Source organism: Cavia porcellus, unplaced genomic scaffold (assembly GCF_034190915.1).
Source record: "Cavia porcellus strain 051 isolate PalLab524CR breed Dunkin Hartley unplaced genomic scaffold, mCavPor4.1 scaffold_3, whole genome shotgun sequence".
Taxonomy (NCBI): Eukaryota; Metazoa; Chordata; class Mammalia; order Rodentia; family Caviidae; genus Cavia; species Cavia porcellus.
Window position 1 is genome coordinate 100,519,073 of NW_026947486.1, and position 72,089 is coordinate 100,591,161.

General features: G+C 39.4%; 2 pseudogenes; both read left to right on the plus strand.

Moving 5' to 3' along the window:
* Positions 1 to 9,670: 9,670 nt before the first annotated feature.
* LOC100713173 (integrin beta-1-like) lies at positions 9,671 to 10,641 on the plus strand (annotated as a pseudogene).
* Positions 10,642 to 11,345: 704 nt separating this feature from the next.
* On the plus strand, positions 11,346 to 49,549 carry LOC100725356 (eukaryotic translation initiation factor 5B-like; annotated as a pseudogene).
* Positions 49,550 to 72,089: the final 22,540 nt, after the last annotated feature.

Here is a 72,089-nt window from a genome sequence, read left to right on the forward strand (position 1 = left end):
GGTCACAGGGAGGACAGTTTCAAGGGAGGGAGGGACATGTTGTCCAGGCAAGCACCAAGAATGGAGTCTCTCTGCTTCACAGGCTCAGACTCAGTCATTCTGTGTGGCGGCCTAGCTACATTGCCCCTCTGGTGGGCATTTCGGTCCCTGTTTCACAGGGTCATTGTGAAAACTGTGGGTGATCCTCCCGCTGAGCACCCTGAGCCTGTCCTTTTACAAGAGGCAAAGTGCTGTGTAGCAGCTGGGTCCACACCGCATGATGGATCAAACTTACCTTGGCCATCATGACTCACAACAGCCAGGAACGTGTGGAGGAGGGAAAGCAGCCAAAAGATCAGTGTGAAAGCTCTGCTTCATCTAAGAGAATCAGATGGAGAGGTGTTAGTGGCAGTGACACTGCTCCCCAGCAGCAGATGAACAGTCTAATTAGATGCGTTGACTCTTCATACATTGGGGATGTTTGTCTCTCTGACTTATATGAAAGGACACACATGTGCAAACAGATATCTACAACATACCTGTAGGTGTGGTACTGAGTTTGGCGCTGCTGATTTCTCCATTTGATATTGGAGAACTATTATGTCAACAATGTTAGATTTCAGATGGTTGAGTTTGTTCCCCTTGAAGTTGAAGAATAAATTCCAAGGGACATTGTAAAAAAAAAAAAAAAAAAAAGGTTTATTGAAGGGTAACTCCTGAGAGAGCAGTTCTAATAGTAGCTATCTGCAATGAAGTAATTAAGATTTTTATAAACTCCTGTAGTTTTAATGTTTTATATTTATTTGTAGGTGTTTGCAGTACATAATGATTATATTCTCCATGTACAGGGTACACTACCATAACAAATCTTAGTTGTTTCTCTTCCCCCCTCTCTGTCTCTAGTTCCCCTTGTATTTTGTAAAAAAGCATCAGAACCTTTTTTCTGGTAAATAAAGTATGTGACTCATGTCAGATTTCACCCAAAAAAGTATGTGAAATGCATATTCCTGTTCTCAAGAAGTAAAAACAACACTCAACAGCAGCTAATGAATGATCGTGACTTCTCTTAAACATTCTCTCAGTGTGTTACTTTTCTCCTTTTGGATTAAAAGAAAATAATAGGAGCATGCTTTCCAGCAAGAAAGCTCACACAAAATGGCCAGGGCCAAGATTTAAAGTGACACGCATCTTAATATCTACCTTACACCTCTGTAAATCAGGGAGACAGATCTTGTGCAATGGAGAAGGAAAGAGTGGCTGTGCTGTGTTGCCTTAGGGATGTCCACACTGCTGCTGGTCTGCAACACACAGCTGCTGGGTTCATACAAAACAGTAGAAAAGAGAAGCTGGAAGAGCAGACTGCATCAGAAAAGTGGACAGCCCCGACCCATTCTCCCTGGCTCCTTTTATTTAGAGCCAATGCTGCTCCCATCCCCCATGTGACCACCTGGAAGTTGTTGCCATCTGATTGACTCTCTGGCTGTCTTCATCCAAAGCTGGACACCTCTGTCCACATTGTTTCCAGACTTTGTTTTCTTGCGGTCCCATTGCCATGGGTATGTGTATGTGCAGAGTGCCTTACAGAAAGGGAGCTTAGAGGTAATGATTAAGTCAAGTGCACGTGTGTGTATGTGGTGCACTAATATGCTGATGCTAAATGGAGAGTATGCATCTATCTGTGGCTGCCTTTCCCTGCTGAGAGGGAAGGAGAGAGAGGAAAGTAGAAGTTCGGAGAACATAAGATGTGTGATGTACACGCACCACCTCCCCATGATGAAAATAACTGTTATGTACAGAAAAATTTACTCGTAAACACATGACTATATGTATGCACATGTATAATACCTAGGTGTGTGTAGTGTGTATTTTACATATTGAATAAGGGTCCTTAGGTGGCTCTTCCTTGTTTCCTATGCATTTTGTCAGAGGTGCCTGAGTGAGGCTGCTTTTCCAGGGCTCTTAGGCTTCTAGCTTCCCCCATGCCTTGGTAACTGATACATTCCCATGGTAATTGTGCTACCTGCGCCCAATCTGGTTCTGGTTTGTCTCGGCTACTTTGTCTTTCTAACTGCTCTAAATATAGGGTTTGACAATAGAGACAAAACATGATTGTAGACAATGTTCACTGTTAATTTTTAATAAAGCCAGTCTTTTCCCTGCTTAGGAATCTGCCTTTCCCTACAGATAAAGAGAGGAAAGACAGAGGAAAGGGAAAAGTAAAAGTAAATTAAAATGTGTGATGTACATGTGTCATTTCTCCATGATGAACATAATTATTACGTACCGAAAACATGTACTAACAAAAATTTTAGGCATGCCTAATCAGGTTCCTGGCTGCCAGTGGCCACCATGTGTCCCAGGACAAAAATCACCTCAGTGTTTTGTTTTGTCTATAGCTTTTTGTTTCTTGAGACAAAAACCTCACTATGGTCTCACTATGTAGCTCCAGCTGGTTTTGAATTCTCTATGTAGTCCAAGCTGGCTTTGAACTCACATTGGTCCTCCTGTCTCAACTTCCCAAATTTTGGGCTATAGGCATGTGCCAACATGCCTAGATGTTTCTTCATTTTTTAGTGCAAAATACTGCCTCAGGATGGAGCACAGGAAAGTACAAGACCAACATTCACATACTATAAAGATCACAAAAATTCAACCTATCGCTACCTGAAGAGCAACCCTGGAACTTTGGCCTGCCATAGAGAAGGACGTTTTCCATGTTATCAGACTTGAGGAACATGTGAAACATCTGCTGAGGATCCTAGAACACGAAATACATGCGATTTCATTTTCAACATAATAATACAAACAACAATTAAGAATACACATTAAACTCACACATTGGGTTCTCTGCCAGAGCAGACTTACCTTTTGTACAACTCTGTGCTTAGGACATAGAGAACCTAGAAATTACTTTTAGAAATATATAGGCAGCTGATTTATAAATAAATATTATGATATAAATAATAATATAATGTATATGTTATATATAATACATAATATATAAATATCATACTAAAAATAACATTTTAATATTTAACATATGCTACATAATATGTAAATATTATAATTTAAATAATATATATAATATATGTTATATATAATATATTATATTTTTACATATATTATATATAATATTGTAATATAAATAAATACTTTTAGATGTATTATAAGCAGCTGAGTTATAAATAATTATGTAGTCAGAGACTGACTGAGCTCTTGAGCAAATTAGCTTAAGTCATAAAGACATTGGAATTACGGCTGCAAGTACATCTGTAGAAGACCAGGTCCAAGATAATGAGGCAAAAGCCAGGCCTACGTAGATTCTTCAGTGATTAACAATAACTTGGCATTATACTGTTAACAGTATTACCTATACCATTAAGCCCAGAGCAGCATCAGTTGCTGATGAGTGAGTACCCAGACGATCGGAACCCATACCTTCCCCAAAATGCCTTTGTTCTTTCCAAGTATTCTTACTACATGAGCTGTCTGTTGATAGAGATTGATAGGCAGTTTGAAAGGGACTGGGCTCACGACACAGTCAGACAAAGAAGAGGTAAGCCAGGCCTGTGGTTGAAGGCTGAGTTGGTAGAAAGTAGGCCCCAGAATGGAGACACAATGTCCAGGCCATAAGCCTCCCCAGAGGAAAACAACAGTCCGAAGCTGGACTGTCACAACCACCATCTGGTCCAACAAACCCAAGCAATCAAAAGAACACATCAAAACAACGTAACAAATGTGCAGCCAGATGGTCAGATCACTCTCATCTGCATTGCCACCCCTTCCAGAAATGCCTTTCTTCTTGGCTGTACTATGTACTCTTGCTTTGTACCTTAACTTTCTATTAGACCATGTTAGCTAAGGGACAGTACTTGGGATCCTATGCGTTTATTACTGTTTGACCCAAGATAACTCATGATGTTTTGGGGGCACAATTATAATGTAGAAATACATTCATGAGATGGTAAACTTATACATATTTCATGATCCATTAGAGGCCTCTGACCATGTTGCTGTTCTGCTGTTTCTGGTGAATTCAGTTGATCCTGGCAGTGTTCACAGTGCAGCTGCAGATGAGCACTAAGTCAGAGTAATTTGTCTGTACCTTATACCCTGAGCTGATTCCTGCTGATTCAGTAAAGGTCCTCCCTCTAGAACACTGCTATATTACAGTGATGCACTTAACTGTGCGCATGCTGTGAGAGCCTCTTCCCCTGGTTCCTGGAGTGTTTCTATTGTTTCAAGTCTAGCCTGTCTGTCAATATATGATACAATGTAGGTTACCAATCATAGAACATTTGGTCACTTGCTTTGTATCTCCCACTTCTAATTCTATATAGACCAAACTACTTCCTGATCCAGGACGGTTGCTTTGGAGGAATTATCACTGGCTAGAAATCCAACAGTTTGTTGATGTAAAGATTTAATGCTGCCTTCTTAACTTTTCGGTGCAAATACTCTTCTTTTTAGTTCAGTTTAGCTTAGTTTGGCTTGAGAAATTTGCTGCACCATGATAACAAACTACTGCTTATGCATTAGGCTACAGCTTATGCATTTTCATTATATGTCCCCTCAAGTCTAGTTGTCTCAAATGTGTCACCTTTTTTTCTGCCAAGAGCTGGTTAGTGACTATTTTAGCCTTTGTGGGACACATTTATTGTTAGTTCTGGTTCTTTGTGTCTTACTAATTTTCATCGTTGCTTTTGTGCTCACCCAGGTCTCTATTTTTGTGGACAGAGTAGTAGGGGATTGCTCCAGAATGAGCAGCTCCCTACAAAGTACACCTTTGGTTTTAGTCATTGGCAGCAAAGCTCCTAAAATCTGTTGAGTGTTTCCTGTGGCCCAGATGCTTCTAAGCACTGAACTTCCTGAAGTATTAGCAGGAGACCTCATAGTCAGTGCAATCTACGTGCCACATGAGATCCTGATTTCACAACAAGGAGGCCTGAATCTCACCAACCAGGCTCAATGCTGTGGCCCCTCACTGCAGTTTATTGTTCATCTGGACCCTGAGGTCTCAGATTCCAGTTCGTTTCTGTCTATGACACTTACAACAGAAAACTGGAAAACAGGAGAAAACACTCATAAAGTAGCTACAAGAGGGCATATATATACATTTTATATATATATATATATATATATATATATATATATATACACATAAATGAATACATTTCTCTTAATATTTGAGAATCTGCTAAAAACTGTAACATTTCCTAGAAAAATACCATACACTTCGAATTCTGCATCTGTTTCCAAAGGTAGAGAGAATGCCCAAGCTCATCCACAGACACAGGTTGTTGTCCAGTATGTGAGTAACTAGCCCTCATTGGCCCTTACAAAACTAATGAAAATTAAAGCTCCAGCTTTTGGTCATGTTGGCCATGTTTCAGCAGCACACAGCAACGATACAGAGCACATGGAAGGAACAGGCAGCACTGCTTTAAGATTCCATGGACGCCAGACCCGTAATACCTGTTGCTGAGGACCCTCATAAAGAGGTGCAAGCCTGGATCTGCACTCCAGAGCACTCTAGTGTTTCTAAATTCAGGGAGGCTGCAGGTATATAAGGGAAAGACACTTATATTACTGCCGAGTAACACTGACTGTCTCTAGGCTTTGAGTCACTCCTGAGGCTTTCAAACAAAGGGACTTCTGCTGATGTTATACTCTGCAAGGGGAGTTTATACTCTACGGCTCATCCTCCTCCACCCCAAGTATGTCATTTCACTCATGACCTCACATTCCTTGCAATTCATCCCGTCTTAGCATCCCAGTGGCTTTCCTATGTAGAAATACACTGCATAGGACAGGCCATGAGGAGTGTGCTGTGCATTCTTTCAGAATGATACATACTGAGTGTTGGGAGCAGCTGAGCTAGTGATCATTCATTCACACTTGCAAAGCTGAGAGCACAAAGTGCCTGAACAGGCTAGTTTAGCAAAGGGATGTCACATCACAGATGCAAAAGTAAACACATTGCTGTGGTTGAGCAGTTCCTTTCCTCCCACCCAGAGACAGGGCTCCACCTGCCCTCAGCTTTCTGTACATTGTTTCTTAACTTTATTTTTTCCATCCTCTTGCTTTCTTTCTGCCTGAGAACTTTAGAATTGCGCTGGATGCAGCAACTAAGACCATGCTATCTATGAAATGGTACTCAAGCTTCCTCTACATGACTTTTCAGTTAATATTTACCCAGTGTTAGATTTGGATACTGGTGTTGTTCCCTGAATACAAATGAAGTAGATTTGAGGCTTACTAATGAAGTTAATTCATTTGAATTTAGATGATAACAGCCAGAGGGAAATGTTGACACAGTTTGAATTTATGACTCCTGCATTTAAAAAGTAAAAAAACAAAAAACAAGCAAACAAAAAGAAAATCGAAATGTTCTTGACACAATCTCTGAGATCAAAGACGTGCTCACATATATACCTGCTTACGTCTCAAAACCTGTATCCACAGATGTGGTGTAGATTCTGTATGTCTGTATTGGGTGGGACAGCTGTTTTCTTCCTTGAGAGTTCATAAGAAAGAAATAGTCATGCATCTCCTCCCATCCAGCCCACCAAATATGAAACTCTGCTCTCATATCACCCTTTACTTAAAGGAAAACCTAAACCTGAGGTATGTGATAATCTGCTAGTTATGTCATGATAGCAATCAGTGCCTTTGTCTGCAACATGACATTAATTTTGGTTTCTACATCATAAAATGTTGTAATGTATGCATTTCCATGGAAAACATAGCTGATACAGTGCTTGAATCACAGGAAACACCCACTGACAGTTAACCATAGGTCAATGCTTGTTCTTAGAACAAGCATCCTCCTTTGGAGACTAGGGAAGGAAGAATTTCTGATCTTCCTAGTGATTACTTTTCAAAGAAATGACTTTCCAGCCTTTCCAAAACATTTGTCTGAAGCATAGGAAGTCCTTTGTGCTGAGAGTTTATAGGATTTATAGGTCAAGGTTAAGGTCTAGTGAAAAAGAACTCTCACAGATGTCCGGGTAGAATCTGGTGAAGGCAGAATCTTTGTGAGTGTTATCTGTGGTTTACTTGTCCCAAAGGCCTTGTTTCCCTACAGGTGCATTGTGTGCTGTTGCTTTTCATTTCCACAGAGTGTTGGCATGCTGGTCTTCAAATACTGCTCTTCTGCCTACTAGCTCTGTGACTTTGGAGATGTTGCTATTTTTTTCTGGATCCTTCTTCCCCCTTGGTAGAAAGTCCTCAGCTCCCAAAAAGACCATCTAGCCCTCAAGATAAGGGCTAAGGATCAGTTCTCTGGACAGGTAGGAGGCCAGAGAGGCTTTGGAGTTGTCTCATTGACAAGACAGAGCATAGTTGGTACAAGAGAGAATTCCAAAGTCAAGGGAAAATGTCCTCATAAAAGGTGGCTTTCAAGCCAAGTGTGGTGGGACATCCCAGAATTCGCGAGGCTGAGGCAGGAGAATTGCTGGGAGCCTGAAGTCATCCCTATTTGTATAATGAGTTCAAGACCAAACTGAACTACAAAGTGAGACTTAAAGACAAAAGAAGGAAAAAAAAAGAAAGAAAAGAAATGAAACAATGAATTTTGGCTTCCTTATGCAGGGGGACACTTCTTAGTAAAAACTTTAAAAAACTTAATCTTTTAATTTTAACATTGCTGTTAATAGAATTGAAGCTGAAATAGAGATGCCTGATTTTTCTCTTTACCTAATTTTCACAACTTGGAACATTTGCAAAGCTAAGGTACAACATTAAGAACAAGGTAACACAGTGTTTCAGAGCTGACAGAGAACAATTCACAAATGGTCCTGTGCCAGAAAGTGTAAATATTGGACCCTCAACACTAGGAATCTCTCCTCTGACAAATCTTTCTGCTCTAGTCAACCCTAAGAATTCAAGTAGATGTTTACATGCTGCCTCCTGGGCTTCAGATTTTGCTGCTTGTTTTATACCCTGGCAGAGCAACAAACTTCTCTTCCAGGTCTGGTGGAACTTACCTCATGGTTTTGATACTCACCTTGTGTCCAAGGTTAGGAGCAATGAATCGGAGCCCTCAATCATTGGCCCTGGGTTGCTGACTCTACTGGTCTTTCAAGGCATAGTTGTGACTCACACTAGGCGTGCAGAGAAAACTAACACACTACGTTTCACTGTTGCCACCTGCTTCCCTAACTCCAAACCCAGAACGTTTCCCAGAATCCCTGGTAAGAGGACAGAGGTTGACAGATAGTGTAACTGAAGCTAGATTCATTTGTAGACATGTATTTTGTTCTATAACTACTTTGCCAGCATAGTGCTAAAGCAGGATTGGACACCAATGAAATAAACGATTGGCTATGTTAGAAATGAAATATATTTACCAAACAAGGTACAGGAAGAAGAGGCGACAAGCAATGGACATTGGGTTTTCTGAGGAGGACAAAAACACTGCAAAATATGTTGATAATGATGGTTGTGCAATGACGTAAGTACCACCGTGCATCTTTTTTTAAGATAAAAAGACAAAGAAAAGAAAAACAAAAAGCAATAGACAAACAAACAAGAAACAAAATACAGTAAGAGTATAGGTTTACAAAACAAGATGACAGGAATTTGACAATGTCTGTAATATTGCATAGTGTTACCTTCAAGAGGGTTGCTGAGATTAACAGATAGAGATACTGTAAAATTAATCAAAACATCTGAGTATTAACTGTTCTTTTGCAATAACTAATACAATTAATAGTATAGCCATTTTAGCTATCATATATACATATATATAAATATACATATAAACACACACATACACACAGATTTATGTCTTTTCTTTTCCTCTTCCTTCTTTCCTCCTTTCCCTTATTCCAATTACTTTTCCTCTTTGAACAGATTCTTACCCTTAAACAGTATTCACTATAGATTTTGGAACATATACAATTTTTCAAGAAGAGATGTATTTTTATACAATGGAGTACTACTTCGCTATAAAGAAAGATTGCATCAAGACTTTAATAAGTAAATGGAAGCTACTTGAGAACATACTCACAAGTGAAATAAATCAAACTCACTTATGTAAATACCATATTGTCTCCATTTGTGCATCTTAAATAGGTGAATTTCACATTGCATGACTTAGGTGTCAATAGCGATTTAAAAATAAAACAGAGCTAGGCACATTTGAATCATGTACCACAGTTTGACAACCCTCGCTCAATTCCATTCTTTTATTTTCTTTTTCAGGGCATGAGCAAAGGGAATGTAAGATCAGCACGTTTGTACACATTCTGAGTATGCCAGCGAGACTCTATGTCTCAACATTGAACCTCTACAAATTCATGGCAGTTGCTCGTATTTTCATGCCATTTCTTTTCCACCTGAGGGAAATATTTTTAACACACCTTACAGTTGCTTCCTCCCCTGCATACAACATATGGGCCAGAAAGAATCTTGTCTCCTCCCCTGGTTGGTTTTGCCATTTCATGGATACATGAACTACTATCCTCTCTGATAACCCTCTGCCAAGCCACCCTGCCTTAAAGCTAGCTGATTATGACATAAAATCTCTACAAACTGCAAGACAAATAAACCTTTCCTCCCTTAACTTTCGGTGTTAGGTATTTTTGTCTCAGCAACAAGACAAAAGTAACGAAAACAACTGCCAAAGCTCAGAAACTCTTTGTATCAGTGAAAAGAACTGTGTTAAACCTTGTAGTACTGAAACATTTTCAGCCTTACTGACAAGGGAGAGATATGTAACAAACTTGTTGGGAAACAGCACATATCTGGAAATGTGAATTGCCTTGAACATGGTTTTGAGGCAATCATGCAAGTGGCAGTTTGGGGATCATTGATTGGCTGGAGGAATGTCACATGGCTGCTGGGTTCCAATTCAATGGAGATAAAAGAAAAATTCTGTAGCACTGTTTTACCTAATGATGGCCAGTGTCACCTGGAGAGTAATGTGTACCCAAAGAGCCATTATGATGATTATCCCTCTATTGTTTACCTTGTCTAGAAATTCAGGGAAAATAATATTCAAAAAATTTTTGTGGTTACTGAAAAATTTCAGCCCATTTACAAAGGACTAAAACATTTGATCCCTAAGTCAGAAGTAGGAACATCATGTGCAAATTTCTGCAATGTAATTCATTTAATCATTGATGACTACATCTCCCTTTTTTCAGAGGTAATTTTGGAAAACAAATTGCAAGAATGAGTAATCATAAATTACACATCTAACTGTGAGAATGGAATGAATGGGACAGGGTAAAATGGTAGAAAGTGTTCCAATATTTCCACTGAAAAGGAGGTTCAATTTGAAATTAGAGTAACTGCAACTAAATGTCCACATAAAAAAAATCAGAAACCATTACAATGAAACTTCTGGGCTACACTGAAGTAGAGGCTATTCCTAATTCATCGGTAAGTGAGAGTACCGGGAGCAAGGGCTTCTCTGAGAGTCCCAGGAGCCAGGATGTCAACAGGTTGTCTGAATGTGGAGCCTGCAGGCATGAGGCATGTGTGGGTAGACAATGCAAACATAGCACAGAAGAAGCAAACAGTGAAGGCATGAATGCCTACCACGGGAAAGAGAACAGCTCTGAAACCTGTTGTGACAGTGGAGAGTGTGTCTGTGGACACTGTACCTGCAAGAAGAGGGATAACACAGATGAAATTTATTTCACCAGATGCTGAGTGTGCAATAATTTGAATTCTGATAATCCAATGGCTTCCTTTGTGGAGGCAACTTGTGTGTGCAGTGATTGGACGTGTGAATGTTATTCCAACTATACTTCAGTGTGTGTGACTGTTCTCTGCACATTACTTCATGCACAGCTGTGTATGGGCAGATCTGCAATGGCTGGGCATCTCTGTTATGTCTGTCCACAAGATTCAAGGGCAGACCTGTAAGATGTGCCAGAATTGCCTTGGCATCTGTGCCAAGCATAAAGAACGTGTTCAGTGCAGAGTGTTCAATAATGGAGGAAAAAGGGACAGGCATGCACAGGAATGTTTCCATTACCACTTTACCAAGGTGGAATGCTGGGACAAGTTTCCCCAGCCAATCCAGGTGGACCCACTCTTGCACTGTGAGAAGTACATGGAGGACTGCTGGTTCTATTTCACACAGTCAGTGACTGGGAACAACCAAGCCTTTGTTCACACTGGGAAGACTCCAGAAGGTCCCACTGGCCCAGAAGTCACTGCAATTATTGATGATGTGGTTGCTGGAATTGTTCTTATTGGCCTTGCATTACCGCTGATTTAGAAGCTTTTAATGGTAATTTGTAACAGAAAGAAAATTGCTAAATTTTAAAAGGAGAAAATGAATGCCAAGTGAGACATGGGTGAAAATCCTATTTATAAGAGTGCTGTGAAAACTGTGCTCAATCCAGTTTATGAGGGAAGATGAGTATTGCCCAAGTGAATTTCACAACACTGAATGCAAAGTAGCAATTTTCATAGCCACGGTAAGGTAGCGTTAGGGCACTTTTGCTGTGGTTTTTCCGTGTGCAATTTTGAAGATGTGTAATATGTATAATTTTTTAAATTTTCATTATTTTAGAACTGATGCTATAATGTTTAACAAGGACTGAAGAAAGACTTGAAGCAGGATTGTTTTCCTTGTCAGCTATGGTCATATTGTACTTTTTGATTTTTTTGTTAGATTTTGAAATCAAGTTCTTATTGGATTATGTGGCATTTCAAGGGAGATTGAAAGGTCAATAGTTAAAATAATAAGCATCATGAGGTTTTCTGTTAATCACATATTAAAACTTTTAATTTTATATGTGATTTATGTGTCAGGTTTAGTTACACAGCATCCAAAATAAATGTTTTGCCAGTAAGTTTACCATTGTTTTCAATCTATTATCTTTCTGTTTGCCTAGTAGACATGATTGATGACACAGCTGGGAGATAAACATTTCGAGATTGTACAAAGGGCCATGCGAAAAATTCAGTTAGGAAGGAAAATCAAATAGCTTTTAAGCCCGTGTGTTGCTGTAAAAGTTACTTATTCTTGGTAACTTTAATGCCTTCTCTTTACACAAAGAAGCCTTGGTAAAAGTCCTGGGGACAGGTACAGCCTCAAAGGGAAAAAAATCCAATAAATATGTCTTAGGCAAAATGGCAAAAAATACATTAAGATACTAGAGAAGATTAGAAAGAAACACCAGCAATTTCAAAAGTTTTAAAATAAAATAAATTCAACTAAAGGGAAAGACACTTATATTACTGCCGAGTAACACTGACTGTCTCTAGGCTTTGAGTCACTCCTGAGGCTTTCAAACAAAGGGACTTCTGCTGGTTTCACACTCTGCAAGGGAAGTTTATACTCTGTGGCTCATCCCTCCCCCCCAAGTATGTCATTTCACTCATGACCTCACACTCCTTGCAATTCATCCCGCCTTAGCATCCCAGGGGCTTTCCTATGGAGAAATACACTGCATAGGACAGGCCATGAGGCCATGGAGGGGGAAACTGGCCTTTAGAGGGGAAATAGTTACCATACTACTCTGGGGTTTCAGTCAATTGTGAAACTGGGTAGTGCCACTGGAACCTACTGCTGTGCTCCTGTGGATCCCTTTTTGTGTCCGAGGATGTTCTTCATCTTTTGTCATCTAAGCTTTTGCCTATGTGCTGCCTGACTTTTCCTCTCAGTTAGATCATTGTAGAATTTCCCCAGGTTGCTGTAGGATGGGCTCCATGATAAGTGTTTTCTGTGTTTGGGTGGCCATGGGGTAGAGACTGGCTGTCTTGGTCTGTGCTTCTTGGTTTTTTTTTTGTTTGTTTGTTTGTTTCTTTCTTTCTTTCCTGCTGCTATTTTCTTCCTTAGTTCTTCCTCTTTGCTCTCCTCACGGCCAAGATTTGATGGCAAGTGCGTGTCAGTGGTCATGGACCCAGGAGTGTTCAGAATGGCCCTCCTCTCTCTGGTCTACAGCTGCACCCTTGAGCACAGACAGGGGCTATATTTTGTCACTACCTGTTCAGAATGTGGACAGCAAGGAGCACAGGAACAGAGAGGAGGGCGGAAGGTCAGGGAGAGTTTAAGGTGTTCTACACAGCAAGTATGAGCAAGAGATTGGGTGAAGGGGAAAGAAACAGCCTCTGCGTTGGCGAGAAAGGAGACAAGACAGAAAGAAGGGGGAGAAATGTTCGGTAGCTGGGAGGATGCAGCAAGTTTGGGAGAGAGGAAAGGCTGCTGGGAGTCTGGCTTTGCCCCTCATCTTAAGAACTAGATTTATGCTTGGCATGTGTGACTGTTTGCAGGGCGGCCCCTCCTGTGCATTCCACTCAGTCATCACTTAAGCTTGAGCATCCCCCACTGCTCTTATATCTTGGCCTCCATATCCCTCCAATCAGATTCATGTCTCCTCCCTCAAAGATTAGTTTCTTGTGCAAATTCCAGTTTCTCAGAGTAAATATCTGCCTATCTCTTCATTCCTTTGGGGACAGGGTTTTTTCACTGGGGGCCATCTCCCAAGGCTTCTTGACCTGTGTCTTCCTTCATTTGAATCAAAGGAATTCTCTCAATTTCTTATGGCCTGAAGAGGATTGTTGAACATGACACAAATGATGTCTTTGTTCTTCTTTGGGAGCAATGACTGTAGCTATCTTATCTAGAAATCTCTGAGGGCTCTTCATTATATTAAACCATATCTTAAACCCTCCCCAGTCCATCGCTTGCTGTTTAAAAAATGTCTTTTAACCAGGACAAGGTTTGCTTTGTAGGGAAAAGTGATAGATGTCTCTCAATAAAGGCTTGGTAGTAGAGGCTTTGCCACTGAAATAGCCAAGCCCTGTGTAGGAGTTGGTACACACACACACACACACACACACACACACACACACTCACTCACTCATACACACACACTTACATCTCATGTTGACACTGAAAAGGATTTGACATCAGACTGAGACTCATGCATGGAATACTAAGATGTGCCAAATCTCCTCTCCAGTGTAACTCAAGAATGCTGTTTTAGAAAACACAATCCCCCCCCCCAAAAAAAAAAAAACCTGAAAATGCAGTTTTTTAAATAGTTCAATCATGGGAACTGTTAGTTGTAATCATTTTTTTTTTCCCTAGGTTCAGGTACAAATAAGTAAGGAAGCCATATGATTATTCTGCATAACAGTCTTTTTTCTGGGTTTCCTCATATCAGCTTGACATCCACTTGAACAGATCTACTTCATTTCCGGACCTCCTCACTATAAATGGGTAAGTAGGTCAGTAACACTGTAGAGTTATAACTCTGACTTCTCGGTCACTTCTGATGGGCTGGGAATGCTGGCCTCAGACAGCCAGTGATTCATGACTGGTGGACTCCACCCCAGCCTCAGTAAGCGGGACAGCTGAACACTCCTGAAATCGGAGATGAAATTCAGACAATCATTGAACAGGGGCTGGGTCCTCATTGCCCTCCTCACCTCACTCCGTAGCAGTAATCCTAATGAGGCCAGGAGAAAAAAGAAAGTTAGGCAGATAGGACAGAGGTTTTAAAGTAAACCGAAGGTCAGGGCTTGAGTGAGTTCAAATACAGAGGGCCTACATAGCTCACCTAAATAAACAAATAAGACCCGTATATAATGTTTATATAACATGAACAAGACAGCCTTCTTTCCAGGCATTAAAGATCTGACAACGTGCACTCTGTCATAACACTTATATCAAGGTGTCATAAAATTCCTGGATCTGTATGTTTTTTTTTTTTTTTTCTCACCTTTAGAAACCTGTTCCATTGGGACTGAGGATTTAGCTCAGCGGCACAAGCGCCTGCCTTGGAAGTGTGTGGTCGTGAGTTTGACTCCTGGTATCGATAAAAAAGAAAAAAAAAAAAAAAAAAAAAAAGGAACCTGTTCCACAGTGGGTAGCGGCTTTCCTCTCTGTTCTTCCTACTAACACATACCTGGTCATTCCATGTCACCTGCTTGCTGTTTTGTCAGTTCCATCTGTATCACCTCAAAACAAGGACCCAAAGGGGAGCTGGTTACACTAAGAGACTGCTCAAGAATATCATTTTATTTGCAAAGCCAATGTGGTGGTTTCTTCCATTGTTCCTGTCCAAGACTTTGTGCCATGAATTCCTCTTCCATTCCATCTGTATTTTTTCAATTCCTAGATGTGTGGGTTCTTACCAATTTTTATCAGTGACTGACATCTGAACCTACATGTTATATGACATTACCTGGTCCCTTGGCCGTGTTCTCTAATTCAAATTTGGTAAAAGTAGGAACTTTCCTGCTTTGGTCTCTGATTTTGTTGAAGACAGAGTTAAAGAAAACTTGCCACGGCTTTCTCTGGAAGGAAAGGGTGAAGTGTCAGAAACCACAAGCTGTACTATTCAAGATTCATATGAGCAAAGCTTGAGGGCTGTGATGTGGAATGATCGCAGACCAGGAACCATGCCTAGTCTGACCTCTGTACTCAGTGCTCAGACCTGGACAACAACAGAAAAATGGAATTGAACAAAGATCAAAACACATACATCCAATTCCGACACACATGTGTGCAACTAGTGTGCCAGTCCCACTACCACAAGTGCTCAGCACTCACCAACCAAAAGCATGGGCAATATTTTTGTTTGTTTGTTTGAATCTGACACGATACCAAGGCCAGGGCCAGGAACTCATATGTGCTCTTAATGTTTGAGTCCAAAGATTGTTGACAAGACCCACCCAATATAACACAGAACTGGGATTGGAGAGAGAAAACCTGTACTTCCAACCTGGGCATCTAACAAGTTTAATTCAGAGAATTTCTTAGTCATGTTGAACAAACACCTGTCCCTACTATTTCCGCAGTAACCAAAGGATTGTGATTTATCAGCTGGATAAGTTACATGATAGCCTCGAAAGTTGCCATACTGTCAGAATGTTTTTCAGATCACTGCAGTTTCTTGGCAGAGAGGTATCGTAGAGATATGGAGTGAGAGGCAGTATTACCTATTTCTCACTCAGGTTCTCTGTCTTCCTGAGCCTGATTGCTCTATGCAAAATCTGCTAGATACTTGTATGTCAGGAGTTCACTGTACCCATGGCATCTGCACAGATCTCTGGGTAATGCTGAGCATTTACCAGGTAAAATATTTCACTTACTTCTCAATATTTGTGTCCAGTCTTGTTCTCACCTGAGTAGATTTTACTTCTAAATGTACAGTTCATGTAAATGGTGTGTTGCAGAAATTTTTAGCTATAAGTAATTGCAACTCTCAAGCCATAGTACATTCTGAGTCTGTGAGCTACACAAACTATATTGTTTGTATTAAAATGTGATTCAAGTGGGTATTGTCTAGAGGTAGGTCATGGATTTAATTAGAAGGTCAAAGCTGAGGACAGGGCTGTGGCTTTTTCTTGTTTTTGCAATGGTAGGATATCAAACATAGGATTTCATGTATGCTGGGCATTTGCTCTGTCAATTGGCTGTAGCCCTTCCCAAAGAGTTGTATTTTGACAGTATTGTTCTTCTGGGAATTGGGAATGACTGTTTGGGGATTTCCTCAACATAGGCCACCCCAAGTTATCTCATAGGATACCTGGGGAATTTGAGACACAGATGCCTGTAAATATGCCCCATACCTACACTCTCCTTTGTGAGTGGCATGGAAAACTTAGTTGTCAGCATTTATTTTTCTCTACTAGAACCGTGTGAGGAACTTGTCACATATGTGTTCAGTGTCAGAAAAAATCGGAGAGGGTCAGTGACTTACTAGTATTAGTATACTAGTACTTCATTAACAATAGCGAGTGGCAAATTGTCTTTCTTTTTTTGAATGAATTTCATCCTTAGAAACAAAGATAATCCCTAGTAAGTGGGCAGGAAAAGCATACCTAATACAAGCAAGATGCATGAAATATTTTCATGCCTTTTAATGACTATGGAATATAATAGAAATTTAATATTTTGTTAAAAATGATCACAAACATTACATTTTTCTATTTTTTTTAAACTTCTGGTACTGAGGATTGAACTCACAACCTCATGCTTGCCCGGCAGGCAGGCCCTTATGTCACTGAGCTAAATCCCTGGCCCAGTTACAAACATTATAAAACCATTATCAACATGATTTAAAAATATGAGAAAAATACACACAAGACATTCTATCAGTTTCCAGGTCAGAAACAAAATTTTATAGTAAAATGTTATGATTTTTCAGAAAAAGACCAACTTTGAAATAGTAGAATTTGGGGTATCTGAAGCAGGGTAGTTTTATTGTAATTTTATCTTGAAAGGGAGTTGTGTAGATTATACAAAAAGGAGAGCTTGTCAAAGTAAGTATCAAGACTCACTCTATATGATGAGTAATTGAAGCAGGAGCTGATAAGTATGTCATCCAACAAAAATACAAATCTTAGAACTATACTCATGTATATGTGCATGTCAAGTAGCTGGCCTTTTGATCATGATGTCCTTTTAAAACAGACACTGGTGGTTGTGTATATGTATATGTGTATGTGTGTTTGTCTCTGTGTGTGTTTTGGAGATACAACTGCAGAGGAGCTTCTGAGACCACTGGGTGATTCTTTTTTATTAGTGTATGTTGACATGCTAGTACATAATAGTTTCATTCTTGTTGAGGAAATGGTACATGTATGTAACACATCTTTTTTCTTTATTGTAAAGAGGGAAAACAAAAAAAAAATACAAGAAAAACAAGAAATGAAAGAGACAAACAATGATAATCAAAATCCCAAAGTAATAACAATATAGGCTTTCAAAACAAGGTGGCAGGAACTTTACAAAGGTTTTTATTTCGCGTAGTTATCCTGAAAAGGATTACATTACCACATATAAACATTCAAAATTGATCTAATCCTGTTAACTGTTTTGTTTAACAAGTCTTGATCATTTTTTATTTCTTTTTTTAAAGTTTTCCTGCCCCTGAATCACTTCCTCATCTCCAAAATGTATTTTTTGCTTCCTAACATTTTGCCTTTTTTAAACCGAATTTATTATTATTATTATATTATATTATGTTACATTTTAGGTTCCTTATATAAGACAAACCATGCCATAGCCATATTTAGCCTTCTATATTTCATTCATTTTACTGGATATTTTAGTCTCAATTTCTATTTTACTTACAAATTTTTTTTCTTACAAATTTTTTGGAAATTTTTCTTACAAATGATTCTCCTTGCTTGTCTACGTATGCCACATTATTTTTGTTCATCAGTCTGCCAATTGGCATGTAGGGTTCTTTCAGTGACACAGGTAGTTCTGGATTCTAGCAAGCTTGATAGTTGTTCCTTGTTGTGTTTCTTTCTGCAAGCATTCATGAGCCAGCGATCATGGGTAAAGGATACTCTAGAGTTAGTCCCAGCACTTGCCAGACAAGGCTCACAAGGAAATCAGATGAATACTTGAAATCTAACCTGGTTTCCAAAACTGTGCTGAGAACAGATGTGACGTGAACTTGGCAGAGTGGCCATGGATGCTGACCCATGCAACACCAGGGTGGAGGTGGCCTTTGTCAAACTGTCACCTGGCTCAATCGCCTGTATTCCCTGGGAGTGAAGAGCAATCCAGGAATATTGTGTGGATCAATAAAACATCCCCTTAATGAACATTAAAACAGAAACTGTTTTCCTTCTTTGGCTTGATGTAACTCCTTTTTTATGTGGATTCTGAGTTCTTGTCCCATTTGAGTGTACCCCAGTGGACACAGGTACACATGCGCTCTGGGCATTTACTCTTGGCAAGTTGCCTACTAATGTCACAACGCGGAAGGGTCCTGGTCAGAGCAGCTCAAGATCAGCTGAGTGCCTGTGTAGACATGGTCTCGACCTCCACATTTCTAGGGGACGGCATTTAAAGGGAGCCAATATGGCTCTTGATTGTTCTCCTTTGAAGTTAGCTGTGAAGGAGTTTTAACAGGATAGACAAAAGTGCAGAGTCTGAGGCATGGAAGGAATTTGGTCAAGATATCTCTATGGAGACAAAATGTCAATTGCTGCTGAGGATGGACACTAATCACTCAGTCCTTCTCCAAACCCCCACATGATGGCAGCCTTGAGAGGAAAATCAGAGTGAAATGACTGTGAAACCCCACTCAGATAAACTAGGCATTTCCTGACTCTGACCTCTTGGGCCTTCCTTCCCCCTTTTCGCTAAATCCCAGGGAGACAAGAGGTTAGAGAAGGGAAAGGACCGGACCTGGCTGCATCCATGAAGAAGGATCATACAACAGCTCACTTCTTTCCTATGAGGGCTTCAGTTTAGGTTTCATCAGAACTGAAGGAAGTGAGAAATTGTGACATTGAGAGATGAGAGCTGTGATGATCACCTTAGACAGGACATGGAAATGACTGGACACTCACTGGTAGAAAGGCCTAGGTTGCGAGATTCACTGTGTTACTTGGCAGTGAACAGAGAAGTCGCAATGGCATTTCATAGATTGACAGTAAGGAGTGGGAAAGAAAGGGCTCGTCAGAATGGACATGACTGGGGACAGGGAGAGTTATGGGAAAGAATTATTAGTTTTATAGGTTAATTTTCTATGCACCAGTCAGGTATATGAAGAAATGGCGATGTCCTCATGGAGGATACTACTTACTTTAGGAACAAGGAGAGCCCTTTTGTTTGATGTCTTATTTTCTTAGCTTGGAGGTGTGTGTACAGGTATTTCTATTGCCATTAGCTCTGCATCTCTGTATTGCTGACATACTCCATCAATAGAGAAAAAAGAAAACTGGAGATAGATGGTGAGCAAGTAGAAAGTTCCAGATAAAGAATGGTGAACAGCCTGTGACTGAAGTGTTTGTGCTAAGTAATTTTGAGCATCTGATTCTATTTCCTGCCCCAGATTTCTGAGTGAGGGTGCACTAACATGGTGTCTAAGCATGCTTCCTGGGAAGGGGACCTTATGACAAACGTGTGTCTACAAACAGTTGAACTGGGAGGGAAGGCCAGGCAGCCCTGGAGTGGGGGGACAGGCATGAGACACAGGGTGCAATTAAGAGGGAGTGATCACAAAAGCCCACTGTGGGCAGGTAGAGCTCATTACCAGGTGCTGTTGTGGACAACTTTATAGAAAACACACTGGAGGTTCACTGTAGGCACAGCATGAGGAATGCTGTAAAAGTAGCCACCAAGCAATCTGTTGTCATTTTTAAATTTTTTTGCAGAGGCAATCCAAGTGCTGTCACGGTCAGCTGGAAGTGTGTTGAGGCTGGCATCCTCCTAAGGTGTATGAATCTTCTAAAGGAGAGTCATGGGTGATGTTCATAAGGGGCTTTGTAAATGTAAAGGACAGAATCAGAACACAGACATCCTTGCCAGAAACTTTGTACCTTTCTGACCTTTAAATATGCCAATACTCTGTTTCCAAAATTTTTTCCATAGCCTGGAACTTAGTTTTCCTCTCTACACTCAGGATGATTTAAATATTTTGTAGATTAGCATGTGTAATTTGAAACTGATTCTGGGATATATTGCATTTTCTGATTAGTGTCTGGCTTCTTAATGAATCCTTGTAATGTGTGTTTATTAATCCTTCTCAGAGAGAAGGGAGGTAGATTTTCTTGGTGCTTTTCCTGGAGATGTGCCATGGTGGGTGGATAGGCTCAGGTATCTCTCCGTGGAAGGTTTAAGAAAATTTGCCTGTAGGGGTCAGCAATTCCATTCTTGCCATTTGGTTCAAAGAATCCCAAGCTGAGAAGTTTTATATTCCCTCTGGGACTCCAAAGCCCTTTCACTCTTGGTCATTTATAGCATCTGGGACTTCATTCCTCTAACTGTGAGCTTTTGTGTCAGTGAATGAGGTAGCCATTAGGATGTTAGCTACTGTCTCCCACTATGCGCGGTCAGCAGAACATGGTAAAACACGGAGTCGCACAGTGACTTTTTGGAGGAAACAGTGCTGATGCTTCTGATTGGCCTTTCCAACTCAGAATGAGCAAAAATTAAAAACAAATGGGCAGGTCGTGTTTTCCACAAAAACAAGGAATTTTAAAACCAGGAAAATGTCATGACTCTGGAAAAATATATGCATACAAGTTATAACAAAAATGGTGAATATTTACTTTAACAATTGTTGCAGTAAAAGTCACATGGCCATTAATCTGCCTAAAGCTACATCGTTCCTTTAGATACATTTTTCACATCTTCTTGTTAATTTTTGGAGCAGTTCCAGAAGTTCTTTGTTTTGAGTGTCTTTAGTTGTAATGTTAAGGGTGACTCGATGTCTTGAATCTTTTTCAAGTATTGACCTTTCATCATTGGTGTGACATTTGAAATTCAAACTCAGAAGACACACTGTCCAGTGCACAAAGTGAATGAGGGCACACCGTAAGTTCTATGAACCTACCTTTGCTTAGATGGCATGTGGCAGGGCCACTTTCTCTTTTGTTTGTTTTTTGATTTTTGAAACAAGTTCTCACTAAGTAGCCAGGCTGGCCTTAAACTGAGGGAGGTCCTCTTGCCACACACCTCAGAGTGCTGGGATTATAGGAGCATCCAAACAAGCCCGGCACATTCATTATATTTTGCTCAAGTCTCATACAGCCATAAAGAGGACTTTCAGAAGTACTTCTGAAAGTGGCAAGAATGATGGGATAAATGTAGTGGAAGAGACTGGGAGTATTTACAGGAGCATTAATGACTTATGTCTCTTGCTGTACTTACTTTTTAAAATTTAAGAATACAGTATAAACTTCGATTTGCCCTTATATCATGAACATGTGACTCTTATGATGTCCGTGCATGGAGAGAGTTTCCATACTACATGAAGCTTAAAAGTCTCTGGTCACTGCCAGTCACATGTTCCTCCAGCAGCTCATGTCCCTGTAGCCTTGTGCTTCTCCTTTTTCCATAATGGTGGCAGCAGCCTGAAAAATGGTGAAAGGGTGGCTAACAATAGGAAGCAAAGATGGCTAAGTCCTCTGAGTGATTACTTTTTAATTGTGTCATGGTTCTGATACTCAAAAAAATTAAAGGTCAAGATTTGCAAGTGCTGGAGGAGTAGAATTTGGAAGTGACTGGAGTCTTCGCAAGATTTTCAGTGTTGGGCCACAGGAACCTTATGTGGTGACAATGTTCAGGCCTGAGGTCACAGAGAGGTCAGATATGGAGGAGAAGACTGTGAGTGTCCAGGAGTCTCTGAGAATGTAACCCCTGATTGTACAGTAGACACGGCGTGTTTTGTGCATCCAGCCTGGTACTGGCATTCCTGTAGCGGGACTGTCCAAGCTGCTGGCTAATAAGAAAGCGCAGCAGTGGCTCCACTGACCAAGGTGGATGGGTCTTAGCATGGGCCTCATCACGCTCAGCAAGAGGCATGGGAGAAAGGCGCAACAGGATAAGAAGACAAAACGATGGGTACTGAGGGTGACTGGGAGGAAAAGAAGCAGAGAAGACAAGGTATGTATGAGAGAGAAGGAAACTCCACAGTGAACAACTTAAAGAAATGTGTATGCTATGCGTGGAAAAAAGGTGACAATTTAGAGCGCAGGTTTAGATACTACATATAACCTTATATGAAGATATAAGGTAAGTTGATAGCATGAGCACGAGCACAGAGTCACTACCATAGATGAAAATGAGAAAACTATGGGAAAAATTGACCTGTGTGTTGTCTGATGCAAATTATGTGATATTAATCATAAATAAACAGTGGATTTCAGAATTCATATAAATCTAATCTTTGATAGCACAGACAACCTACAGTAAGTGTTAAGTTTTTATCTAAAACAAAGAAGTAAATGGATAATAAAGTCAAAACCATAGTATGTGAGTGCTTGGTAAATGGCAGGCACCATAGAAGTGCTTGCTATGAATTCGCTCTGTGTCACAACAGTCTGAAATGTGGTTCCTATTTACACTCTTATCTAACAGAGGCACATACCACTTAAAGCAGCAGAGTTACAGAGGATGTGGTGGTGCAAGGGAAGAGTTCTTACCCAGCATAAGCAAGGTCCTAGGTTCAGTCCCACCTGGTCAAAAAAGAAAAAAAAATGTTTTAAGGGGAGGAGGTTTGGCACAAGCCTGTATTTCCAGTTACTTGAGATACTGTGTCAAGAATATTGAATGTGTGAGGATAGCTTGGGCAGCATAGGGAATATCCTGAGACCCTGAGTCAAAACTAAAAACAAAACAAAGCAAAACTAAATGACAACATCAATATGTTATTTATACATGTGAGTCTGATTTATTTTACTTATGAGTATGATCTCCAGGTGTAACAATTTGCCTAAAAGTCTCAAATTTACCCTTCTTTATGTCTAATTAGTACTCCATTATAAAACACTATCACATCTTTTTATCTATTCCTCATTTGGGCATTTGGGTTGTTTCCAAATTTAGCTACTACAAATTGTACTTCTATAAACATGGGTGTACATATGTGGCTGTGGTATGATGTTTGAATTCATCTGGAAAGATACTCAGATAACCAGCTGAGTCAAATGGGGCCTCTAATGCTAGTTTTCTGAGGAATCTCCATGCTGATTCCTCAGGGGTTGCACCAGTCTATATCCCCACCAACAGTGGAGAAGACTCCCTTTTTCCCCACAGCCTGGTCGGCACTTGTTATTGGTTGATTTCTTCACGATAGCCCCTTTTTCTGGGGTTAGTTGGAATCCCAGTGTTGTTTTAATTTGCATCTCTCAAATGATCTGTGATGCTGCACATTTTTATGTATTTATTTGCCGTTTGTATTTCTTCATCTGAGGAGTGTGCATTCATCTCAGATGGCCATTTTGTTATTGGGACTGGAATCAGGACGGTGTCACATTTTCTTTCAATTATTTTTATGTTCTAGATATTAGTCCCTGTATGAAGGACAACTGGGTAATTTTTTCCCACTCTGTGGGTTGCCTTTTCACTCTGTTGGTGATTTCTTTGATGTGAAAAAGCTTTTTACCACGATGATAACCTAATTATTGATTATTTGTAGTATTTCCCATGCAGTCTGGCTTTTGTTTATGAAGTCTGCATATGCTGATGTCTTCAAGATTTTTACCTATTTTTCTCTTCCTGTGTATTTAGCATTATTACACTAAAATAAAATCTGTGATCCATTTTGACCTCAGTTTCGTACATGAGGATAAACTGGTGGAGATTCAGACCTATTTGTTTTTTGTTGCTGTTGTTAACTTGTTTCGTATTTCCTTAAAAACGTGAGTGTGCATCTCATACAGTTTGGTTAAACCTCAAATTCATCTTTTTCATATGTAGTCTTCAAAAAAAACCCTTGATATTTCCACATGGAAATGGGGGCCTGGTGGGCTCAGGGCTCTGTGCTCATCAGTTTGCTTGGCCTTCAGTACAAATGACACTGTTTTCCTTTTGGTGTAGCATGTGGCATTAATCATCATTGTATTAACCATCGTTCATCTCGGTTCCTTCTATCCATTTTTCCTAAAAGGATTGGGGTTATTGTCACTTTACAAATAGTGAAAGTAGCTGTTTGTGTAAGAAAGGAGAGATACAGAAAACCTTATAGTAAGTAGAGTTTAAGATAAAGATCTGAGAAGGACCATTGGCTCCAAATGGCTAAAAGCAGCTGTCTCTTACAGAGTGTTTATGAGGTTTTAAAGGAATGAGAAAGTTAAGGGCCTGGTTTTCTCAAGATCATGCCTTTGATCACTGATCCACTATCTCATGGTTTTGCAAGGCTTCCTATTTATGAGGCTGAAAGCTCCATGATCTGGAATGTTTTGTACAGCAAATAAATCTAATGAGCTTCAACATTATAGGGCCAGAAGAATGCAGCCAAGGAATGCAACTCATGAGAAAATGTCTACTGGCTTTTCCTTTCACTTGGATTTGCAAAAATTTGTTGCTTGAAGTCCTTGAAGGGAACTACACTACCAAAAACCCTATTCGTCAGTCTATTTCATCTTATGTATTTTTGTTGTTATTGTTTTATATTTTAAATAGAAAAAAAAACAGAAAAATTAAAAAGTGAGTAAACAGAAAACAACAATTGACAATAGCGATAAAACTAAAGCAATAGCTAAACAGGATTTCAAAGCAAGGTGATAGGAATTTAACAATGATTCTTATATTACTTATTGTTACCTTCAAAATTCTTGCTCAGATTATCAGACAAGGGCAGGCAAAATTGACCAAACATTATGAACGCTAACTGGCCTTTCCATGAACTAAGAATTAGCACTACAATTAGCTTTGCTTATATATATATATTTTTTTTTCTTTTTCCATTCCTTCCTTCCTTCCCCCATCCCATTTGTTCTTTCATTTTGAGCAGTTTCTTTCCTTTGCACTATATATATTGCAACTTTTGGACCTTATTTGCTCTTTCTGTTTCTTATACCAGTGAAACAATATGGTGTTTACATATACAAGTCTGATTTATTTCATTTATGAGGAAATATGGGCAAATAAATATATAAAAATGTTCAACATCACTAGCCCTTTGAGAGATGCTAAAAGCAGCTGTCTCTAAAACAGTAAGTGTTTATGAGGTTTTCAAGGAATGAGAAAGTTAATGGCCTGTTTTTCTCTGGATCAGACCTTTGAGTCTGAGGTGACTGGTTCATCCATAAAGCCTTCCTGTTTATGAGGATGAGTGCCTCTGATCTGGAATGTTTTGTACAGTAAACAGATTTAATGAGATTCAAAATTACAGGAACAGAAGAATGTGGATAAGGAATGCAACCCATGGGAAAATGTCTGTTGGCTGTTTCTTTCAGTTTGATTTGCAGGAATTTGTTGCTTGAAGACCATGAAAGGAATTAAACTACCAAAAATCCTATTTGTCATTTTATTTTATCTTTTTTATTTTTTTATCTTGTTTTTTTTTATTTTAAAGAGAAAAGAGAAAAATCAAAAGGCAAACAAACAACAACAAATGACAAGAGCAACAAAACAAAAACAATACCTATATAGGAATTCAAAGCAAGATGACAGGAATTAACAATGATTGTGACTTTGCATATTGCTATCTTCAAACCAGTTTCTCAGATCACCACATACAGTCAGCAAAATTGATCAAACATTATGAGTGCTAAGAGCTCCTTTCCATGAACTAACAGTTATGGGTATTATTACCGGCAGATGCGTTAGGTAGAGATGATAGTGAGACAGGGCTAGATCCTTGAAGCTGGAAATCAATATTATTGGAAATACTGTTGCTAGTATGGAGATCTCTTAAGTTAGTGTCTCTTTCTCAGCAATAACACTCTGCATGTGACTTTCTATAGGTTTTTGAGTGTGTCCCAAGAGCCAGTCCCTTCTATTAGTTTGGGAGAGGAGAGGGCAGTGTAATTAGCTCAGTACCCAGTTCTCCAGAAACAGACCATTGTGTTTTTAATGATATAAAGATAACCAAGGTATTGGCATGTGAAGAAACCCAATGAATGGTGACAATTACAGTTTATGACTCTAGCAATAGCAACAAAATCAGCAACAATGAATTAGAAACACACTGGAAATTGACATAAGAACCAATAATGTACCATTTTTACCCATAGAAAGGAGATCTACAATTACAGTATAAACACAATGACAAAACAAATACTGACATACAGTAAATCTCTAATAAATACAGTATCTTTACCTCCACTAACAGTAGAAAAGAATTCAAGCATACTATCAAGGTTAACTAAACATTTAAAGATCAATAAAGATTAACTGCTATACTATTAAAGATTCAGAGAGGGGGACAGAAAATAAAAGAAGAAAAACTTGAAAAATAAAGAAAAATATGGAGAAGAGAAAACAAATGATTTTATTAAGGAGTGAATTTACAGAGTTAGATAAAAGTAACAGAAAAGAATTAACAATAAGAAGAGCGAGGAAAAATTAGAGGTCAAAATGAGAAAAAGAAATTAAAAAGTGAACAAGAAATAATGAAAAATATAAAAAAATGATGAAAATATTCCTCTGTGTTTTTGGATAAACGTTCTCTTTCCAGGGTCTGTGAGTCTTGGAATATAGCAGATATGGGGGATTGATAGTGGGTCATTGCTAAACCCTCTTTTGTTTTCACACTGATTGTTTTGTGTGTAAATGCTGGATCCTGCCCAGCCTTTCCACTGGGAGTGGGCAGTCAAGTCCATTGGCCTGAGTTTATAGTCATTTTATCAGCTCCCTCTTTTTGTATATTTCTGCTCATCATAGGTCATGTTTCTCCATGCTTCATGCCTAGCTCTATGACCCATAGATTATGAGGTGTTCTGCTGAGAAGCCTTTCTGTCTACCAGGTGATGTCAACTGTCTAAGTTAAGGCTCCCATTGCAAGGTGAAGAAAGCAAAGAGACCAATGAATAGACAGTGATTTAGGAAGCAGGGTAGAGTTCAAGCGCAGTGCTGGACTTAATGCCAGCACTTTGAGACTCAGCCACCTCTGTCTGAAAGGCACACTCACCAGGCCTGACTTCTTACCACACAGAACAGGGCTTCTCCCTCCATACTTGTCCAATTTCAATTTCTCAAGGAGTTTATGTCTAGCCTGCTCCCTTGCCAGGATTGTTTCCTGGGTGTCTCCCACCAAATTCTGAGGCAGGAAGACTCCAGGAACTCTTGATTATAGTTGCTTTGCAGGTGCTCTGAGGCTCAGTCCCAAATAAGTAATCCCTTCCCCAAATGGCCACTCATTAATCTGTCTTAGATATCATAGGCCTTGCACTAGACTTCTTCACCAACTGCAGTCTGCCTTGCAGAAGGAGTCACTTTCAGAATGAAATATCACACTATTTTTCTATTTGCAATAGTTGTAGGGTTTTCCAACCGCTGTCTTCCTAGAGCTGCTGACCCTCTGGGTTTACCTTGAGGTCAGGGAAGGCGGGGTTCCCTGTTTGGGAGCAGCAATCAGCCTTCCAGATATCCGCATTCCTTTCTCAGTGTTGTGCTCTGTCTCTGAAGTTTTACAAGGTTTTTGGTCTTCTGGTCAGCTCGTCTCAAATTCTCAGATTTGCCTCTTTCCTTTTCCACTAGATTTCTGGTTTAGTGTTTGGAGTCAGGGTATCAGTGAAAGAAAACGAACTTTTCTAAATTCAAAGTTGGATCTTGTTCTTGAGTCTTTCCCAGGAGTTCATTCCAAGGCCAGTGTTGATATTTTGTTTCTTCAGACTTGTAGTTGAGAATGTCCACTCACCAGTGGGAATGATAAAATACTATGAAGTTTTCTTGTGGAATATTCCAGTAGAAATTCATACTTACCTCAAAAGTTTTTCCAGACTACTTATTTATATGGGTAAAAGAAGGATGGATAAAAAAAATAAAAATAAAAAAAACAGGAAGATGGATTATAAGGGACATTTTAAGGTAAGACCTTGATTAAAACTTGTTTGCTATAAAGAAGGAGACAAATGATTTTGCTGGTATCATACTGTGAAATAATAAAACATGTATAAACATGTATGTGTTCATTGTTTTTCATAAATGCCTTTAAGTTTGTGCTCATGGTTATTAGAGAGATTTCAGAAGAGTACACTGAAATGCAACCACTGAAATTCCAACTACACAGAATTACACCTACTATGACAATTATGAAGCATTTCCAGTTGCACATTCATATAAAAATATCGTGTTTTCTTTCTTAAGACTCTCATAATTGATATTATGAAGCCAAATTGTGCTTCTCTAGTTCCAAATTTAAAAAAAAATAAATTGCATTACATTTAAAAATTATATGAACATGGGAAAGATCTATTTTTCTTTTGGAACCTGAAGGACAGTACCTTCCATAATCAATGCCAATTTCAGACTTTATGAGTTCTAATTTGCTATCAGAGAGAATAAGGACCTACAAATGGAACATGCGAACTGGTCAGAAAACTGAAAATTAATTCTGTTTTTGTTATACGTTTTTATAAGTACTTCTTGCATCACCGTGGGTAACTTTTATTGTCATACTTTTCTTTTTTTATTTTAAAGAGAGTAAAATTAAGCAGAAAAAAAAAACAGATCATAAGGAAACAATTTTAAGAAACAAGGACTTCAAAGCAAGACCACTGGAGATCTTCACTGTCTATCATATTGTCTCTTGTTTTCTTCCAAATAATTGTCCACATTTTCACACTCAGTGAATACATACTGAACATTATAGTACTAAACTAATCAGAACAGGATGATGAAGGCTTTTTAGGTCTTCAAGACCAGACAATAGAGAAGTCAACAATGGCTGACATAATGCCTCTCATTCTCTTCAAAATAGCTGTCCATATCTTTACGTATGTTGAAATAAAACCTAAGAGACTAGACTAATATCACTCTGAACAGTGAATAATAGTATTGCTAGATTTTATATCATAATGCTACAGAATTAGCACTGGGTATCTTAGTGTCTCTTCTTCATCAGAGTATCTGTTCATTACATCATGTATTATACAATCTGTTCCCCGAAACTGTTTAAGAATTCTACAGGTGTGAATCTCTACCTGTATACCTATACTTTCTGTATTACAGGGCAAAACAGATCAAGACAAGACCACGAAACAAATTCCTAGAAAAGCATGAAAAGAAAAAGGCATTTAAAACCACAATACTAGTTGATCTACAGTAGTTACTACACTGTCTCTTGTTATTTTCAATAGAATTGTTTACATCATCAGGCATAATATAATTGAACATGGCATTACATAGCAATTTAAATAAAAACATAACATTGAAGACATTGTAGGACTTCAAAAGCAGTTAATACTCAAACCGGAAGGGGTATCTTATTGCATCTTGTCATCTTCATAGTAGTTGTCTCTACTCTTAGACTTGATAATATCAAGTATATCAAATTCAAATAAAATCAGAGAGACAAAACAGTGGTCTAACAAATCAGATTCAAATAGGATCAGTCATAGTAAGACAATGTAAGTAATACAGGGCTTCAGTTTAAGTTAATCGGAAATTAAGGATAGTTACCATAGTATATCCTCCTATTTTGGGGATATTTGTCTGTGCCCTCAAATCTAGTATGAGTAGACAGACTGGAACAAAATAAAATCAAACTAAAGAGAGAAATAAGACTAATGTGGCTTTTAAATCCTGATGCACTATTAACAATGTCCTTTGCCTTCCTTTTTTAGACAATTCCTCCCCTTTCCCTTTCTCAGGGTGCTTTGTATATTTTGGGTCCCACTAAATCCTTTAGTTTTTAGATTAGGGGGCAACCTGTTATCTACTTAAGTGGTACTCAATCTTTTTATCCCTGAGCTTGATCTTGAGCTGTATTCCTTTACCTACTAAAGCCTCAAGGTTTTCCTTCCTTCTAGCTGAGTTGTTCTCCACTGCATAAAAGTGTCATGACTTTCCAACCTATCTACAGCTATTGGATGAGTTGTCCCTATTTTTCTCTGGTTTCCTGTCACATAGAGTAGCATTTTCTCATCTTTTAGTTTTGGTTTATTAACCCTCTTTCAGGTTGAGTATATTTCCTATTCAGGGCATCTTGATGCATCCTATCTCCTGATCTACTCTGTGTTTCTTTTTGTCAGTGTATCAAGGCTATCTATATTAGAGTTATAGCCCACCTTCTCTGCCTCATCTTTGCTATTCTACTTTTCTGCTATTATTTGTCCATTTTCCACCTTCAGTCCACTGTCTGCCCCATTCATTGAGGCCTCTCAGCCACTCTTGCTGGAATTCTGGTACTTTTTCTATCTTTCTCTAGAATGTCTTTTAGTATTTCTTGTAGGGTTGGATTGGTGGTCACGAACTTCCATAGTTCCTCTTTGTCATGGAAACATCTCGTTTCTCCATTAATTTTGAGAGAGAGTTTTGCAGGGTACATCAATCTGGTTTGGAGGTTATTTTCTTACAGGGCTTGGAATACTGTACTCCAAATTCTTCTTGATTTGATAGTTTGTGTTGAGAAGTCTGTCATTATTTTGATGGATTTTCTTTTATAGATACACTGTTTCATTTCTCTGACTGCTTTTAATATTCTGTTCTTGTGGTGAATTTCTGGGATCTTGATTATTATATGTCTGGTTGTAGATCTGTTTTGATTGGAGTTGGTTGGAGTTCTGCATGCCTCATTCTTCTGGATATCATTTCTTTTTCCTATACTTGGGAAGTTTTCCTTAATTATTTCTGTGAATAACCTTTGTAATTCATTTGTGTTTACTCCTGCTTCTTTGCTCATGTTTTTTTCATTCTTAAGTTATAGATCCTCTTGCCTTCTAGCCTTTGAATTGTTACTTCCTGGTTTTTTGTTATTTTTAAGAGGTCTTTTTTTTCATGATCACACATTGCCAAATCTATCTTCAAAGTTTGAAAGGCTAGTTTAGTTTAGTTTCTGTCAAGGAATTTTGCCAGCTTTCAATGGAGTTTTTAATTTCCTGGTAATGTCTTTGGATCTGTTTCACGCCTTCTAGATTTTGTTTATATTCTTCACAAAAGGTTTCTCTTCTTTTTCTGGGTTCCTCTATTCTTCCTTCTGTGCCTTCTTGAGAGGGGCTTAGCATTTCTTTTATGAAGCTTTTTATATCTTGCCTCACTTGGATTAGAATTTCAGTTTTAAGTTCATTTAAGAGATCACGACGGTATTTCTTTATGTCTTCTGATGCTGCGGACGATATTGCATGATTGCTGCCCTGGATCTCTTCTGCACTTACCTCTCCTGGACTTATTTTCGCAGGGTCAGTGGCTGGAGGCCTTTTCTTATTCTTTCTCTTATCATGTTTCTGGTTTCTTTCAGACAGGTGTATGGTCGAGGTCTGGGGCCCTTTCCATATTGCTTGCAGCTTTTCTATGGCGTGCTGGCTGGGGGCTTGCTGCCTTCTCCAGTTTACTGTTATCTGAGGTGCGCACAGGGACCTGAGCTAGTCAACCAACAAGTGCCTTCAGCACGAAGGCTGTGTGGATGGATGTCACAGGTTCGGGACAGTTTCGTCCCTGGATATTGGGTCTTGACCAGGGGCATTCCCCTGCCCAAACAGATCCCACCAGTCCTCTCTGGGCCAGGAGCGGCTGATTGACACCACTGCAGTTCCAGGTTCAGGCCTTGTTGTGCCCAATTCCAATATGACCTCTAGCCAGCCACACCCACCATGAAACCCAATTTCCAGTGCTCACCATGAATTAATGCAGCTCTCCACCTTTGCTCCACTCTGTGCTGCACCATGTCCTCTGCCTCGGGTCCTGGACTCACCAACTCCCGTTTTCAGAGGCCTTGGCTTCATTGCGATGGTGAGTCATTTGACTCCATGGTGTACCCAGCACAGCATGGGACCAGTCCTGGTGAACACGTCTGGCATCTGGTTCCAGCCTTTCATCCACGTTTTTCCTTCCTTCCTTTCTTTCTTTTTTTCTTCAGTTTCTTCATGGGTCATGAGATTCCCTCTCCTTTCGTCTGGTCTTCTCCATGTTGTTAAATTCTAGCATCTGTCTTGTTTTTTCTCAGAGATAAAAGGATTGGGGTTATTTTCACATTACAAATATTGAAAGTAGCTGTGCGTGTAAGAAAGAAGAGGACAGATACAGAAATAGAGCCCTGATGTGTCAGGGGGCCAGGAACGTGTGGAGGAGGGAAAGCAGCCAAAAGTTCAATGTGAAAGCTCTGCTTCATCTAAGGGAATCAGACAGAGAGGTGGTGGTGGTGCGGACACTGCTCCCCAGCAGCAGATGACAGTCTAATTAGGTGTGTTGACTGTTTATACACTGGGGATTTTGTTTCTCTGACTTATATGAAAGGACACATGTGTAAACAAACATCTACAAGGTACCGGTAGGTGTGCTACTTAGCTTTGGAGTCCTGAAGTCTCCTTTTGATATTAGAGAACTAGTATGGTAAACCTGTTAGATTTCAGATGAGCTGAGTTTGTACCCCCTGAAACTGAAAAATCAATTTCAAGGAGCAGTGTAAAAATGATTTATTGAAAGATAGCTCCTGAGAGCAGAACAATTCCAACAGTGGATTGCCACTGAGAATCTTTGTCAGAACAAAATTTTCATGAAAGTACCACATGAATCAAACTACAACCATCCTGTACAAATGCAAATATAGCTACTTAGCCAGTATCGATCCAATGGGGAAACATGTCATGTAGTAAGGATACTTGGAAAGAACAGAGGCATTTTGGAGGGACATGGGGCCAGGTGCTCTGGATACCCAGTCACTTAGGCAACTGATAACTATCTGGACTTAATGGTGTAAGTGGTATTATTAACAATATAGTATCTAGTCACTGTTAAGTCCTGTGCTATGTAGGCCTGGCCTTCTTCAGATGTACTTCCATCTGTAATTCCATGCCTTTAGTACTTATACTGATCTCCTTGAGAGCTCATTCCCTCTCTAACTATATATTTATTTCTAACTAACTTAGCTTTATTTAATACTTCTAGAGGTAGTTTAGTTTCCACGTTCTTTGAGTCCCCAGCAAAGAATCGGTCAAGAAAATTGCAAAATGTATCACGGTTTTATGTATATTAAAGATAAGAAAAAGTGCTGTGCAGAGTGAGTTTGGGTCAAAAAAAGTTGGAAAGAAAGTATATTGTCCAGTGTGAAGGTGAACCAATTAATGTGAAAGAGCAGTCAGAGAGCAGAGGGTTCACTGGGCACTGTGTTTTTATATCTCCCACTCCTCAGCCTGATGTCAGGTCTAGGCCATCCTATCCAAAACTCCTAGAGGTCTCCTAAAAAGAGCATGTGGAAGATTTTGGTAACTGTTCTGTGCATGTGTCCTGGGATTTTGCAATTAACGTGTCACACCTCCCTCCCCTGGGAGGCCTTAATCTCTTGCCTCAGATTCAAGTGGAGTAAGGTATGAGAGCAATAACAGCAGAAGGCCCACCTCTGCACACTCACACACTCTGAGTCATATCTTGCTCTGTCCCTTGCACCTATAGCTATGATTCCTTCTCTGTGTGTCTCCTCTCACCACCAGCCACTGTGTACTTTCACTTCCAGACCTTCATCAGGTATCTGAGCTGACTCTCTCCTCACCCCATTCTCTGTACTTGGGAGAGTCCAGCAATAGCAGTGATAACCACTCCAGATCCTTAAACACTATTTATCTTTTTTTACAGAATCTCATCAGCATCTAAACCTTTTTGCAATAAAATTGAAGCATTTATTTGCATCTTCCCCTGGTATTCTTCTTTGAATATCATCTTTGAGTAGGTGATTCCGCTGTCCTTTGCATTACCAGCACCATCACAACTGCCATGGTTGCTCACTCTTTGGGTTCCCATTATTGACATTGGAACCACTAAACATGCACTCCACACTCTATGTTGAAGTGTTTGCTGATGCTTCTTCATGTAATCTTCACTGCACCCAAAGCAATGCAAGTGTTCACTACCAACTTCTTGGGCCCTAACAAATTCCCTGTAACTTAATGGTAAGTCTTTTCACACTGCCTATTTACATTGATCATGTAAGCACGCTGATTTCAAAATTGTAGCTTTGAAATGCAATTTTAATTTTGTTTCCAAGGACTTAATGTCATTTGGGTGCTGGGTTCAATTTTCAGCATGTGAAAAAATGATGTTAAGCCAGCCTGCATGGTGCACACCTTACTTCAGCTATTTCTAAGGTTGAATTAGGAGATTTGAGGGTTTTAGGTCATCTAGGCTAATGCAGGCAACAAATACAGCATAATCTTATCTCAAACCCAAAATGTAACATAACTAATCAACAATGACAACAAAGTTTCATGTGTGACAGAAGCAAAAGTTGGGTTGTGAAACCAGACTTCATTATTCCAACCCATAGTTATAACCACAGCCTTTGTACATACGTAGTTAACTAGTGATTGTTAGCTGTTTACAGAAAAGTGGAAGACCAGGACACTGACTTAGTAAACATGAGTGTGAATGTGTTATTGTTTCAAAGTAAAATGCCCCCCAATTGCATTTGCTCACAAGTGTTTCTTTTGCAAGGTGATGGAATTGTTGTTCCCCTATACTTATAAGTGGATTATTCCATTGATAAGTTTACATCTGAATGTGTTTTTAAGAAGCAGTGACTGGTTGAAAGTGGGAGATCCCTGGACAGTGACCTGAAAAGTGTATATCTGTCCCAGCTATTGTTTTTGTCTCTCTGGTTTCTGGCTGAAGCATCTTTATTGCACCATCTCTTCTGTCATGATATTTCTGACTTGGAGCCAGCTAACCATGGAATGGACCCTTTGAACTATGCGCCAAACTAAATGTCTCCATCTTTAAGTCCTATATGCTGAATATTTTGACCTTTAGACTGCAAAACGACTAACACAGCCCAATGAGACATGAGTAATCATAAAGCAAGGATATGTGTGGTAGTAGTCAAGCCAGAGATCACATTATGCAAAAACATAACTCTTTTTACATTTTAATAATTTTGCAATAAATGCTTGCAACATATTATAATTACATTTATCTCATGCAATTTGTACATGCCCATGTTGCCTCTTCATTGGTTTACTTCCACTTACATTATTCTCCTGCATTCCAGTGCTGAAGTCTCTCCATGTGCTAATCTAGTAGCCAATAAGTCTCATATATTTGCAAGAGCAAGAAAACAAAACCAAAGAAAACCTCCTGGTGAAAGGTATAGCTGAGCATGGCAGGATAGAAATGAGCTAGTTTTCCAAAAATCAAAAAAGACAGAAAATGGATGTGAAGGCCTGAGTAGTAGTTTTGGATACTGAGGGATGAGTAGTTCTAAAAAGTTTCCTGAACATGATGAAAGATTTGAGTTTCTCATGAAATACAAGAGTAGTTTCTGCTTACAGGCCTGGAGTGGGGAACAGTGCACCTTTCATCATTTCAGACCCACCAAAGACTTTTCTCAAAGATAGGACCATAGAATCACTATCAATTAAACCCTTCAAACTTAGATTGTACAGTTAGTCTTTCAAAGACAGTTCCTCTCCAGGATGTTAGAACTTGGCAGTCCCCTGGCACGGGTCAATTCATCTTGATTCTGAATTGGTGGTTTGTATTGTTCTTTTAAAAATCAAATCAGGAGGGGCTGGAGGTTTAGCTCAGCGGCATAAGCACCTGCCTTGCAAGCAGGCAGTCGTGAGTTCGATCCCCGGTACCGATAAAAAGGAAAAAGACAAAAAAAAAAAAAAATCAAATCAGGTGTATGATGTGTCCTAGGATCATCAACAAGTGTTTCACATGGTCTTCCATATTGATAACATGGAAAAAGTTCCTATCTATGGCAGGCCAAGAGTTCCAGATTATGCTGAGATTTCATGATCTTTATATTGTGTAAATGTTGCCTTATGCTGTGCTGTTCACCATTCTGAAATGGTGTCTTGTACTTAAAAATGAGGAAACAGGTGAGCCTAGTGACACATGCTTATAGTCCCCAACTTGGGAGGTTGAGACAGGAGGATCACTGTGAGTAGAGTTCAAGGCAATCCCGAGCTACATAGTGAATTCAAGGCCAGCCAGAGGTACATAACGAGACCCTGTCTCAAAAAGCAAAACAAATAAAAATAAAAATAAAACAACAACAAAATAAGAAAGAACAGAAGAAATTACTGATGCACAGGGCTGAGCTGCTGTTAGTCCTCAGACTTATGATGGCCCCAGGCAGTCTGAAGTCTGATTAGTCATTTTAAAAGTTTTCTTTAATAATTTTTTAGTACATAATAATTATTTTCATCATGGGGAGATGGTGCATGTACATCACACATCTTAAGTTCTCCGAACTTCTACTTTCCTCTCTCTCCTTCCCTCTCAGCAGGGAAAGGCAGCCACAGATAGATGCATACTCTCCATTTAGCATCAGCATATTAGTGCACCACATACACACACGTGCACTTGACTTAATCATTACCTCTAAGCTCCCTTTCTGTAAGGCACTCTGCACATACACATACCCATGCAATGGGACCGGAAGAAAACAAAGTCTGGAAACAGTGTGGACAGAAGTGTCCGGCTTTGGATGAAGACAGCCAGAGAGTCAATCAGATGGCAACAACTTCCAGGTGGTCACATGGGGGATGGGAGCAGCATTGGCTCTAAATAAAAGGAGCCAGGGAGAATGGGTCAGGGGTGTCCACTTTTCTGATGTGGTCTGCTCTTCCAGCTTCTCTTTTCTACTCTTTGTATGAACCCAGCAGCTGTGTGTTGCAGACCAGCAGCAGTGTGGACATCCCTAAGGCAACACAGCACAGTCACTCGTTCCTTCTCCATTGCACAAGATCTGTCTCCCTGATTTACAGAGGTGTTAGGGAGATATTAAGATGCGTGTCACTTTAAATCTTGGCCCTGGTCATTTTGTGTGAGCTTTCTTGCTGGAAAACATAATCCTCTTATTTTTTTTAATCTAAATGAGGAGAGTAGCACACTGAAGGAGTGTTTAAGGGAAGTCATGATCATTCATTAGCTGCCATTGACTGTTGTTTTTATTTCTTCAGAACAGGAATACGCATTTCATATACTTTTTTGGGTTAAATCTGACATGAGTCTCCTATGCTTTATTCAACAGAAAAACAACTCTGATGCTATTTTGCAAAATATAGGGAGAATGAGAGATGGAGGGAGGGGAGGAAAAGGGGAGGAAGAAAGAACTAAGATTCATTGTGTACACCTACTGCCTCTGCATGGAGAATATAATCAATATCTACTGTCAATACATAACAAGACATATAAAAATAAAATAAAGCAGTTTTTTTTTTAAATCCTAATGATTTCATTGCAGAAAGCTACAGTAGGTAGAGACTGATAGGCAGTTTGAAAGGGACTGGGCCCATGATACAGTCAGACACAGAAGAAGCAAGCCCGGCCTGTGGTTGAGGGCTGAGTTGCTGGAAAGTAGGCCCCAGGATGGACACACAATGTCCAGGCCTGCAAGCCTCCCCAGGGGAAAACAACAGTCCAAAGCTGGACTGTCACAACCACCATCTAGTCCACCAAAGCCAAGCAATAAAAGGAACACATCAAAGCAACGTAACAAACGTGCAGCCGGATGACCAGAACACTCTGACCCTCACTCCCACTCCTTTCAGAAATGCCTCTCTTCCTGTCTGTCCTATGCATTCTTGCTTTGTACTTTAACTTTCCATTAGATCAACATTAGCTAAGGAACAGTACATGGGATCCCACGTGTTGATTACTCTTTGACTCAAGGTAACCCGTGAAATGACTGTACTATATAAAATCCTCCTTTTCAGACACGGAGCCTAAGTAGAAACCCCCTTTCTGAACCCCCCACATTGACCCTGCAGGCTTTCTCTCAACAAACTTTCCATACTCTTAGACTGGATTCCATTGTTTGGAGTCGCGAGACAGGAACCTGGCACATTCACAGGTTGGGAGTTATTTCCTTGTACCAATTTCAGTGTGGAAATGAGGCACTGTGCTGCCTGCTGGCTCAGCGCTTACACTCACCACCTTGCTTGGCCTTCAGACCACTGATAATGTTTTGCTTTAGGTGTAACATGTGATATTGACCATCACTGTGTCGTGCTGGTGCCTTCTATGGTTTTTCCATTTAAAAAAAGTTTGCTGTCATTTGCACTTAGAAATAATGTAAATAGTGCTTTGGTTTGCAGGAGTTTATTGGTATAAGTTATATCCCCTCTTTTAAAATATACTTATGGTGTGCAATAACTTTTAAATAAGATGAGATTCCAGTTGTTGATTCTTTAAAGTACTTCCCATGTGGTTTGTGTTTTGTTCAGTGAACTCTGTGCATTCCTAAATCTCCAAGATTTTTACCTTCCTTTTTTCCAGTAGATTTAGTGTTTCTGTTTTAATATTTAGATCTTGATCCATTTTGACTTTAGTTTAGTGCATACTGATATATATAAGTCTAATTTTAGACTTTAGCATGTAAAAAGCCAGTGTTTTCAGTACCATTCATTAAAGAGCCTTTTTTCCAGTGAACAATTTGAGCCCCTTTGTCAAAGATTATATGTATATAGGAATACATAATTACGTGTATATATATACATATATATATATGACATATAACTACACTATTAAACCTTATTAGCTCAACAAAAAGAACAGTTTGTGAGTTCATTGTTTGTTTGATCATTTTTTCATGCCTAAATCTTATAATCTGAACAGTTTTGTTTAAGATAACAATATGCAATATATTAACTAGTGTTAATTTTCCTATTATTTTGTTTTGAAATCTATATCATATTTATTTTTTTTATTTTAAAAATATATATGGGAAGCTTTTTGTTTGCTTGCTTTTTTTTTCATGACCTCAATACCATTTGGGCTTGTTTCATTTTGGATTGGGCTATGAGTGACAAGTATTACTCAGTGCAAGAATTCCATTTGTTCATATTTGGAAATGGATTTTCTTTTCTTTTTCTTTTTTTTTTGGAAATGGATTTTCTGTCAGGACACTTGAAGTTTCAGATCATTGTAGATTCCCTTAAGTGCTCTTCTCAGGCAGGAACATATCTGTTAGGTGAAACTATTAATTTTGCATAAACTTGAGTCCTTTGTCTTATTGTAGAATAAATTTGAGAACAGAAATAAAAGTTTAAGAGAGTGATTATTAGCAATGATAACGATAATAAGCAGAAATGAAGATCTCCATGAATAGAAAGAAAAGAAATCCCATTCTCCTTTGTTTGCTTCACCTTCACATAGACAGCACCCAGCGTGGGGTGGTGGGGCTGTTGTTCAAAGGGAATGAGTTCAAAAAACAACTGGTGGTCCAGCACAGTCCCTTGAAGTCCAGGTCTAGAAGCAGAGAGGAAAATTTAAAGCTGTTATCATGCCCTGGATAAGAGTCTTTTCTTTCTGAAAGAAATTGCCCTTGTCTGTCTATTCTCATCCCTACCTCTTATCTTATATTCTTATATTTACCTTTACATCTCTACTCTTGCTTTAGCTACTTGAATTAGTCCTTAACCTGGGTGGGCTTTTTATATCCTTATATGTGTCTTGAACTCTATCATCAGACCTCACCTTAGGCTTCTCTAAGTGACCGCTTATAAAAGCTAAAGGAAACTACCAGAATGGTGACCAATGTATTTTGGTGTTTGTGCTACTCATAAGTTTCTTTCACAAGGTTTGGTGTGAATTTCAGTTTACCAAAGAAGCAGTTAACAACTAATTGAAAGTTTTAAACATTAGTTTATAATTGTACATATGCCATAACTTATATCACTCATATTATGAGACTGTTTCTTAAACATAAATTATCTTAAAAAGAAATGTTTTTAATTTATACATATAGATCTTTATCAGTTCGCTGAATCTTTGATGTTTTATGACTATGATGGCTTTTAATTGTGTTTATCTTTCAATAAACCTGCTTCAGGAATTCATTTTACAGGGATATTGGCATGATAGTGGAACTGGCATTGCAAAATAGGTCTTGTTCTATATTTCTTACCAGGAATCAAACTCAGGACTTCGTGCTTCCCAGGCAAGTGCTATGCCATTGAGCTATATCCCTGGCTCATAATGGAACTTTAAAAGTTAGTATTTTGTTTTCCATTAGAGAGAAGTAGATTCCTCAGGCCCACAGAAAAAACAAGCTTACTTCACCTCTCCTGAGCTCAAATGCATGGATAAAATATGCAGATCCTGACAATGGGAGGTCCAGAGTCCGGTTTCTTTTCAACTGGAAAAGCAACAGTCAACTAAAGGTGACTGGAAGGGACAATGCAAGTGTGGCGTTTTGCATTCTCTCTTTGCCCCCTCTCTCCTGCTCCCTACAATAAAAGACTTACCTGCACAAGGTGAGATGATGATTTGAGGCAAATCTTTGTCTCCATCTACTTGGGGCTAGACTGGAAGGCAACCAAAATAACCAATCTTCAAAATAAATGGCCTCTTTTGAGTAAGGAAGGTAGGGCGTGGCTAAAACGAACTGGGAAACTAGACAATGATGAAAAGGCCCAGAACCATTCCCAAAGCTTTGCACGTGGACCCATTCACCAGAACCAGAGCATGTTTTTGATAAGATGATCTTGTTGGTCAGCTTGGTAGGGTGGGGCATATTCACCTCTCCTCTTCTAGGACACACAACTGGGATATTAAATGCCCAGCTTTGGTGATGAGTTAAACAGGCAGAATTTAAAACAAAGGGAAGTTTATTTGGAAATACGGAGTTTAAGAAAAACATAGACAGCTACTTTGGGAGTATAGTTCATCAGAAATGAATATTCCCAAGCTCCTGTGCCTGGCAACTTTCCTTCAGGACTATTCATTTTCCCACTCCCTCTGTGGGCATCTGGAAGTTGTTGCTATGTGATTGACTTGCTGGTGGTCTTTGAGCTTAACCTCTCTTTTGGCTGTCTGAGGTTTTCTGTCCTTTTGCAAAGCATAAGTGTGTGCATATGGGAGTGCTTTAGAAATAGTTTAGTAGGAAGTAGTTTAGACTTAAGTAACTGAAACATCGGTGTATTGGGTTCAATAATATAGTGATATTTAAATGAGTACATTATACATGAGTGCATATGTCGTTGTGTGTGTATGTGCTCACGTGAGTGTGTGTATTACATACTAAATTAAGAGTCTTTAGGTGGTTACTGATAGAATTGTGGTGCAGCTGAAAAGATAAGAAGTATGAAATATAAATGACCTTTATTTTAAGAATGCGGGGAGAGACCCCCGACCCCCTGGAGGCCGGTATCTCCCCCCCCCCCGGGTTCAGCGATCTCTACTTATAAAAGATGCCTTCATGTGTCTTGAACTTTATGAGTTACTGGGATCAATTTTCTACCACAGAAAACCTGTTACTTCATAATTAACTTTTTAAAATATCATTATATTTTTGGAAATGTTAGCCTTTGGTATTTCATTTCATAGATCTCCTAAGAATGGAGAAAATTTGGTAAGGAATCAATGTAAAGAAAGCACAAAGTCCTCCGAACAGTCTGCCTGATCATTTTATGACAGCGAAGTGTGGCAAGTGCCAGTCATGGGTCACTCTGGAGGGTCGCTTGGGATCACTTGTTACCATTTGGACTTTCATTTTTCCATAAAAATTTTGTGATGACTGTCAGATTATGTGATTCAATTCAATGCCATCTTCAAATTTTGAGTCTTAATGAGGTATTTAAATTTGTTAAATGTTAGTTTAGATCCTGTTAATGTACTCCAAAGTTCTCCTGCATATGAAAGGGAAGCACTGTAGCTGACTTGTTATTGGGGCTTGGTTCCTCCTGAGGGTGCGTCCTTGTCCTCATCTTTTTGCCTGCTGGTGCCTGCTTCCAGCCTCTGCTGGATCTGACTGCCTTATTTACCCCTGCCCCAACTTTGTAGATCCTGGCCAAAAAAATAAGCTTTCAAAGTGAGAGAAAAATTTATTTTTCTCATTCTTTTATTCTTCTCCTTCTTCTTTTTACTTTTGGTTTTCTTTTGCTGTTGTTTTTATTGCAAGTGTGTACACCTTTTAGTTCTTTTTAAATTTTTTTCTTCATTTCTTTCTACATCATCAGTTTATTGGGACTTAGTAGGGGTTGTCTCCTTCTTTGGCTTTTATATTCTTTTGTTATTACTTACTTTTTTTCTTCTCCCATTTAATTTTGCTGGTTAAATTTCTTTTAATTATTTTTACTTACTATAGAATTTTTCTCCCTCTTTACATTTATCTTTCACTTCTCTTTAGTTTTCTTCTCTTACCTCTACTGAATTCAACATATACCCTTCTACTCCCCTATAAAATCCTTGCTAGCATTTCTCTCTCCTCCTTCTCATATCATAGATTTTAAGGTTTCAAAGATTCTTCTTGCATTTGTCTATTCCCAGACCCTGTATCTTTCACAAAAGTATAACCCTAAAGCTTTGTTAATCTTTTGATAATTAACTATATAAAATTGCTGTTGAATTTTTTCAATCATTAGTAGAAATACAGCCATCACATTTAGTACACATTAGCTATAAGTCAATTTGATTATCCTAATAGTTACACCATAATTGTGGATTTATGCAGTGAAGCAAAAGATAGTACATAATTGGTTTTTGGTACATTAAAATCCGATTTTTCTTCAATGATACTCCTGTGGCTGATATGCTTGATATTACCAGGGTCACATAATTGTTGCTATTTGTCTATAAGTCAACAATGATTACTTGTGTGACATTAACAGTAGCAGAGTACATTTCCAAAAAACTCGATTGTTAAGCTACTTACATTGCATCCTCCCTCCCCAAATTAACCAAGGTGGTTAGATCTTGGGACTAAAGCAGACGACTATAGTGAGACATGCCCAAAGTGACACAAAGAAAAAGCTAGCTCAACAAAATGATACAAAACACAAATGACCAATTTGACAAAGAATTACCCTCTGAAAAGTTTTATGTTGGTTAAGGGAACAATTCAACAGGAAGAGATAACAGTTGTAATATAAATGCACTGAATACCAGTGCACCAAGCTTCATAAAGCAAATACTAAGGGGCATGTAAAATCAGATAAACATCAACACAATTATAATAGGTGATCTTAATACCACACTCTCACAAATGGACAGGAAAACTAAAGAAGAAAATCAACAAAGAAATACCAGTTGAACCAAAACCTCAAACATGTAAAATAGATATCTATAACACCTCATCAACAATGGAATACACATTATTCTCATAGGCCATGGGCTTTTCCAAAACAGACATCATATTAGCTCATAAAGCATGCTTATGCAAAATGTGAAAGTTTTCAATTTATCTCATGCATATTATCAGAACACAGTGCAATTAAACTAGAAATCAATGGTAAAACAAAATAAACTATGTGAACCCATGGAAATTAAACAATATCCTATTGAATAATTAATAGGTGACTGATTAAATTAGTAAGAAATTAGGCAGTTCCTATGATCACACAATAATGACAGTATGACAGCAGAATTTACGGGGCACATAGAAAGTTATGCTAAGAGGGACATTTGCAGTGGTGAGTGCCCACATCAGAAAAACAGAGTGGACTCAAATAAATAGCCTACCAGTGTACTATTGTAATCCCAAATATTGTGCACAGTTGTCCAAGTATTGTAATCCCTTTTCCAGTCTTCCTCACAATCCAAACAGTTATATTTGCAATCCCATTGAGACGTTATTGGAATCCCAGCAAGTTAAATCCAATCTACCACCTCTAATGCAACCCATAGCAAGAGTTAAGACACCAAGACATACTCCAAGTTAAGGTCCTAAATCCAATCCCCATAAGGATGTGAGGACAAAGGCCCTGATCCTAGGCCTCTCCCAGAATTTATCACCTTGTGAAGAAGGGGGTGGCTGGAGGATGAGTGACAGTGAGGAGGGTGGGAATTATGTGAGTAACTTGAGCTGGCTGGCCAGGTAGGGAGAAAAGCACCTCTGCAAAATACAAAGATAAGGATATGCAGAAGGATAAACTTGCATAATCCAATTAAGGTAGCAGCTGAATTGTTTTAGGAGGCTGTTGCTTAGGCGTCTGATATGTAAACGTTTGTGCCCTGAGGAGTCATAGCCTCTACCTTGAGTCTCATACCCAGTTGTCATTCCTGGAGCTAACTGGCTCTGTCATCCTGCTATGCTTATATATTTTAGAGAGAGCACTATGCAAGCAAACAGGAGACTGTCTGATGGCAAAGCTTAGAGCCAATTGGAGAGAGAAGGAAATAACATAACCAGCTCTCTACATATCAGTATAAGGAAATAAGTCTCCATATAAACAAATTTACAGCAATTGTTCTGCATTCAAAGGGAGTCACTCAAGTTGTCACCCACAATGCACCTCAAGGCTCTAGGTAAAAAAAAAAAAAAAAAAAAAAAAAAAAAAAAAAAAAAAAAAGGAACCGTCCCAGATTTTAGGTAGTATAAGGAAGGAAATTATAAAGATCAAAGCAAAAATTGATGAAATTGAGCAAAAATTAAACAAAATTCAATGAATCAGAGTTGCACCTTTGAAAGAACAAGCATAATAGACAAGTGCTTAGAAATCTTACCAAAACAAGCAAAGATCTGAGTTTACAGAATTACAAATAAGTACATTGAAATCTGAACAGATACTTCCAAAATTCAGAAGATCATCAGTACCTACTTTGAGAACTTTAATAAATGAAGCATTCAGAAGAAATGAGAGACACCAGAGCTGCTCCAAAAAGACATAAAAAATTATTAATGATACAATATCAGTCAACTAAATTGAAGAAGTAATTTTTAAAAATACCAAATAAGAAAAGCCCAGTACTTGACAGACTCACTGTCAAATTTTACAAGCATTTTAGAAAATATCTAACATCAGTATTTCTGAAACTCTTTAATTTAATGGAAAGAGAAACAGTACTCCTTAAGTCATTCCTGGAAGCAAGTGTTATCCTGATTTCAAAACTAGAAAAAAAGAACCCAAAAGACAGAATTATAGGCCAATATTTTAAATGAGCATATATGTAAAAATCTTCAATAAGATATGAGCAAACAGGCTTCAACAAATAATCAAAAAGATAATACATCATGACCAAGTAGGATTCATCCCAGGGATGCAGGAATGGTTCATGACACACAAATCAATACACTTAATAGAGCACATAAACAGAAGCAAGTACAGAAATCACATGATCATCTTCATAGATGCAGAAAAAGCACTTAACAAAAGCCAGCATCCATTCATGGTGAAAACTCTGAAGAAAATAAGTATGTAAGGATTTTATCTCAATCTGCTAAAAGCTATCAGCAGTGAACCAACAGCCAATATCATACTGAATGGAGAGAAACTGAAAGCTTTCCCTTTAAAATCTGCAACAACACAATGATGTCTGCTATCACCATTCATGTTCAGTATAGTTCTCGGGACCTCAGTCAGACCAATGACCCAGCAGTATGAAATAAAAGGAATATGGTTAAGGAAGGACAAAATTAAATGATCATTATTTGCAGATGACATCATCCTCCATATAGAAGACCTCAAAAATGCCACAAAAAGTCTTCTAGAATTAATAACCAAATTCAGTAGCATAACAAGACACAAATTAAACACTCAAAATCAGTACTGCTGCTGTTAACCAATAATAACTCACTGAGAAAGAAATTAAGGAAACAATAACTTTCATAGTAAATCAAGGAAAATGACATATTTAGGAATCATTCTAATCAAGAAAGTGAAACATCTCTGCAATAAAACATATATGACTCTGAAAAAGAAGATTAAAGAGAATATCAGAAAATGGAAAGATATCCCTTGTTCCTAGAGAGATAGAACAAATGTAATCAAAATGCCCATATTTCATAACTGTTACACAGATTTAACTCAATACCAATCAAAATAACAATAGCATTGAGCTTTCCTTTAGTATATATATACTGGGGATCAAACTCATGAACTCATGCTGGCCAAACAGGCACTCAGCTAAACCCGTGGACCTTCCTTTCATATTTTTCAGAAAGTTTATTAAAATCATCATTGTCACTCCCAGAGTGTCTTTCCATTTTGGATTTTGCTGGTTTTTTTTACTTTGAATCTTTATCTTCTGATTGTTCACTATTGTTGTCATCAAAATATTGTTTTCTGCTCTTTTTCCCTTTCTTTTCTTTTTTTATCTTATCTTGAGGTGGATTCTTCTTCATTGTTTTCTTTCAGGCTTCACCAGAACAGTTTCTCCCCAGTATAAAAAATAAATAAATAAATAAATAAAAGGAAAGCTCAAAAGTCTAACAAAAAGTGGGATGACTCAGATGAGGATGATGAGCACAGTAAAAGAACCAAAGAGGCTTCTAGAGTTTACTATTCAGGTAAAAATGGTGCTGAGGCCAATGAATCTTTTCAATCTACAAAAAGACAATAAATAAATAAATAAATAAATAAATAAATAAGCCAGGTCCTACTGTCGATGGTGAGAATGAAGAGGATGACTCTTCCTTCAAAATTAAGACAGTGGCCCAAATGAAAGCAAAAAAGAAGAAAGAGCGTGAGTGAAGAAGTGAGATGAAGAAAAAGCAAAACTGTGAAAACTGAAAGAAAAAGAAGAGTTAGAGACAAGTAAAAAGGATCAAGGTAAACAAAAAGCACCTCAAAAAAAAAAAAAAAAAAAAAAAAAACCCTGAAAAGGACGTTGTCAGATCCAAAGTGATGGCTGATGCTGAGCTATGCTGGCCTCTGTAGAGAAAGGAGAGATGCCCAGGGCCACAGAAGATGACCACCAAGGAGATAAGAAGAATAAAGATAAGAAGAAAAAGACAGAAAAAGAAGATAAAGAGAAAAAAAAAAAAAGAAAACAGCACCTAGCAAAGCTACTGTTAAAGCAGTGCAAGAAGCTCTGGCGAAGCTTAAAGAAGAAAAAGAAGTAAGACAGAAGAGAGACTTGAAGAGTTAGAAGCCAGGTAGAAAGAAGAAGAACGCTTGGTACAAAGAAAAAGAGAAAGGAAAAAGTGAAATGAACGCTTGAAAAAAGAAAGAGAACTTTTAATTAAATCCTGGAGAGAAGCTAGAGCCAGAGCTGAAGCTACCCTTAAACTTCTCCAAGCTCAGAGTGTTGAAGTGCCATCACAAGACTCTTTGCCAAAGGAAACACCAACCTATGAAGACAAAAAGAAGAAAAAACAGCACAGTGGCTAGAAAACAAGAAGTGTCTGAAGCAGTGGAGTTAAGTGCCATTGTTGACGTTGTGGAGCAAGGTGTACCAGGGAAGGAAGAAACACACCTCCTGTTGACCCAGAAAAAGAAGAAGAAAGTGAGGATGGTGGACTGGATGATGGGAAGCTATGGTCATTGATGAGCACAGAGAAAAAGAAGACAACACAGTTCATATGGAAGCAAAAGAAAACCCTGAAGAAGAGGAAGAATAGGAAGATGAAGAAGAGGAGAGCGAGGAAGAGGAGGAAGGGGAAGGAGAGAGTGAAGCCATGGAAGGTGATGACAATGATGAAAAGATGTCAGATGAGAAAGATTCAGGGAAAACAGATACAAAGTGTAGTAAAGAATTAAGCTCAGTCTCTGAGTATGAATCTGATGATGATGGAACTAAAGAAGAACAGACTTGTGACAAAACAAAATGGAGAAATGAGAACTGGCGACTTGAACATAGTAAAAATGTAAATACAGAAAAGCTAAGAGCCCCTATTATTTGTGTGCTGGTCCATGTGGACACAGGGAAGACAAAAGATCTAGATAAGCTTCATAATACACATGTCCAAGATGGTGAAGCAGGTGGTATCACACAGCAAATCGGGGCCACCCATGTTCCCCTTGAAGCTATTAATGAGCAGACTAAGGTGACTAAGCATTTTGATAGAGAAAATGTACCAATTCCAGGAATGCTGATTGTTGATACCTCTGGACATGAGTCTTTCAGTAACCTTAGAAACAGAGGAAGCTGTCTTTATGATATTGCCACTTTAATTGTTGACATTATGCATGGCTTGGAGCCCCAGACAACTGAATCTATCAACCTTCTCAAATCTAAAAAATGTCCCTTCATTGTCACACTCAATAAGATAGGTTATATGATTGGAAAAAGAGTCCTGACTCTGATGTAGCTGCTACTTTAAAGAAGCATAAAAAGTATACAAAAGATGAATTTGAGGAGCAAGGCCATTATTATAGAATTTGCACAGCAGGGCCTGAATACTGCTTTGCTTTATGAGAACAACAATTCCCCGGACTTTCATGTCCTAGGTACCTACCTCCACACATACTGGTGATTGCATGGGAAGCTTGATCTGCCTTCTTGCTGAGTTAACTCAGACCATGTTGAGTAAGAGACTTGTACACTGTGAAGAGCCACAAGCACAAGTGACGGAGGTCAAAGTGCTCCCATGAATGCACACCACTATGGATGTCATATTGATCAATGGTTGTTTGAAGGAGGAGGACATCATCACTGTTCCCAGAGAGGAAGGGCCTATTGTCACTCAGATCCACGGCCTGCTGTTACCTCCTCCTATGAAGGAACTGTGCATGAAGAACCAGTAGGAGAAGCATATAGAAGCATCACAAGGAGTAAAGATTCTTGGAAAAGACCTGGAGAACACATTGGCTGATTTAGCCCTCCTGGTGGCTTGTAAAGAAGATGAAGTTCCTGTTCTTAAAGATGAATTGATCTATGGCTTGAAGCAGACACTAAATGCCATCAAACTAGAAGGAAAAGATGTCTATGTGCAGGCATCTATTTTGGGCTCTTTGGAAGCTCTCCTTGAATTTCTGAAAATGTCAGAAGTGCCCTATGTGGGAATCAACATCGGCCCCATGCATAAGAAGGACGTCATGAAGGCCTCTGTGATGCTGGAATGTGACCTGCAATGCACTGTCATTTTGACCTTCGATGTGAGAATTGAACAGGATGCACAGGGAAACAGTAGATAGGAGTTAGAATATTAATCCAGAAATTATTCATGACTTATTTGATGACTTTACAAAATATAGACAAGACTACAAGAAGCAGAAACAAGAATTTAAGGACATAGCAGTATTTATTTCCTTGCAAGATGAAAATCCTCCCCCAGTGTCTTCAATTCTCGGGATCCAATAGTGATGGGGTGACTGTGGAAGCAGGGCAGGTGAAACAGGGCATACCCATATGTGTCCCCAGCAAGAACTTTGTTGACATTGGAATCGTAACAAGTATTGAAATAAACCACAAACAAGCAGATGTTGCCAAAAAAAGGACAAGAAGTTTGTGTCAAAATAGAGCCAATCCCAGGTGAGTCTCCCAAGATGTTTGGGAGGCATTTTGAAGCTACGCACATTCGTCAGTGAGATCAGCTGGCAGTCCATCGATGCCCTCAAAGACTTATTCCAACATGAAATGCGGAAGAGTGATTGGCAGCTTATCTTGGAGCTGAAGAAAGTGTTTGAAATTATTTAATGTTTCCACATGGGGCAGGCATTGAAGTAATGCTATATTATGTTGCAATACCACCTCCAAGCAAGACAAAAGATGGAACAGGCATGTGTGGACACTGATGGGCTTAACCAAGTCAGTTACGTGTACCCAAGTCCCTGTGTACCTTTCTGCCCGCCCTCTTCCCTATTTGGCTGCTGTTTTAAAATTTGCCCTTCCCAAAATTTGGATTTTTTTACAGATCTAAAGCTCTTTCAATTTTATACTAATTAAATTAGTCTTGCAGTATTTTATTAACCTAGCTTCTGCAGAGTTTGTGATTCTTGGAAGTTTTTTGATGTAAGAAATACATCTTTATGCATATTCCTCCACATTGGTTGTTCCAGCATTCTCTGGCCATATGCCCCTAGGAATTTTTAAATAGAAAATTAGGCATTCTGATATTTATCTACTTTGTGTGAAACAATGGTGCAATGCATAGCTGGTTGCTCCTTTAATGCTTGTGAATTCACAAGAGTCCATTGTAACCCTCCCAATTCCAAAGTACCAATAAAGGAAACAGACATTGCAACAATACCAGGAAAACAACGCAAATGGTGCTGGGAAAATTGGATATTCACATGCAAAAGACTTAATATACACTCATATGTCTCATCATGCACTAAACTAAACACAAAAATAATTCAAAGATTTAAATGTTAATACCGAAATATTTAATCTGCTAGAAGACAAAATAGTTGAAACTGTTGAAGGCATTAGACAAAGACTTTCTGAACAGAATGCAGTTGCACAAGAAATAATACCAAGAATGAACAGAAGGAATTATATCAAATTAAAAGGCTTCTCTACAGCAAACCAAATCACCAACGCACGGAAGACATGGCCTATAGTAACTGGGGAAATTTTTTCCTAGTTAGTCCTCACACAAATATCTAATATCTAGAATATATAAAGAACTAAAAAAACAGATCCTAAAAGTTAAAATCTAATCAAAAATATGCATCTAAAATGAATAGACACTTCTCAAATGCAGAAGTAAAAATGGCCAATGAATAAATGAAAGACTGTTCAACCTCACTGACCATTCAAAACCGCTAATTAAAACAACTCTGAGATTCCATCTCACTCCAGAACAGATGACTTTCATCAAGAAATTAACCAGTAACAAATGCTTAAGAGGCTTCAGGGAAAAAAAGATCACGTCTTTGTTTTTGGTGTAGACTGAAAGAACCACTACATAAATCAGTACAGAGCTTCATTTAAAAAATACTAAAAATAGAAATTCCATTTGACTCTGTTTTTTCCTTCTATACATTTCCCCTAAAGAGTTAAATACATTGTATTACAGTGATATGTGCATATCCATGTTTATAGCAGTGCACTTTATAGTTAAATTGGGAAGCACCCTATGTGTCTGTCAACAGATGCGTTGAGAAATAAAATGTAGTATTTATATGCAATTGAGTACTTCTCTGCCACAAAGAAGGATAAACGTGAATCATTTGTATGTATATGGGTGCACCCTGAGGCCATAATGTTAAGAGAGGTAAATCAAGCACACAAGTTTAAATTGAACTGAAAAGTGTTACTTATGTGTATCAATTCCCCACAATGAGTATGAGCATTATAAACTGCAAACATATACTAAAAAATTAAAAATTATAAAAAACCTTTGCACTAAACATAAAAAGGAAAAGTAGTCACCTAAATCAAGTAATATTGTTCTGTAAACCTTCCAGTGCCACAGCTATATGTATTCTGCCAGATTCCTTCTTCCTCATGCCACAGGATTGATCTAAGGGAAAGTATTATATTATCTCATATCACCGTCATGTAATACAATGTGGCAGGTGACCTCGGCTTTCCAGAGTCCTATCCAAGATGATAATCCAGTTACTCCTCAGACAAATATCTAATATCATCCCCCAAATGTCACAATTTCTCAATTCCCTCTCCTGAGCTGAGGGAGGAAAAGAGGAGGGCTGTGGCACAATCATTCCAAGTGAACACAGTGATTACTTCCACTTCCCTTCTATAGTCACCTATGCCTTACGATCTCTTAAATGTGGATAAAGGCAAGAATTGGAGTTATAAAAAGTCTCTTTATGGAGATTAGCAGCCATATAAACTTGGTTTCTCCCCTGGGGGACTCCCGTCATGCCTGGCTTGAAGAAGGTATGATTTAATGTCCACCTTCTGTAGCCCTTGATATTTTCCATCCAGCAAATCTCTTCAGGGAACATCTACCCTGGCTCTGTGAGCTCCTGTTTTCATGTTAATATAAGTCAAATTCGTTCCCATGGTCTTTATCTTGGAATACAACTGAAGGAGACAAATCAAGAATACCAGTAGCCCTATTAAATCTCCATTCCCCCAGAAATGTGGAAGTGGAGGCCATGTCCACATTCACCCTCAGTCAAAGTTGAGCTACTCTTAACATGGCTCTTCTTGACTTAGAAAATCCCCCACTCTGCAACTTCATGAAATGCCCTTTCAAGGATAAGCGACCAAAGCTCACATGCCTGTGTCCACTGAGTGACACCTAAATGGGACAAGAGACCAAAGACTATATTAAGACAGCCACATCAAGGCAAAAGAAGAAAATACAGCCTGTGTCTTCATGGTTCTGTCTGGGGAAGATTCTTCATCTCCACCATTTTCCTGGATTTCTTCTCACTCAAAGGTATACAGTTTAGTGAGTCAGGTGTTTTGGCAAAAGCCATCTTCATACTGATGTTACATGAATCAACATCCACAGCCATTCTGCCAAGAGAGCATATCTTAGCCTTCCGAGTTGTCTACCAAGGAAAGTGATCAGAATGTTTTCAGAGGTCAATTTGGCTTTCAAGTACTCTTGTACCTTCTCCTGAGTCTTGGTTACCATGTACAAGATCAGAATGGCCTTTATCCTTGATTGTTCACCTCAACGAATTTTTGCAGGAAGGGAACAGAACAGGACACTTTTCATCTTCCTGGGAACCATAATTGCCTGTAGCTATGGAAACAGCCTAGATGCCCATGAATACTCTATGTAAAAGGCAGTTATCAATACACAATGGTATATTATTCAGCCATACAGAAGAATGAAATCATCATTTTCAGAAAAACTGATAAAACTTGGAGCCATAATGTTAAGTGAAATAAGTCATTTATTTATGGTGTAATATAAGCTGAGTCACATAATCATGCTATCCAGAAAACTGTGCTAATGTGATCACACTTGGGTAGTACCTGTGCTCCAGTGCTCTCTCACAGTACCTTCTACTCCCTTAACCAGAAATAGTAATGTTTGGGTGGTCAAATGTTTGGAGCCCACCAAAGACTTTGGTTCCAGGGTTCTAAGGATTATTGTTTGTGATTGTGACTCTCCATGGGGCTCAACCAACCAGGCTGTGACTCAGAGAATCACAGTGAGACATGGAGATAGGGAATGTAACTTCTCGCTCTCCATCTTCCTGACATCCCTTGTACAGAGGAACTGCAATGGTCTGAGAGCTAGAACGTCCTGACACAATCTGGCATGTTCTGGGACATCAACTAACTCATCCAGCTGATGAATCACAACACTGCTGCATACTGTGGACAGGATAGGGGCAGTGATTTGTTTGAAATGGTTGTGCAATGCTCCAGAGTGAAGTGGGAAAGAGTCCAGTCTCTAGATACTGGATTTCTCACTTCCAATCTCAGCTCTGCTTCATCTTAGGTAAGTCTCATCACCATCCTCTAGACCCTGGGACCAAACATTGAAAACATATTTAAACCAATCATTGCCCCAAACTTTTAAAGGTGAGTCCTAGTCAGCTGTCCTTGCCAGTGTGGCTGGCAGACCAGTGCAGGCTTGAACATGTGTGTTGGGGGTGAGGGTGAGATATGTTCTAGATCTGTGTTGGACTCCATCTTCTTCTGGTGTCAGTTATGCACACTCAGGACAGATCCCACACTGGTATGGTTTACTCTCCTTGGTGGTACTTTATATCCTCAAACCATTGTTCTTCTACCTTGTACAAGACTAGTCAGCATGTGATGCCTAGCATATGACTCCTCACTTTCTGAGATGCCAAGGTAGTGTCACTTTAATTCTGCCTTGAACAAATACAGAGAGCGAGGCAGAGAAGTCCCTATGCCATTCAGTCTAGAAATAAAGGTGAATATAGTGGTACCTTGTTTCATGAATGCTTTTATTTGCAAAAAATTTGGTTTGTAAACAGATGCATTTGGCAAAACTTTGTTGGCAAACTATGCATCACAGATGACCACACAGAAACAAATGTGGTCATCTTTGTCAGTATCACAGAACAAATTAAGTCAGCAAACAACTGTATAGCCAAAGGAGCATCCAACCATTATAAAACATGCAGTATCTGTTTGTCAGCATGTTAATAAGATTGTTGAGAACCTGCACAATTAGCAACTGTCAGTGAAACAGAATGGAGATTCTGGAAACAGTCATATACATGACAGGATGAAAGAAATTACAATTGGCATTGTAAATGAGACGATGCCATTACCATCTCTTGTGATGACTACTGGTAACTAGGCAGGTGCAGAGAGGTGGCAATGAGGAAGAGGCCTCTGGGTTCACCTGAATATCTGAATTTCATCATGTATTTTAGGCTTTCAGTTTTGTGCTTTCTTTCTTTCTGCTATGTGTAAAATGCACAGTCATGGTTAAAGAACAGTAAGAGGATAGTTGGTATGGTTTATATCTAGGTGTTAACCCAAAGCCTTAGGTACTTATAAGTGGGGGTTTTTGGATGTGTTATGATTTGTGTCTAGGTAAGTGTTCCCCCAAAACCTCATGTGGTCATAGAATTTTGGGGGAGGCTGAATCAACAGTGTGTGACTCATTCATAGTGCAATGCTGGGATTAAGTGCACTGGAATTGAGGGTGGAGTAAGAGTAACGCATCAGTCCACTGATTGAATTGACACCACCTAACCAGTAGACAAGATATTATAAGGAACAAAAAGAGCTCTGGCTCTCACACTCTCACTCTCACTCTCACTTTCACTCTCTTGCTGGCTCTCTCTCCCCTCTTCCACTGCCACGAGCTGTTGCCCTCTGCTGTGTGCCGCCTTGCCATGAATCCAGTCAATTATGGACTAAAAATTCTATAAACTGAGCGCTAAATAAACATTTTCTCTTTTAACCTTGGCTATAGGGTATATTATCTCAGCAAAAGGAAAAGTAACTAAAACAGGAAGTGACTGAATTATGGGTGTGTGACACAGGAAAATAGGTGTTTGACACAGGATCATGGGTGTATGATACTGGATTAGTCAACTGATTGGTTTAGCATAGTTCTGGGTGTGCATGGTGGATTTACAGAAGAGGGGAGAGGCACCCTGGATATAGGCTTGTACTTTGGAAAGAATAGAAAGTTAAAGAAAAAAAATCTTACTGCTTCCTACCTGCCACACCATAAGCTGTTTACCTTCTATGATTCCCTTGTGCCATACAACCCTGGAGCCAGCTGACCATGGACTGAAACCTCTACAAACTGTGAGTTGAAATAAACCTTCCTCCTTTAATTTGTGTGGTATTGGGGATTTTGTCTCAGCAATGAAAAGTAACTAAGAATGTCAGGCAAATTATATTCAATCCTGGGAGCTAAACACTGAGAGCACAACGGACATCTTCCCCTGGCTTTGGAACTGTCAAATTCAAAGAAATTATTGCCCCAGACTTTATGGGTGAGTCCCAGGCAGCTGTGACAATGTGGCTGGCACACTAGTGCAAGATTATGGAACAAATGTTATGACATTTTTGGATTGCTTCTTCCTCTGTTAGAGTCCAATTCTAGGCACTCAGGATACATCCGGCATTATCATGCCTTCCTGCCTTGTCCTCATTTCTCAGTGGTACCCTTACCCTTTCACTTATGGATTATTAACTCAGGAATCAGCTCTTGGTTCTCTGCACTTATTCACTTCTTTCCTGAGATTCCTGTATCAGTTTATCTTTAACTCTGTGCTCTATAGATGCAGGGAGCAAAACTAATACTCAGAATGCTCTTGTGAAGGGAGCATGTCTGTGTGGGTCGTGGCAGTAAGAAAGAGCACCCTGGGGCCACCATCTGGATTTCATCATCTGCTTCAAGTATTCTTAGTGGTGTTTTTTTCCCGAAGCCATGGGTAAAGTCTCAGTCATGGATTAGGACAGTAAGAGCCCATCCAAACCAAATAATCTAATGGAAAAGAATCTAACGAGTGAACACCCCATGTAGTCCCCAATATCATCCTGACTTGTTTAATCAGTAGACAACTGGGGAGGCGCAGAAATGATGTGGATCTGTTCCAGTGGGTGTAGATGCTGACATGATAAACCCCAGGGAGGAGTGGGCCTTTGCCAAGAAAGTATGTCATTTACTTACTTATGGCTACTTTATTCTATGAAAAAAATGTGAATAACCAGCCATCCAAGCGTTTTGAGCATTAAAATGGATGTGAGAGCCAAGAGAGAGACCATTAAAATGGCTGAGAGAGAGCCAAGCATATATTTTGACAAAAATATTTGTGTTACTCTGGAAATCAGATTTTATTCATCCTAAAATTCCATACAGAAGTCCTGACACTAAGGAATAATCATGCTGCACAGCTGAACACTGCATCTCTTCCAGAGTTCAGCTGAGAAATAAGTGTGTGTGACCAGATCCTAGAGAGCATAGGACCATTTAGTGCCAAACCCCTGTGCCCAGTCAGTTTTGAGCACATCAGTCTTGTGCTTCTTTAATATCCCTTGTGCTTCTTCTGTTTCCCTTGGTGAAAAGTTGCTATTTAATAACAGATTCTGGGCCATTTGGAGATCTGAGATATCTTTAATGTGCTGCAGGGTACATGTTGCCCTATAGACATGATGGCTGCTCTGTTCTTAATGCATAAAAATGGCGATAATACTGTCACTTGTCTTCAGGCTATATCCAACTGAGACAATTCTTTGACCCACAATGAAGCCAGTCACCAGTTTAAAAGCCTTGTGAAATGCCTCCATTCAAAAAGCCCTGTCCCCTAAAATATGGGTGAAGAAAGCCAGAAACTCACTCTGAGAAATCGGAAATGAAAATTTTGGGAAGAAAGTAGACTTTTGTAGCATTTAAGTTTTTGCTTATCAGTCCACTCTACAAAGTCTTATTAATTCCAGTAAATGTACTGGGCTAGGCAGTGTAGTTAAATCAAAAGAACCAACTTCTGGGCCCTCATGGACTGTATCTTCTCTTACTGTTCCCCTGGGGTCTTGACCCATGGCACAATAGGGAAGGATGAGAACCATGGTATATCTGGATCCCTATGAAAGTCAGTATCACAAAACAGCCCTACACCCCATGGAAAAACAAAGGAAGTCACCACTGGTGTGAGTAATACATGGGCCACAGAGACCTTCACCTCCTATTAACTGTCCAGTGTGGCTTAAGTGGCAGTGTGTTCTCTGAGAGCAACAGCACACATCAGCCCACTCACATATGATTCAGTTACAATTCGTTTGTCAGATGTCCTCCCTAGTCTAAGGGCATCACTTCAGCACATGCTTAGCTCCAGTTGTGGGGATAAATAAGTTTCTTTAATCTCTTACCAAAAAACCAAGAATTCTCTTCTACCCTGTGGCATGGCAAACAGTTTGAGCATCTTGTTTCTGGAAATGTCAGTTCTGAGGATCTTTGCTATCATTTGGGGGGCAGAGACCTTGCTCATCTCGCGTTCACTGGAGCATCACACTGAACTTCCTAAATGACACAAGGACTTGCAGAGTAGGAAATTTTGGCTGGCTTACAAAGCATTTTCCTTGAATGAAAAAGAAATGACATGAAAACCCAGTGACTTGCCACCACAAGTCTCTAAGTCTGCAGGGTACAGCATTAGAGGTTCCTTCTGGCATATTGGGCATGGTTTATGCATGTGTTGACATTAGACACCCTCTGCTCATTTAGCAATGCCTGCCTTGAACAACAGAAAACAAGACAATGATCTGGAGTAAAGGTTAATAAACTATTGTGTATCACGTAAATCTGGCCTGCTCTGCTTAATTTTTGAATAGCTCTTGGATACATAATTCATCCAAAGTGCAATTCATTCCTTTAAAGCATACAATGAAATAATTTTAATGTACTCACAGCACTGGACAACTATCACAAACAACCAGTTTTACAATATTTTTGCCCTCCTTAAAAAAACTCAGTATCTGGCAGGGGATTTAGCTTAGCAGCATAAGCACTTGACTGGCAAGCGCAAGGTTGTGAGTTCAATCCCTGGTACAAAAAAAAAAAAAATCAGTGTCCATTTGTTATCACTGCTGATTCCTGCAGCCTATTTTGTAAATTATTGTTACCATAACAAAGCCACACCATTCATTTTCTTGTCCAGGCTTGTTTTAGTACCACAATATAAAAAGTAACCAGTTATGGTGGCAACAACCTGGTTCAAAATTAATTTGTTCTCATTAATAACACCTGTCGACATAGTATCGCCTGTGTGTGCTTCTCTTCCAAGTAATCTCTGGAATACTCTTCTGGGTGTGGGGTCAAGTATGCAGATGACAGCCACAGTATGTAAAATGATAATTTTCCCTCAAAATCCAAGGTAATTCATAATGTATCATGAAACACATATATCATCTACACCAAAACACATGCTCCAGATTCAGTTAAGGAAGGCTCCAAACTCTTACTACTGTCCACAAAAACATGGTGAATATGGAAGCTTTCAACTTGGGTCCACTAGGTCTAGCAGAGAAGCTAATTAGGATCCCAGGAGGAACACAAAACAGCAAAACCTGAAGCCCTGGAGATCCCAGCTCCAATGTGCTCTTGGATTTAGAGAGCAGACTGGGCTAGTTAGAGCTAGCCAAAGAGGAAAGTCCCTGGCGATGGTGCGCAGCAGGTATGCATCCCGTCACAGGATCAATTGTTAGTCACATGCACAGGCAATGCGTATAGCTACTTTGCTGGCAAATTATACTTAACCACCATAGGGTTGGAGGGCACTGGGGTTCTTCACTATCCAGCACTGTACCCTAAGTCTACAAGCTTGGTGTTTCGAGGTCCAGCTATCACCACCGGTGACATGGTTCCGTAAGTTGTAACTACTTTAGAAATCAAAGGAAATCAACCTAAATTGAATGAATGAGAAATACTGGATTCACTAACTGATGTAAGCAAATAATCTGTTTCAGAGCTAGTTTTAGCTTTTGGTGGTCTCCTACGTGCCCTCAATATATCTCCATTACTCCTCATGTGGATGTGGTGGGGAGAGTTAATTGACACTCCTAGACTCTCTAGCCTTGTCTCATATATTTCCTGCCTCAGCCTTGGGATCAGTCATTTCTCCTGTCAGCCTCTGGGACTAGGAAAAGAGTATCCTATTGTTTGATGATTCCAGAAGTTTCCAAAAAGTAACTGCTTCACTGAGCTTAAGATCTTTATGCCCATTCCCCCGGGACATGGGTACAGTCACGTACCTTAGATATTGAATATTTTGTTCAATCCCAAAATCATGAATAAGGGCTCTACAGAAGAACCATAGGACAGAGGGGAAATAATAGCTCTGCTGAAGACACATTTCAGGGGAGAATGGTACTAGGCCAGCTGTGAAGAATAAATGAGACCTATGCAGGCACGGAAATGTACATGAAAGAGAAAGGATCCTCTACAAGTGGCAGATATGAGTCCTCTAAGTGGGTAGTTCCATAAGGAGGAGGATGCTGAGATAGTGAAGGACAACAAAAATCTCTCCATCATCTTGAAACCCAGTCATCTTTTTGCCCTGTGTCATGCTGTAGAGGAGATATTGGTTTACTTCTACATTCTTAGGTTTCTAGCTGAGGCTAACAATTAAGTTAACATAGGCAGATACTGGAGAAAGGCATACAAATCTATTTAATACATGCTCTACATGAAATGCCAGCACTTATAAATAAATGAGGAACCAAAATTTGTACAGTGAATGTAACAAAGAACAGAGAATGCTTAGAAAAATAACCTCGACATATGAAAAGACCATAAAATACATTTTAAATTTATCTCTACAGAATTTTCTTGGGTTCATATTCTGGTCATTGATGATAAGAATGCTATTTTTCTTCTAGTGTAGGGTGGGAATCTCTCACTCGGGAATTTCATCTACTGCAGCTAAGAAGCAGTGAGAAGTTCACAATGAACTTTTCTCTATTTAAATGCTTTTAAATGAAAATAGCTTGCCAGAGTAGCATATCTGAGAAGGCATACCCTTCGTCCCTGTAGTCCCTGTAAGAGACCAGATAAAAAAGACAGGGAGACAATAGTGCTGCGGAAACACCACAGGAGGACAGCATTCCTAAATACACTGCCCATTCCCCAAACCACGCCGCTGCTCCATGGGAATGCGCAATGTATAATGAAAGCTGGCTGAAGTGACATGATGTCCAAAATAATGGGTTCCCATCACAGAACAACAAGTCTTCCCCTGCTGGACTTATCACCTCCACGCCTCTACCCATAAGCTAGTCCTGTACTACTGCACACAAGATTCCACTCTATGACAGGTCTCAGACCCCTTCGCCACAGATTTCTTGCAATTAGGACATGGGAAAAGGAGATTTTTCAGAGCACTGTTACATCAAAGAACTGGGATACTTCTCCACAGAACAGTTCTTAATGGGGAGAATTATCAGTTATAAAAAGTTGAATACTATACAGTTCTGTGTATGGCACATTCTTCAGGTGACACAGTTATAGAAGCAGAGACCAGATTGGTGCCTGCCAGAGTAGTAGCATGTAGGAAGACACAGAAATGCAGTGGAATGAAGGCTTATTGGTGAAGTTGTAAAGGAACAGGAAAGATCAGTGTGCTTACCTGTTGTTCTCTATCTGGACAGTGTCAATGTCAGTTATAATGTTATACAATAGTTTCGCAAGATGTTGCAAATCAGGGAAGTGTAGTAAAGAAAAAATGGAAAATTCCTATTTATTCAACATCTCAGTCAAAATTATGTCAAAACTAAAAGTTTAATTTAATGAAATATTTTGCTCAGAAACGTTCCCTTCCAGAAGGATATCCACAGTGCCATTTCAGAGATCTACCTTCCTTGAATTAAGAATTCTCTTTTCTCAATCACTATGCTCCACCCTGCTGGATATCAGAGAGGCAATTCCAAAGTCACCGTGCCCTCTCAGCTACTCGAAATGCAGATCCTCAGCCCTTTCCTTAATTGCTGCATGGTCACTTTGCCAGCTGAGGCCGTATGGATAGTGCAGCCTGCACTAGGGCTTCTCTCAGTACCCACAGCTTCCTCCGGAAACTCAGTGACTCCCGTGCATCTGAGCCAAAGGCTCTTCTGAAAGCAAATCTCTTCCCATCTCATCATTTGTGGTCTTGGTACCAACCTGCCGTCACTCATATCAAACATAGACTTCAACAGAAAAGCAGTTTATCACAGCAAAGTGAGGGCAAACTCAATCAATCTATAGTCTGTCCATTTGGACCAAAAAGAAAAGGGATGATTCGGTTAGGGATTCTCATGCCAGGTCCAAGGGTGACTGTGGACACATGTGGCTGTATGTGGGTCTACATGGATATGTCCAGGGATAGCACACACCTGCATACCACCCAGGTCTTCTGATGTTCTACTGTCCCCATCCCCCCTTACAACTTTTCCAGGTGCCTTTATTCCTTCCCCTTCCCAAATGGGTGCCCTGGTAAGAGTGATCTCAAAGGCACAATGTAAACTGGTTTTCTAAAGGGACCATTAACTGAGTCCTATCTTTGCAGAGCAGGCAATGCAACTGACCCTGACATAAACAGTGGGTGACAGTTAAAGCACTGTGTACCAGCATTGTCACCAGGAACTCTGAAGTCTCTTGAATACTCCAAACAAGATTATGTGACCTGTACCCTTTAACCAAGGGGAAAAATGGGATGCAGAAGGAAATAAAAACTTATCCAAAGTCACAGAAGTAGTAGGCAACAGAACCAGTTTTGATTTTTGATTTATTTTTAAAGTTTTGTTTGCTTCTTTGTTTCTTTGTGTTTTTTTTTTTTTTTTAGATAAGGTCTCATTATGTAGTACAGGCTGAGCTTGAACTCACTAAGTAGTCTAGGCTGGCCTCAAACTCACAGCGATTTTCCTGCCTCAGCCTCCTGGATCCTGACACTGTTATTACCTCAACACCACTTCCCCATGGAAGCTAAAAGCAAAAATGCACAGTGCACCTTCAGGGAAACACAGCTCCAGGGACAACCTAATCACAGATACAATTAAAAAAGATTTCTCCCTTCACCAGATTCTAATCATATACCTCCCAGCCTTTTTCTTCACTAGCTCTTTGTCTTGATCTGCAAAAACTATGAATCCTAAAATCAAATGATTTTATCTAACTCTATCTGTAGATACTAAAATTTTTATCACCAATATAGTTTCTAGGAGTTCAAACACACATGCCGGGGATGATCATTGCATACCCAGTAATCTACCTGTCTGATTCAGCTTCAAGAAGAATTTACTAGTATTTGTTCTAACCAACAACTGAAGATAGTCCCTGACCGTCCATTCAGAGAGCACTGACTGCAAGGGGCTGACCAGTGTGACTGGTCCTCTGTCTCACTGGGATGCGTTCGTCTCCTGATTTAGAAGAGCTTTCTGAATTCCTTTAAAAGATAATCACCCAGAGTAACAGGACCTCTTCCTTCCTAGGTGTCTATGGGAGGATGGAATCCTAACTCCCTACAATCCCAATTAGCAAATGAGGCTGCTTAGCCACATTAACAGTGGCCAGTCATTTGTTCTTTTTCACTTCTCTATCCCTATTGGGTTAATCAGTATCTCGTTACTCTTTCATTGTTCCTCTATTTTAATTTATCTTTTTCCCTATGCTGGGATAGAATCTGGGGCTACAAATGTTCAGAAAATCCTCTATGACAGGGCCACAACTCTGACCTGATTGCCCTTTCAAATTGCCCATTCCTCTCTATAATAATCAAAATTGAGTTCAGTTCCCAAAAGATCCTCTTTCCTAGTGTGAAAGGATGTCAGAACCTTTTGTCCTAGAGCCGTGCAAAGACCCCCCCACAGTTACCATGCCCAATTTCAAGCTAGATTCTTGTCACTCCTTTAGTTCCCTATTTTCACACTACAATATTCTTAGGCTCTGTGAGGGTAGGATCATTCAGGGAAGGCTTAAAGGAAAAAAACACCAGACCCATGGAGAAATGAATTTACACTGGCAAAGGACTTTGCAAGGATAGGATTCATTTCTTTTGCAGCTTCGATGTTTTGAGAAACAGAAGAGAGCCATCATTAGGTTGGAAATGTGTTTTCAGATCTGCCCATCTGTAGGAAGTTCCTCCACAGCAGGTGTTACCACCTTGTCATTCATGGAGTGCTAGGCCAGTGCTGCCCTATCCTGTATTGTTCTCTGCATGATGGCCCTGAGTAGATGAAACACAACCAGGATCTGAAGTCCTAATTATTAATTTCAAGTTATTCACATGAGACTAGTGGGCAACACGCTGCATGACACATTTCTGCAGGGTCTGCAGATAGACTGGGACATCCTTTCTACATTTCAGAAACTGGATGAAAAGTTGAATTTTTATGTGAATTTTTCTTTGAGATAATTCCATAGCTTTTGGCTGATGCTCAAAACTTAGTGCAGTAAGGATGCCATCTCATCACCACTCTTATGACACCTTTCTCCTATGTCCCTGTACTCTTCCATAAGTGGCTTCCTCCCAAGGATCTAGAGACAAACACACTAGAATCTAAGACCTAAGGCTACACATAGGTAGTGAATATCTGGAAGATGTCATGCTGGTGAAGAGGCTCCTGCAATCTAGGCTTCTAGCTGTGCAGTCTTCATGGTGCAGGCGTTGGCACTGACTGAGCTCTCCTACCAACACTTCAGGCAGGTTTAGTACAGTGAGTCACCCAGGCTTCTGGATGTCTTCACCAGAAACTGTGAGCTTTGCTGTTAGTGCTTAAAGTCAAGCATGAACTCTATGGACAATGTCCTAAAGCTACTTGTGCTGGAGCAATTCATTACTATTCTGCCAGGAAGATAGAAACCTGGATGAGCACATATGGCCCAGAGACTAGAGGACATCATTTAATCCTGAGAGAAGACTTACAGAAAGACCATGAAATACAAAGGCAACATGTGAGAAAAGAAGTTGGGGTGTTCATTATTAGATCAAAAGAAAAAGGGAGATAGCTGCATCTAAACCAGGCATTTTCTCCCTGTGTCACTTTGCAGACTGAAGACTTCTCTATATGTATTTTCATTTCTTCTGTTCTGCTTCAGTCATCATCTGAGCCAGTGATTCTCAACCTTATCTGTTCATACTGACTTTCTACAACACATAGATTATAATGTTTCATTTATTATTGTGGTTAAATGAAATTCAGAATAGCATAACTTTTACTACTTACAAGGATAGTTCAAAACAATGGTCTGTTTATATAAAAATAATGTATTGCAGTAAAAGCCGTATTACCTTTCATTCCCCTCAAAATTCTCACCCTCAAAAAAAAATTGTCACCTTCATTGCTTAGAATGCTACTATTCCATTATTATTGGGATTTTCTAAAGTTGCTCTGAGAGTTCTCTTTCATGAGGGTCCTTAGGAGAGGTAATAAAAACATGATGAGTGCTGTTGCCATGTGCCATCCAGTGCAAAGTTTGGTTCTAAAACACATTGTATTGTGACATTATCCACCTTGTTCAAGAGACCTGGCACCATGCAAGTACTGACTCTTCTCACAATAACTATGGGAGGTAAAAATTTCAGTCCACCAGTCCATTCAGGTCATCCAGGTAGCCATGACAGCTCAACAAAACACAGGAGAGAGGACTCCCAGAACTCCTTCAGAAAGTAGCAAGATAGATGAAATAACTATGCACAAACCATTGGGAGAATTTGGAAGAGGATTAATAACAATGTGTATATTACTGTAATAAAATTCTTAATTTATATGCTTGTGCCATTTTTATTACACTTGTGTATGAAAGCAAATCATCAATATTTTGCTGTATTATGATAGAGAGGCCCAATCTGACCACAGGTTGTTTGCGTGGACTGGTGAGCTAGGAATGGTTTTTACCTTGTGAAAGAGCTAGTTAAAAACAAAAACAGAAACTGGAAAGAACTGACTGCAAATATAGTTCCAAAACGTTAAAATATTCACTATCTGGCGCTCTCTAGGAAAAGGTTTGGGTCAACTAGACTTTTTTTTTTTTTTTTTTTTTTTTTTTTTTGTCTTTTTCCTTTTTATCGGTACCAGGGATCGAACTCATGACTGCCTCCTTGCAAGGCAGGTGCTTACACCACTGAGCTAAACCCCCAGCCCCTAACTAGAGTCTTGAAGAGATATAAAGGCAAAGAAAGAAAGAGGTGTTTATACTTTAATTTGCATTTCACCATATACATTTTCAGCTCAGCTGCACTAAAGATGTCATGAAGTCATCAAATGGCGACATCTCCACTTAGAATCCTTCACTGTTAATTTGACAGCCAAAAATTCACACAGAGACAGGATGATGGCAAGAATAGCCCTTACAGCTGCAAATAGCTACTGAATGATTGAAATGGGGCCTGGGAGCAGATACATTTGAATCCAACTTAATTTTATGTGTTTTTTCATTTAATTTTAAATAAGTTACATTAAAATTGGTGCACGTGTCTAGTGGCTGCCATACTAGAGAGCAGAGTTGCAGAGCAAAAGAATGAAAGAGTGGGATCTGTTTCTGATCTTCTTATTGTGGCATCTAGCATTAGCCAGAGATGCACGAGTGACAAGAGGCCCCTTGTCTTCACTTGACAACTTCATACCTAAGAAAGAGATCAGAAGATGAGAATGGTCTTACATCTTCTGTTCAGGAAGGGAGCCAGCCGACTATGGACTAAAACCTCTATAGACTGTGAGTTTAATCAACCTTTCCATAAGAAATTCTCAGTTTCTCTTTGTCCATTGATTGCCTTTGCCACATCCAGTAGAATTTATATAGAGAGTATTAAGGCACTGGTAGGAAGCTTTTGTACAATGGGTTGACAACCATTCTCAGAAAAAGATGCATGAGGCAGACATATCTATTGCCTGATTGTGGAACGTGGATCACAAAGGAGAACTGGCAGGTGGAAAGGGCCAAAAGAAAAAAGTAAGCAGGAGCTGTGGGGTGAGCAGGGCCTGTCAGGGAAGGATACATACTCTGGCTTGTTTAGACAAGAAAATGAATGATGTGAACAGAAAACACTAGAAAGAAAACCAGTCCAGGGCATGAAGTCTGGGTTTGATGCTGGAGATAAGATGGAGGGTTTAAGGCCTTGAATAGCAGCATCATGTTAGCTGTCAAAAGCTTTCATTTTGATATCAATTGCTTGAAGAATCAATATAGACAGAGAGTGTAAAACAACAAGCCTTTTAGGATGTATTAACATGCCTGGTGAGGGTAATGATTAATTCTTCTGTTCCTATATGTTCAGTGAAGATTATATGAAAAAACATGAGTGACCACTACAAGGCATGGAGTGTGATGTGTGAGCACACGACAAATCAGGGACCCTTGCAGGTCTCACAATCCCATCATCTGGAGAGCTGTTAGAACTGACTCAAACAGCCACTCACTTGGGGAAGAAATAAAAAGCAAGATTCAGCCTTATTGCAAAAATGTTGAGATTATGAGGTTCTGCAAAGATAGATGGTACTTGAGTAGGGATACAAGGTGGTCTTCACAGTCAAAGTATGATCTAGAGGTAAAGATCTGGAAGCCCTTGCACAAGACACACTATAAGCATCACTCGAGTGGCTGTATCTGCTGAGGACAGTGAATGAGCTGAGGAGAGAGCCAGCCTGGATTCCTCAGAAAGGCCCAGATGTGCAGAGTGTATTCAATAGTTGGCAGCAAAAAGGGAGACAAAGAGGAGTCAGAGCTAAAGAAGCTAAAACATAGCAGGGCGTGACTCCACATGTATGTACCTCCAGGGCCAAGGCAGTTGCTTTCATTCCTCTGGCTCTCAGACCTGTCCTAAATCTGTAGGCATCTCTGTGCTGCAAATATATTTTTTTCAGATACATGTACTACAACACTATTCAGAAAAAGAAGAGTACTCATTCTGAACAATCAAATGACCCAAATAGACCATATGTAAACTTCAAGTAGAAGTGTCCTCAGTAAAACATTTAATACCCTCCAAATCCCTTAGATCACCCAGCATTTGCACACTGATCCTGTGGCTTCTTCCTCTCTACCATTTACCTCTGATTTCCTATTGGCTTTCCGCTTCTTTGTCTCCCAAGACTCCTGAGAACCCACCCGTGCTGCCTCTATTCCCATGCTGTGCCTGTCTGCCATGCCAGCTTCTCTGAGTGATGAGGCTCAATGTAAGACTCATGCATCATGGGGGATGGAGCCACTGGTGCACTTTCTCCTGTGGAACAGTAGCCCACAGTGCTAATGTATAAGACACTCAGTACCAGACAGACACACAGAAACAGCTGTGTTCACCCCCACATACTTCATCCTTGGAACCTTTCTGGACCCTCCCAGCTCTCCCCTCCCCTGAGTCTGCCTCCATGTGACCTCAGACCTGACCACTGTCACCACATACAATGTCTTGATGACAAACAGTGCAAGTTATGAGATGCTCCTCATCCAATCACAAGTGCTTGTCTTTGAACCCTTATAGGCATTGACCTTCCTTATTGGGAACTAGAATCATAAGTGAATTGAAAAAGAATCACTGAAGACAAGGGGCCTTTGTCATTAGAGTGAGTGATATGAGAAGGCACCAAACTTTTTATGCAAATCCCAATGAATTGCCTACTCAAACAATTTATTTTGGCTCACATTTTCAGAGGGTTCAGTCTACGCATGATTGGTGGGTCCAAGGTACATAGGGCATGATGGAAGGGCATGACAATGGAAAAGTACCAACACCATGACAACTAGGAAACAGAGAAAGAGAATGAAGGGGTCTGGGAAAAGAATATACCCTTTAGGCATGACTGATGTCCAAAGTCCTTCAAACAACACCCACTTCATAACAGTACATTGAGCTACAATCTCATAAAAGGACACCGACGTGTGTAGTTTTCCTTTGATCCTATCACCATTGAATAATTCCACCTTTGAACACATCAGATGTGAGGGAATATTTCTGATCTAAAGCAGAACCCTTACCCATTTATACATTCTACTAAGTCAATGTCTTGACCGCCACAATACCAGGAAAGAACCAGCAATAACCTATTTACTCACCTATGCATCGTGGCTGTGTTATGTATATTAGATGGAATGTTTTGGCTTGAATTCACATCTCAGCTATTTCTCTTGCCAAATATGGAACTTTTTGCTGATTTTTTTCTTAAATTTTTTTCTAATTTTTGGTTTTGGTCTTGAGAAAGGTCTCACTCTGCTGCACTTATTGCCCAGGCTGACTGGAAACAGCCAACCTACTGCAAATGCTTTCAACCCAACATCCCAAGTAGCCGGGAATACAGGCCTGTGCCACACTACCTGGCATAACATCTCTTTTTTTGATCAGGGAGATGTTCATCCTAGCACTTTGCTTATGTGATGCAAGCACTCTGTCACTGAACTAAAGCCCATACCCTGTAGCTAATAACTTTGGGTGATATCTTTCCTTAATGTGTTCACCTGTTTGATAAGCAGGCAGATAACAACCATTTTCCCAACTGTTGTGAGACAGAGGGTGTTTATAACAAGCGTTTATCTGAAGTCTGGCACATACCAAGCACTCACCTATATGTGACATCTGATTTCCATAGTATAGCTTAGAAGCTTATTTTTTTTTAATTGTCTTTTTGAGACAGAGTTTCACTATGCAGTTCAGACTGGCTTTGAATTCACTTTGTAGGCCAATGCTGGCCTTGAGCTCACAGCAAGTCTCTGGCCTCAGCCTCCCAAGTATTGGTATTATGGGCATGCAGCACCACGCCCAGTTATAATTTAGAAACTTTCCTTTTAACTCTGTGGCTTCCTTTCCCCCTTGCACACATCTTTGGTCTCCTTTGCGTTTTCTGCCTCCTTGCCTCCCAGTTACCCTCAGAACCCACCTTTGCTTCATTTCCTCCTGTACCATGCCAGTCTGCCATGCTAGCTGCACTGAGTGATGACGACTAAGATTAAAAGAGATGTAGTAATACCTCCTTATCAGCAACAGCCTGGGATGTCCAGCTGGAGAGCACATTAAGGCTAGGTTGGACAAACAGAAGCAGATATGTCTATCTCTGTGCAGTGAGGATGTTTCATTCTTGGAACCTTCCAGGACATTCATAGCCCTCCACTCCCCTGAGTCTGCCCTTCTTGTGACCTCAGGCCTGACTATTATCATTCCATGGGATTCGTAGATGACCAATTTTGAAAGTCATTAGAAGGTCCCAGTATCCTCCCAGAGGTTGGTCCTTGAATACTTTCAGGCTTTGATCTTCCTGAGTCGGAAATCAGGGACATTAAAAAAAATGGAAAACTAGTCATGGAAGGGAAGTATCTTAGCCACCTTTTATTCCTATTGGCAACTCCTCTTTCACTAGGTCTCTCAAAGCTGGTGCCACTTCTATGGAAAAGTGTGAGCACAAGGGTATAGACCACCTTAGGTGTTGGGACAGTGACTAGAAATAATCAGATTGTTACAATTCACTGCAATATGGGAGCCCTGTCTATGCACACGTGACCCCCAAATCATGTGTATATCTAAAAGAGATGTCAAACTATATGGTGTGTGTTTAAATAAAAAGAAATATTGCAGTAAAAGTCATGTTGCCATTACTGCTCCTGTAAGTACTTCCTCTCACTATTTTTTTTTACATTTATCCCATCATTTTTGCCAACTTCTCAAAGTGTTCTGAAAGTCCTTTTCATGAACGTCTTTATGAGAGCTTATGAAAATACGGTGAGTGCTGCTGCAAAGTGCCATCCAAAATAAAATAGCCTCATAAACAGTATAGTGTCTTCATTTGTCTTATTGGGTCTGATGCCCTGCAACTTCTGGTTCTTCCCTCAAGTCAAACAACCTTTAAAGGAAATCAGTTGAATGGATTCAAAATATTAAGGCATCCATGACATTCTAACTAAAGACACTCTACAAAGAGGGATTGTAGAACTGTTTCAAAAAGTGGCAAGATAGATATCTATGTTCAAGTGAGATAGCATTTTGAGAGGAATTAATAGTAATTTTTTTAATTTAAACATTCATTTTGTTTGAACACATCTTGTATGTATATATGTCCCCTATACCTCTGATGATGTTCTATTTCCAAAACTTGTTCTTAAGGAAATCACAACTACCTATTCCTTATTCATTCTTGCTGATCCAGAGACAGAACACTCAACACAGCCTCCAGTTATTTTTCCCAGAAAACTCAACATGTGATTCTGTGTTCTACCATGTTCTGGTGACCATGTATAGTGGTTGATAGCAGCTCATAGCTTGTTGGACAATTCATTCATTGGAACAAGTGGACATAGTTATAGAAATTAAGTTGAGCTGGTACTTTAAGAGTGTAAATGGCTTGGAATTCCAGGCAGAACATGAAATTTCTGAGTTTGAGATTGTCTAGACTAAGTGTGACAGTGGACTTGCTGACTCGTGCAGCCAAGTTCTTATGACATTGCAAGGAGACACTGAGGCCAACCACACAGTATGTCATGCAGACAAACAACAAAAATCTTGCCTTTGCCCTGGACAAGAATGTTGATGTCTACACTGCAAAGATTCCTTAAAATATTGAACAAAATCCTCACAGTTCTCCAGAGGAGATTCAAGTGATCAATTTCCCATTTTAAAAGCTAATTAAGAAAGTATTTAAAACATACTGGATTGTAGAAAGGAAAATAAATTTCAGCTTACTGAGAATGCTTTGGAAACTGTGGGTATTAACATATTTAAGAAACAAAGTGGTACAAAGTTTCTGACAGTTTCTATGTTTTTATTCTGCCTTTCAAAGTTGATTACAACAATCACCCATGATTCTCTGGCTTACAAGTTTTACTCACCCTGTGAACCTATTGGTTTTAACAAAAAGCCTGCTAAAAGTGACAGAGATTTATATTGCCACTGTAAAAATTCCTTTAACAATGAGAGTAGTCTATTTGGTGGCTTTATTCACCATTTTCCTCATGCTACATCTGGAAACACTCTCTGGTGTGTGTTTTCCACACAGCTGTGCATAGCATCCCCTGGAAATTAGGTCCTCTTGTCCGCATTGATAACTTGTGAGATCATTCCTCCTTAACTGATTATTTTCAAATGCAGCTCATGTACCTACTCCCATCTAGTGCTGTCTGCTCTTCCCTTTCTGTTTAGATAAGAAGTTTGTCATAACATCTGCATCCAGAAAATCAGACTTGAACACCATGTGCAATATAGGAAAGGAAGTAGATTCAGATGCTTAAAAGCATTAAGTACTTCAGGATCTTCATAATTCCTTTACGTTTCTGCTTGCTCATCATACAGCTTTCTTTTTATCTGAATTGATGAAGCATGTCAGTTACCCAGAGAAGTAAAATTTGCCACAAAAGAAATGTGTATATACATCCTTCCCAGAAAAGAAAATCATACTTCAAACGAAAGGATTCCATTTGTCTTGTTGTAAGTGATGCTCAGAATTTGAATGCTGACATTCAAATATCTGTATGACTATGTATAAAGAAGCATCCAAAACCAAATAATTTATCCCGTAAACTTCCCAGTGCTCCAGCCTTCTTCATTCTCCTGAGTCTCTTCTTCTTCACCTCCTTTAATTAATCTGAGGGGCAACACTATGATTTTTCTGATCACTCACAGATAATACCATATCTCTAATGACCTTAGCATTCTACGCAGTGAGTGTGCAGTAATTTCTCTGTTCTTTCCAAGGTGAACATTACAGATATATTTCTCAGTGTCACAATTTCTCACTTCCTTCAGCAGATATGAGATACTTATATATGCCCCTCCACTTTTGTAACTACTTGTCTCCCATGGTTTGATGATGATAAGGTATAAAAAGTCAGACAGGAAAATTCTCCTTTATCTGGGTGGAATTTAGCTGCTATTTAAATCTGATCTTTCTCCACTGATGTCTACTGTCATACCTGGTTTGGAAAAGAAATGTTTTGGTGTCCATTTCCTAACATTTTGCTTTCATGCATCCCCTAACATTCATATGTCTCGAAGGAATGTCCTCCCAGGCATAAAAACTTCCATTTTCTATTTTTTTGCAGTTCAAACTCATCCTCACAGTCTTCACCAGACTTCACAGGAGAAAATTCAAAATGTCTAATGGGTTCTTTAAGTTCCCATCTCCTAGAAATGTCCAGGTGGAGTGTACACTGTAAATTCAGCCAACCATGAGATATGCTGAACATGACCCCTTCCTGACTCCAAATTCCCCACACTCTACAACACTAGTATACACCTTCTCAAGGGTAAGTGGAGAAAATTCACATGCCTCTGGTCATTGGTTAATACTGACATGGGGGAATGAAACTCTTGACTTGCTACATGTCCAGTACGAGTCTGTGTTCTCTACAATCAAAGAATGAATTTTAGGAACAATGGAGATTGTTCCTAAATGGAGATTCCTAAAATATATTCATTAA